This window comes from Parasteatoda tepidariorum, chromosome 4, assembly GCF_043381705.1.
Source record: "Parasteatoda tepidariorum isolate YZ-2023 chromosome 4, CAS_Ptep_4.0, whole genome shotgun sequence".
Lineage (NCBI taxonomy): Eukaryota > Metazoa > Arthropoda > Arachnida > Araneae > Theridiidae > Parasteatoda > Parasteatoda tepidariorum.
The window spans coordinates 4,608,266-4,680,354 of NC_092207.1; the positions used below are offsets into that span (position 1 = coordinate 4,608,266).

Below are 72,089 nucleotides of genomic sequence, written 5' to 3' on the forward strand. Positions count from 1 at the left end.
ACTTGATTGTTGTTTTGAGTATAGCATGTTCCTTAACTTCATACTATCATCAGCATATTGGTTATCATATTATTTATTTATTTTGGTCAAAAAAAATTTAAAAAAAAAGAAAACTTTTTTTTTTGGCTTAAATTTTTTTTTATGTCTCATTTTCTTTAAGCTATTATATGGTTTTAAAAATGCATAACTAACCAATTAAACGTTGTTTTAAATCTTAACATATATTGGTATGATGTTTAAGTACGTATCAAAGAATTTTTGTTCCTTTAAAAACTTCAGCTTTAGAAGAAATTAAATTAATTTTTACAACTGTCTCATAAAAATGTTTACATTCGAATAATATCTATATTAATATCTATATCCTGTTAAAAATTCCGAATTCGAAGTTAAATTTGAGAAAAGTTACGGAAAATCGAAAAAAAAATTTTACTGTGTGGATTTCGTACAAATTTTGTATTTTGTCATTTAAAACTACATATTTTAAACGACAAAGGGTCTAATCTTTCAACTGCTCCCTGACCAAACTGTTGGGACCATATTTTACAGATTGCATTCTCTCCCCATATTTTGAGGGCCAACAATCAAAGACATCGAAAAGAAGGTACGTTCGTTTTCAGAGAAAATATGTTTTTATGCCTGATTCCGTTATTTAAAATATCCTCCTCCCAAATAAAGCATATTAATAGTTAGGCTTAATTAAGATAAGAGCCGCAAACTCTTAAGATTGAATTTTTGTACGTGAAAATCCAATGATTACATTAAAAGTTATTCAAGGTATTTTTATTTTACCGACTGTACACTAATGCTTTTTTGATGAAATCAAAACCATTTACACCACATGATTTCAAAAACGTTTAAAAAGTTTACAAAGCGTATGAGCGTTGTGAGTGTTTGAATTATTTAAATTATTTTTGAGTAGTGAAAGGCAATCTAATTTTTTTTAAATTCAAAAGCTGAATATATTTATACACAAATTTTTCAAGCTGTGGAAAAAATGTTTTTCACAAAGTGGAACAAGTTTGGCATCTATGGTAATTGTTTAAGGGTTTAATTAGTTAAGAGCAGGATTTAATTTTAGAAAGTCATTAGTCGTTGAATGAACGCCAGTTAGCACCCACCTCCCGCTGCACGTCATTGCATGCAATCTGTTAGTTTGTTGGATGTGGTTTAAACTAGAGTGCCTGTATTGAGGCACTCTAAGCACTGTCTAGGCACTCTAGTTTAAACAAGATTCTCACGGGTTTCACTGCTTTCAAAAAGAGAAATGTTGATATTTTAATACATTTGTGATCATCACTACGTTAAAGAAGATTGCATATAAATATCTATACATTTCACATGGGAGAATTTAAAGTAAGTGTAAAGTTGTGCTAAAGATGGATGTCAGAACAAAAGGCGATACTTTTCAGTCGCAGAAAGTGATTGCATCATTCTTTTACGCGTCACGCGTATTGTAAATCTTCTATTACTTCTAATTATATTTTTCTGCAACGGCAGCAGTAATGCATTCATTAAAGATCACGCTAATGAACCTGCAAGGTAAAGGTCGGGATAAGGATTGAGATTGAACAGCAACTAATGACCGAAAATGCCACACGTAATTCACTGGGGGACGTCACTCTATTATGGACTGGCTCTAGTGTGTACTGCTAGAAACATTGGTGCCCAATTGGTATTAATGCAATTTTTTTGTTAATTTAACGTCTTTTAATGATTAATGTCGAAACCGGCATTCAATTAGATCCTGAAATGGCTAGCTAATTCTTTCGTATCCTTTGTTTATTATATGTTTATATTAACTATTATAATAAGGCCCGGTATAGCCTGGTCGGTAGGGCGCTGGGCCCATGTCCGAGAGTTCAAACCCCGCCGGCCGAAGACTCCCCGTATAGTAAATGGTGACTGATGCACGTTAAATCTGTCGAGTAGCAAAGTCCTCCTTATCCCCATAACAAATCAATACCTCTGGGATTACTGGATTGAAGATTGATCGTTCTCTGATTCAGGTCAAAACTACGATCTGTGGATGAATGAATGAATGGGTCAGCCCTATAAACGGGTGTGACGTATGGGTGTGGAAGAAGTCGAATTCTTGGCCATAGATCGCACCCCTCTGCCTTAACAGACATACGAGAGAAAGAGAGAGAGAGAGAAGTATTATAATAAAATATTGTTATTATGAACTCAAACCGACTCTTAAATAATAGGATGCACAGATTCTAAAATTATGTATGAAATTAAAATAATTTGAACATTTGAATTTTTTAAAGATAAATAGGTATGAAATTAATTAATATAATATAATATAATAAATTTCTGTTACTGTATTAAATCAAATTTATTTAAATTAAAGTTGCTTAAATTCTATTCTTATTATACTTCTCATCTCGAAATAAGTGTATTAGTCATTTTTAGATTCTTCCATTTTGTTTAGTTTCTACCTGACAAAAAGCCAACTCTGCTGGAATTTACGAACATTTCATCGTAAATCCACATAGTTTTAAAGTTATTTTTACAGATATTTATATGACTTACTGAAATTACGATATTGTTAATAAGATATTATTATGGCAAGTGAATCTCGAATCGTGCATATGAATAATGTAACTTTTAAAATTACGCTTTAAATTTGCGACGAATTCAAATGAGAATTCACGTGCGAATTTATGAATTCACATTGTTTTTTGAGTCACTTTTTCGGCAATTATGCCAATGGATTTCTAAGTAATTTTAAAAATCCTAATATTTTTAAAGTTTAACTATTACGGGAATTACAATAATTGAATATCTAATCGCGATATTGCTGTTAATTTACGTCGCACTAGAGCTGCACAATGGGCTATTGGCGACGGTCGGGGAAACATCCCGGAGGATGATCCGAAGACATGCCATCACAATTTTGATCCTCTGCGGACGGGATGGCACCCCCGCTTCGGTAGCCCGACGACCTGCGCGCGAAGTCGAGCACTTTACGGTAGCACAGTTTAACGAGGACCAATACCGCACGCCCTCGGTCCCTACGCAGACTGATCCAAGTGGTCACCCACCCGCACACTGACCGTAGCCAGTGATGCTTGACTTCGGTGATCTGCTGGGATCGCGATATTGAATAAACACTTTTCGAGTTTCGACTACGATAGTTCGCTTTTGCATTGATTTCAGTTAAATCCATGTGGTTTTCGATCGCAGTTCCGCAGTTATTGCTATAAATTTCTACTTAATTTTCCTTAAATTCCTATTTTTTTAAGGGCGATATTATTGCAAATCGCGGAATCAGAAATTTGAGGAATCGACAGCACGAAGAAAAGGTACAAAACTATTTTTTTTTTCCTCCGATGATTGTTGAAAAAACGGACGAGACCGGAAAAAAAATATCATTCGAGCTTTATTCTTAGATCGATGCTTTTTTTCTTCTAACAGAAACATTCAAATATGATAAAAAATGCCAGATCGTCACTTAAAAGCTAAAAATATAGTCGTCTTTCAAAATCTTTGGTCGCCTATGGTGATCAGGTGATCTTTTTTCACCAGCCCTGATCATAAGAATACATTTCAAACTAATAATACTTCATTGAAAGTTGTCCACAGTAATACACAACACGTGCGTGATCCTTATTGAAAAACAAGGTAAATTAAACAATCTCAAAATTAATTTCAGTACTTTTATGATAAATACTTTTTGGAATCACAAAATAAATTTTGTTACCTTCATACCTTATGCTAGGGTAAATTTGCTTCAAATTCATTTAGGATAAATTCTCAAAATATTTCACCTTTAAAATGGATTTTTTCGCAGTATTTTTACTTTAAAAATGGGCTCTTCCCACGATAACCTCTTCAATCCGAAATTTAAAACCTAAAATTTTTAAAAAATATGGTTTTCGAAATTTTTTCCCAGAAATTTTTATTTTTATTTTTACGTGTTTAGAACGTTAAGATCCCGGTATTAAGAACCCCATTTTGCGTTAATTAAAATGCGTAAATTTTTAGCAACTTCATTAAAAAACAGGACTATTCGTAAAGAAACGTTTGAACAGACCATGGTTTTTGTGATATTTCTTTACTTCACAAAACTTTAAAAATTCATAAAATTATAAGTAAATTTCTCACAATTTCATGAAACGGGACTGTTACAAAAAGTTTTGTCCTGAGTATGTAAAAGGTTTTGTGACGTAACATCCTTTACACTTTTAATTTTATCTTTGAAATTAAAAACGCATCTCACTTGAAGTGTTACTCAATTTTGAAATTTAGTGAAAAATAAATGCATGAGAAAAACATTTTTGAAGTTTTCTGTGATGAGCTTCGCAAAAATTCAAAAATTGGATACTTGGAAATTTTTCCTGCTCATAAGCTTAAGTTTACATAATTTTAAGATGTTTACACACTTTATTTTTTTTTAAAAAAAAAGACGAAAAAAAATTATTTTCCTAATCTCAGAATGATGGTCTAACTATATCTTTTGTAAAAAAAAAAATAAATAAAAAAAACAACATCATTCTAAAAATTTGGTTATTTGTTTAAAGGGGTGGGAAAAATCCTATTATCACATTACCTATGTTAGGTACTTATACTATTATAATAGGTACCTATTACCAGAACGGTAATTATTTATTAAACTTTACTGGTTTGAAAAGAATTTCGCGATTTTTTTTCTCTCGATTGCCTCTAACAGATGTGTACCAAGAAATGTTATCTAAAAAAGTGTGATAGTTGTAAAAGCTTTTTGCAGGATACCAAACTAATATTTTAGAATAAATATAAACATAACTTTTGAAAATATTTTCCTATAAAATGAATGAAGTATAATTGAAAATATAAAATTTGAAAATATAAAAAGAATAGAAGGAAAAAATTAAGCTAATGTTTTCTAAGCTTAAAAATTGAGCACTTTTTAAACACAAATTTTTATAAATCCAATGTGGATAGAATGTTCTCACAACGATATCATGTTCTTCTCTACTTTTCCCTCCTGATATTTTCCATAAGATTTATGAAGTTTGAAATATTCTGACTTATTTAATCCCGTTTATAACAATAATTACGCCTATAAAAATATTTGTAAGATACTAATATTTAACATCATAAGAATAAAATGGTAAAAATAAAGTTATTTGATTGCAATAAAAAGTATAATCGAAAGAAATTGAAAAAAATAGTTGATATTAATTTGGAAATTAACAAACAGTTTTTAAGTATAAGGTAAATTGGGGGTATTAGATAAAACAATATAATATTAATTCTCAAAATTGAGTTGAAATTGACTGAAATGTGATTGCATGATATGATGGTAACAAAAAATTATTTTTATCAAAAAGCGCTTGAAAAATAATTTAAAAGTTCCTGTAAAAGTAATCCAAGGTCATGATATGTGACATTTAACCAAAGGCAATTTAAATCGAAACCCAAACTAAACTTACGGTTACAAACTGTGAGATGCTGTAGTCATTCAAATTATTTTCATTTTTTCAACAACTATAGAAAGCAATCATAATGCTTTCATTACTTTTAAAAGAGAAGAAAAATTAACTAAAATTACTTCTATTTAGAAAATAAGGCATGGCAACACTTTCAAAATGTCATTCTGAGGTCATGTTTTGCATTTTATCGTCTGCTAAATGTTTTGACAGATTCAAACAAATCTCCAATTGTCATTTTAGGCATATGTAAGGAAAGGCGTAAATTAAATGTCTGTTTTAACTTCTCGACCTTCAGATATATTTGCTACTAGCAATAGAAGAAAGCAATGGCAGACAGAAATGCACAAACAGCAGAGTTTTTCTTTGGATCTTCCACAAAATATCTATGACAATAACAAACTCTCGCGTGCTTTAGACAGTCTATGTTTCGAACAGCCCTTAAGATGTCGGGATGAAGATCGAGTATTTTTATATTTACCGAGAAATCTTTCATATTGTGAAGTATGTTCAGATGTTATTCGTGATCACGTTCAAAAAAAGGTACGATTATTAAGTAATCGGCTGTGCCAGTATGATGATGTACCTCCTACACCGGTTGAAAATCGACCCATCTTTAGTGAGTATTCTAAATCGATCATTCAATCTTTCAAAAAAATTCATTATATAAAGCTAATTTTTTAATTCATAATTTTCTGTGGGTTCATTGAGTGATTGAATACCTTAATACTTCCAAAATTTTGTAACTGCAGTTTTCGAATTTTCTTTGTGAAAAGCCGATGCAAATTATTACAAATAATATTCTTAAGAATTTGCATGTTATATTTTGAAAATCGTAAATATTTTAAAAGTGTTATTTGTGAAAAGAAATTATGATTTTTCTCTGTTTCTATGGCTATATAACTCTAAAATATGTAAACAAGAATTGTTCTTGTTTTTCAGTAACAAAAACAAGACTAGAATTTACCAAGAAAGTCTCATGAGTCTCATTTAATATTCAGAATAAAAATTTAAATTAAAGGGAAATTATTCATAATGGTTATGTGTTTTACAAGGTCTCTTAAAATGTTTGGGGTTTAATTCTCATTAATTTTCCTAGAAAACAAAGATATTATAACTTCTTTGTAAAATATATCACAAGAAGTTATTCTAGTGATACAAATAAAAGAGTTATCTTTGATTGAAGAGTTATCTTAAAATCCGGTGATAATTGACCAAATCTAAAAATTCTCTTAATTTTCAACCCTAGTATATTTACTAATAACAATATAAATAGAAACTATCCAAAATCAGTTTGAAGATGTAGCATAAAAACAATATAACAAAACCTGAATCAAATCTGAGAAAGTGCTAAGCAGCACAAGCCTCAAACAAATACGATTTTACTAAACGGTTATTCACAGAAAAGCTCCCACATGAATGCATGCACAGTGTTCCATGAAGAAGTCCTTATTGCATATATATTTCTTTTATTCTATTTCAATTTAAATATAATTTCTCCAATTTTTTATTTGGACATAATTTACTAATTTCTCTTTTAATAATGAAACAAATCTAAAACAAATAAGATTTTACTGAACGGTTATTCACAGAAATGCTCGCACATGAATGCATGCACAGTGTTCCATGAAGAAGTCCTATATTGCGTATATATTTCTTTTATTCTATTTCAATTTAAATATAATTTCTCTAATTTTTTTTATCTGGGTATAATTTACTAATTTATCTTTTAATTACATTTAATAGGTGTTGGAGAAGAAGAATCCGAAGAAAGCCAAAAGGAAAACTCTTGCTCTACATGTCTTTCCCCTTCCTCAGAAGAGGAGATCAAAAACTCTCTCAATCATTTTATGAAAAAGCCTATCCTAAAAAAAGGCAAAAGAGCTATTTCATTCCCTGCTCCACGTAGGGAGGGTAAGAAAGTCGTGAGATTCGCCGATGCACTGGGACTAGAGCTCGAATCAATAAGATTTCTAGTTCAGAAAGATTTGCCAAAAATAGTACCATCTGGGACGCAATTCGACAAAAAAACAAAATTGCTTTCAGGGATGAGAAAAATCCAGCTTGTCCCAGCCTTTCTTCCACCATCTCTTAGCGTATCATTTATGGGACGATTACAGAAACTGAAAGTTTCGCTGCACAGTGTCAGTACTGCCGACAGCACTGTCTATGGTATTATAAGTGTGATTAATATGACGTTCCACAAAACCGTATATGTCAGGTATACAGCCAATGATTGGTTGAGCCATCACGATGAGCTTGCAGCATATCTGGAGGGATCTAGTGCAGAAGATACTGACAAATTTTCTTTCACTTTATTTTGTAATCCCTCTGATTTAAACACTTTGGGACACTCTCTCTTTTTCGCTGTTTGCTATGAAACGGCTGAAGGTGAAACATATTGGGACAATAATGATGGTAAAAACTATTGTATCAAATGTGAAGCTAGAGAAATCCCAAAGGTTGGCAGTCACAGCTGGGTTCATTTTCTTTAAATCAAATCTAATGGAGATTTTGAACAATCAATTGTATACTAGTAGAATTTTATATTTAACATCTATCTTATAGATTAGTTCGATAATTTTTGCTTCATGTTTTATTTTTCAATTAATATTTAAGTATAGGAAACATTGAGTTCATATTCCATATGAGAAATAATTTTGTAATTAATTGAAAAACTTAAGAATTTTTGAAAAAAAAATGTAAAATTTTTCGGTAAAAATTTTAAGTCTTTTTTTAATATAACTTTGTTTTATTTTGTCTAGTTTTCAAATTTCAATTGATAAAGAAACTAAACAACAAGACTTTGATTGTTTTTGGAGTGGAGGAAGGTTCCATGTGCATTTAGTAACAGACGACAAATTAACTTGTAATTAACCTGTCTTTGGGTTGCAAATTAAAATGCAACGAGTAAATGTCAAGTATTAAGAGTTTCAATAAATATTATGGATCTATAAATCTTTATAGAAACTTGCAGATATATAAGAATAATGGTATAGTAATAATCTTCATGTTCAATTCTCAACATGTACACTTTAAAGCTAACTCAATCAAAATCATTAAAATGTTTCTTCATCCACTTAGCTCCAATTAGGTTTTGCATTTAACATATTTTATAAAACTATGACTGTAAATTATTTTTGTCATCACAAAAAATGTTTGAGTAGGACTTGTTTTTTTTTTTAAATATCAATTTGAAGTAAAAAAAAAAAAAAGAACAAATATTTGAGCAAGTGTATCCGTGAATTCATTTTTTATTTTTAAAGTCCGAAACTAGAGTAGATATGAAAATTTTGAATACATAGATCCCTAGAACCACAGCATGTTCTTAAATATCTAGAACAGTGATTCTCAACCACTGTGCCGCGGCACTTTTGTGTGCCGCCAAACCGCGGCACTTTTGTGTGCCGCCAAATTCTTAAAATGTGCCGCCAAATATTAGAATCGATACATTAAAAATTATAATGCTTTTTTTTTATTACGAGTAAAGTTTAAATTTAAGAAAAGTGTATATATAATACTATTATATATATACTTTTTTATGATTTTTCCACGCCTTAACTACGTGTACATCTTTGTCGGCGACTGTCTTGTCTCTGACAATCTTAAAATAAGAAGGAAGAGTTTAAATTGTCTTTGACAAAAAATTTTGAAATAAGTAGAAAACTTAATGACTATTAAAATTATTAAATAACAAAAGCAAGCAAGCTGAGTATTAACTTTCAAACGGAAATAAAAGCTAAACATTAAAGTAAGCTATGCAATTTATAATTCTAAAAACAAATTAACAAAGGATAACTAACAAAAAATAAGCCAACAATTAATAATTAGCAATAAAACTAATTAACAAGAAATCACAAAAAAATTATAATTAATGTAAAAAACTAACAGTTAAAAACAATAGAAAACAAGATAACAATTAATAATTAGCAATAAAACTAATTAACAAGAAATAGCAAAAAAAAAAATAATTAATGTAAAAAACTAACAGTTAATAAGAATAGAAAACAAGCTAACAATTAATAACTAGCAAAAGAAATAAAAAACTGTTGCTAACTAATAAAAAATTAGTCGAAAGAAATAATTAATTCCTTAATAAACGTGCTTTTGTAGTACATATTATTTTATTTCACATTCAAAATTATTATTACAAACTACTTAACACAGTGTATTATAGGTAAGTAAACAACTTTTAAACTAATTTTTTTCATTGTGTGCCGTCAAATTTCGAAATCGTTAAAAGTGTGCCGCCGCAAAAAAAAGGTTGAGAATCACTGATCTAGAAAATGAAACATTGGAAATATTTCTGTATTGGTACCTATGCCAAAATAACCACGATGTTTTGGAGACTTCTGGGTCAGAAAAAAAATAAATCTTGGAAGTTGGATCTCTTTGGCGCCTTAGCAATTGTAGTTGGCATGAACATGTATCAATGCGGAAACATTCCCTTAATGTTTTTAAGTGTCACATAAAATGTTTTTCCACCCAATCCTTTAATTGAGGCAGGCATTCAGAATATAAATAGCTAGATTCCGATCAAGCTCAAATTTTTAGAAAAACAAAAGTTTGTTTCTACTTGTTTGACGATGGAATCTGGGAGTTATAGCATGTCCAATCCATTTTGCACTTCAATATATTAAATACAGATGGCAGGACTGCATATCTGATTGAGATTTGCTGTTTTATATTGTAAGTGCCTTGATTGCTTCAACAAGAATGATGAAGATTCAAGTTTATTAACAATGCATCTGATTTTTATCAAATAATTATAGTCTTTTGGTAGTGTATCTATTGTTTTGTGCAATTATTTATTATTTAAGGAGAAAAATTTGGAGTTGTATATTTTGTTGCAAATTTAGTTTCTAGAATAGTGATTTTGTTTCATAAGTTTATTTGTTAAGTTTAAACTATCTTTAAATATTTAGTAGTGTTGCAATCATTATTTTTATATGTTTTTAAGTTAACTTTATCTACACATATGTATATTTGTTATATAAATATACAGAAGAAGGGTGTATTTTATGGTGGCGAGATGAAGCTAGACTTCAAGTTGCTTCAGCACCCATTCAAATTGTGATCAACATTTATAATAGAATGTTATTTTCACTATTTCTGATAAATTCCATTTTGTTTATTAAATTTGCATGGGGACAATTTATACTCCAAAAGCTTCGATGCAAATTGTAATGTAGCATTTATTCATCTATTTTTTCATTCATAGTGAAGGAAATATTTTTTCTTATAGACAAAAATACATGCATTGATCTTATACATATTTATCCGTATTAAAATGATCATATCTTGAGCATTTATTTATTTATAATAAACATAGGTAAAATTTATCTAAATAAATAATTATTATTAAATCATATTAAATGTTAGTTCTTACTCAGGTCTTGATAGTTTTAAAAATGGTCTACCAATAGTCAACTCTGTTAGCTACTTAAGAAAATAACAATCATAATGATTTTTAATATATGTAGAAAATAGATACACGCTGAAGGATTTATTGAAACTTTAACAGCATTGCTACAAGATCAGCTGGCAATCCTGCTACACCAAATGAAAGACTTTCAATCATAAAGAATTGAACATGCATTTTAATCTGCATGTTTAATTTTTCCTTGACTAAAATCCAATCTACACTCCAACTTTTAATTAGACACCAGGCTCAAATCCGCGACACCCAGTTAGTGCTAGTCCTTCTAAAAAAAACAACACTTGCACACTTTTTATATTATTGATTATGTAGGTTATAGTAAAAATGTTAATGATCCGGCACTTTTGAGAATGCCACCTGACTGACAAAAGTGCATATGCACATAAATTTCTAAAAAAAATTCAAATAAGTCAAAATACTTTTCCTAACATGGATAATAAAGTTACATTTTAGTTTCTATTTGTTTGAATCAGTAAATAACTTAATTATATATCTGAAAAAGAATGCCCCCTCATCAAGACGAAAATACTTAATCTGTGAGTAAAAATTATGTTTAAAAATTTCAATTAAGATAATAATAGACCGAACAATTGTAAATTTAAAAAAAAAGAATTCATTATGCCGAAATATGCATAGTTCCAAACCAAATCCTCTGATCGAAATTTATGAAAAGTCTTGTAGAATAAAAAACAATAATTTATGAGTGCAAGCTAGAGAAAGGTAAAGATAGCAATTCCTTAAAATGGAATATAAAAATATATATTAGAGATGCACTGGGTCCTAAACTTTTTCCAGACCTGGTTACCCGGTGAAAGGTAAATTCTTTAACCGGCCAGTTTCGGGTACCCTGCAAAATTTTTATTTGTTATACAACTGATTCTAGATATCTAGTAAAATTTAGATTTATTACCCGCCCGGGTATTGTAACATTTATACAAAACAATATAAAAATTTTATAATTTTCATTGGAACAAATTATTTACAAAGTATAAACAAGAAAAATTAAAAATAAATTTTTTGAAATAAATTTCTCTAAAAGAATTGTTTGGATGCACAATGATTAACATAAAACTTTGCTATGAAATGGAGATGTCTGATAATGTACGATAATGATAATGAACTTATCATATCAATAGAATTTATTAATATAACTTCTGTTAAATGTAGGATATTTTAATAAAGTTACAGTATATTAATTAAAAAATGTTTGCATTTTTAGGATTTCATTTTTAATCATCCAATTACTATAAAAAGGTAATTTACATGCAATGAGATCTACTTCAGTACAATTTCTTAAATTTTTTGTTACATGGTAAGAAATTTTGTCTCATTATCCATTGTTTCATAGAAGAGTCAGATAGCGGTTTTACTGCCCTCAATGTGATGATTCTTTTTCCATAAAGAAATTTTGTTCTCACAAAAGATAAAATAACTTTTACATAAAGTTACAAACAAGGAGCAAATTCACTTTCAAGAAGAACATTTACTTATAAACTAAAACATATTTGTGTTACAAGGGGAAAAAAATGAACATGAAAACCTTTCATGGTTAGCCTGACAATTGGAGGACTTTAGCCATTAACCAGACTGCTAGAAATTGAATTTTATGAGCTGATCAACAATTAAAAAATACTCTGTAGATAAAGTTTAGTTTAAAATTTAATTAGAGTATATATATATATATATACAGTGTGTAAAGAAATTTTCATTAAAAAATTTCTTTGTTTTAACCTATGCTTTTATTTATTAGGTAATTAATCTTTAATGATATTTAATTTACGAATAGTATTAGAATAATAAATGTGTTATTTGTAAGAAAATATTTATGTTTTGTTTGCAACTGTTGCCTGTTATACTTCTATAAAACACTATGCCTACGTACCTAAATATCAAAATTTTTTTATTACATTTATTCATTTTCTGGAAGCAATTTTAGTATGAAAGAATATACATCTATTGTATTTTTTATCAGTTACCTTTGAATTTTATTTATTGTGATTTTATTAACTTTAAATGAATATCAATGTAATTCCCTATGTTCAATTTTGCTTTTATTTAACTATCATGTTAATTGAGTTAAAACAGTTTTCAGCATTAATTTTTCTGAATTTGAACATCTTTCTCTTAAGCAGAAACCTCTCTTCAGCGAACATATTTCTCTGTCCCAAATGTGTCCATTTTACCAAGGTTTTCCTGAAATAAAAATCTGCACAAAAGTAAAGTATGTTGAGCCTAAAACCAATTATCTCAGCTCGATTATTAAGAAACTTATGTAATACCTGAATTTTCAAAAGAACTATTTTTAGGATTTTAAGTTTACTATGATTTTCAATTTAATAGTGTTGAATGAAATGAGTGTTACCTGACACTAGATACGCAGTAAAATTGTTTTGGGACTAAAAACCAGGTAGTGAAATTTTTACTGGTAATAACTGGGTAATGAAAATCTGGTTGGGTACCCGATACCTTTCTAATACATACGCATACACAGGGTGTTAGGAATAACTTGGGAAAAGTTTAATTAAGCCCAAATAACTATTCTTATTGCAACAAATAAACTCGTTTTGGAAAAAAATGGGCTTCCTTGATTACGAAAGGATTTGGGCACCTTAAATAGATTTTCCAATAGTTTATGTGATATTTTAATTAGGATTAAATTTATGAATCCTGAAATTGGATTCATATTTATCTCCTGAATCAAATGCATAAAATGGAATTGAATTTTGGCATTTTTCTAAAACACCCGCAGTTTATTCAAATATAAGTTAATTTTATTTAGCTACTATTATTTCTAGAAACCCTTGCTAATTGTATTGAACTATTGTACCTGCATTTTCCAAATTTGTGTACAATGCTCAATGTGTATTAAATTAACTAAATTAAATATATTAATTGTATTTATTTACATTTAAATTTATTTCATACTCATATTTTTAGATTTAAATTTGAGCAATTGTGAATTGTTCATTGTTGTGAAAACTACATGAAAAGTGTTCAATTTAGGATTTAATTAAAAAAACTGGAGCTTTAATGCAAAGTGTGCCTCGAGGCAGCATTTACTACAGGTACAATATTTTATATAAAATTAAATTTGGTGCTGTAGGAAAATTGTTATTCAAATTTAGAATAAATTGTTAGTTACACTATTTTTAATATTCTATACACAAAGTTCCTTGATATTTTTTCCTTTTTTTGTATCCCTACTTCTAAATGAATAAGTTTATCCACATATTTCAATTGATTTGTAAAGATGTAAATGTTGTATAACATTTGTACTGATAATAATTAAACTTGAAAATAAAATGAATTCCTTGTTTCTTTGTGGTGAATTTATACAATAAAATATGTTTGCATGCCAAAACAAAAAATATATTGATAAAGCATAACTTGTTTATTACGAGATCTTGGAATTTCGATTAACAAGAAAATTTTTAATTATTGATTGGATTAATGTTAAAAAGATAATGATAAAATAAATATACTAATAATGTCGAACTTGTTTATAACAAGATATTGGATTCCTGATTAACAAGATCCTCGGTTTAACTAGAATATTTTTAATAAATTATTGGTTTAATGTGAAAAAGATAATGATAAAATAAATACACTGACAAAGTCGAATTTGTATACAAGACTATCCTGGGTTTAAAAAGAAAAATTTAATTTAACACATTAAATGCCATGGGGGTCACCAGCACTGAATTTGTTCATAACACCATGGGGGTCCCCGGTGAAGCCGAGATTATTAGAAACACATAATTCAAGTACATTTTTAAGGCTTCTAATTTTTTTTACATTATCATTACTAAAATGGTTTGAAAAAATTAATGCAATACATACTGAGAAAATCATTTTGGCCAGACAGGCAAGCCATGTAAAATTAGTGTGGCATTCAACATGTTAAAAAAAAAAAAAAATTCATACAAGATTTAATGTTAAAAAGCTTATATGAAACCTTTACATTATGAGCATCGGATTGCGTGCAGAATTTTTACTAAGCTTCTTGAAAATTACTTTACTGAAACAGTCAGAAAAAAAGTATTTGCTAGGGGTTTATAAGTTATAATAATAAAGAATGTGTAGTTCCTAACACGCCTTTTGTTGAATCGCAGGAATACATAATAAGATTCTATACTTATGTTTTTTTGTAAATGTTCCTGATCAACTATTTATAAAAGGCACTTTTAAGTGATTTGTTTTAATTTTAAAGTGCCAAATTTTTTTATTTTTTATAAAAAAAAGCTGAGAGAAATGATTGAAATTTTAGTCAACCTATCTTTAAAGATTTAAAATCAAAAATATAAAGAGTCGTAGAAGCTAATAATGAATCAAAAACTTTTAACAGATATTTTGTTTTTTTCTCATTTTGATTGGAATAGAAAATTCAGAGGGTTTGAAAAAATATATAAAAGATTAAAACAATATTTAAAAAAAATATTTTTGATTGTATAATATTTTATTAGTTGAGTTATTAAAAATTTTTTAGTTTAGTTTATTGGAAAATAAATGTAAAGACATTAAGCAACATACCTTTACCATTTGTTCAAACAGAAATAGACATAACCTTTTATTTTTGGACTCATTAGTTTAATTGATTTGGTTTAAGTTCGAATTTTTAATTAAAAATTTTAAAGAAAATTATGGGAAAACAAATGCAATTTTAAATTAAATATAATATCTATATCCAAAAATAAACATAAAAGTTAAAAAAGAAACTATATCTCTGATAAAGATATATTTGATTTTATGTCTGGTTGATTATGAATTACTTCCAAAATGAGGAGTTGATACTTTTTATTACCTGTACATACATACATACATTATCGCCTCTAAACACACATACATTATCACATGTTTAATAAACATTACGTAAAATAATTGTGAATAATTTATTTTAGCTCTATGAACAAATACACATTTCAAATGAAATAAATAAAATACATGAAATGAATACATCATTTGATAAATATCACAGATTAGACATGTACAGTTATTAATACTTTGTCATCAAAAAGTAACAAAAAACTTTTTTCTCATTATTTGATGAAAGAAATGCACATCTATAATTTTCTATTACCTTTCCAATGTAGGAAATATATAAATATTCATAACAAGTAAAAATGAAATTTGTAACAAATTGATTAAAAACAGTTGCAAATTTCTATTTAAAGCATAGTTTTGAAAATAATGTAATTTAAAAAAAAATATATATAACACAGTATAAGCTTCTTTTATATTCTCTGTTTTTAAATAATTTTTCATTAGTTTGCAGATAAAATATCAAAAACTTACGATTTAAATTTAAAAACAATGATTTTTAAACCATCAAAGAAAGTAATAAAAAGTAGACGAACATTTTAAAAATTAATGCTTTTCTTTAAGATTCCCTAGAAACAGATAAATGATTTTACTTTTTCCATGGCAATTTACGAAGAATTATTTGACTGGAATTTCCTTACTTATTTAGTAACTAATCAGTTTTTTTTAATAATATTTGTTTAATTTTATTCATTAAAATTTGTTTCATTGAACTAAGGTACCGAATTTTATAAAAATACATAATAACATCAAAATTTGGGAACTAAGTTCAATAGATCGCATTTCATTGAATAAAATGCAACTAAATTTATTCAAAAACATTAATTAGTAATTGAATAAAAAAAATTAATAAATTCTGGATGTTTAATTCTATGTAGGTTAACATGGAGGAGGTCTGTTTCTCACAAGGCCTAAAAATATGCTAATAGGAACTGCCTTTAGGTAGATTTTTCTTCTTCTTTTTTTTTAAAAGTCAAATTTGCACTATTTTTTGAGTTGATACAAAAAATAATCATGTGAGGTTCTAGGATAATTCTCAGCTTTTTAAAATTTTTTTTTTATTACAACAATTGTCTTAAAGCAGCCTAGGAGAATTGGCATTTAAAAAAAAGAAAAAAAAGAGTTTTTTTTCTTTCTTTTCTGTCACAGACTTGTTTTCAGGCCACGGGTAAATTGAGAGTAAGTTATTCTCGGGATTGTCTCTCGGAGGTTTAAGCGACAATTTGAAACATTTAAAAACTTGCTATGTTCTGATTCTAAATGCCTTTGTATAAGCTGATATTTAATCTAAAAATAAGTATTGTAAAGAGAATTTAGACATTTAATGATTTCTCATATTCAATCAAGTATCTCTTTCAGTAAGCTGTATAATTATGATTAAATGTTTATCTCCTGTTAATATTTATATGAAAAAAAACTTTTTATTGAACAGAGCGATATGATTAAGAATATACGAAACATCCAGTAAACATAATAAATTCATACAATTTGTATTGTAATACTAACCAGCAATGTACAAAGATTAAAAGAAGGGAGACAAAAAAATTTAAAACACTACTAAAAATTGATTCTCTGTACAAGCATAAAATAAATTATAAATTTCACTGCTCTTTTTATTGAAATTGTAATTTAAATTGAAAACTAATGAATAGTATCAGAGCATTAAGTACAGATCATTTTTACATTTTATAACCTATTTTTCTTTGATTTGAAATAAAAAAAAGTGTATATTAATTATAGTTCATTTTTTAATTCTACATTTAGGGAAGGCTGATAAATTATTCACAGTAGATTGAATCAAATGTAAATAAAATGTTAAAATAAAATAATGTTTTGAAACAAGTGATATTATTTTGATAACAAACAAGTGATTTACGCATTGAGTACCATGTCAGTCACCGGTGTAAAATATGACAGATTAAAACATGATACAAAACTAAAAAATGGCATTGTTTTAAGCAATAATTGAAAATTTATTTAAAATTTCCACAATTTTTATTTATTTTAATTTCTTTGTAGTGCACTTTTCATTGTTTTACCAGAATACAAGTGCTTCTAAGCAGTGTGCTTGGCCTGACAGGAATTAATTAAAAAATATACACAAATCGATTAAAAACAGTTGCAAATGTGTTTTTCAATCAATTTGTGTATATTTTTTCAACCAATTTGTGTATTTGTGTAACCCATTAACACTCAAAGAGTTAATGGGTTGAATTGGTTTTAATATATATATATTTTTTTGATAATAAAATCCACGTAATAGGATTTCAATTAACTCAATTTATTGCTACTCTATTTTATTATTTTTTTTAAAAATTACGATTACTTAACAAGAACATACAAAGATTAAAACCGAGCTTTCATTCTCACAATACACATTTTTGATATAATATGATTTTTTAAGTTTCTTTAAAAAAAAATTAGCACCTAAACAGGACATACTACATAATAAATATTATTTTTCAAGTCATTTGTAAAAGTGTGAATTAGTTAAAAGCATGGAATAATGAGTATTATGCAAACACTCATTTTTATACTTAAAACAAAAAAGGAATAAATATTTAACAAGTATACACAACATTGACATATGAAGTTTCATAATGAATAACAGGAGAGAAAAACAAGAGCCGGATTATTTACTTTCCATTCCAATGCTAAAATAATATAAACTTACTAAAAATTTTGACTTTTAAAATTGAAACCTATAATTTTTATTTTTTTTAAAAAGTTAGATTAAAAAAAAAAAATCAATGAGTAGAATTTAAGGAGGAAATAAACATGCTAAAGTAAAGTATAAATCACAACAAAGAGGGGGAGTTTTCTTTACAATCTTATCTTAATCTTTAAGGGTATTCTCTTTACAATCTTTTTTGAAGAAAGGATACATTAGAATAAAAATATCAAATAAATTTACAAAATCTCTGTAAAATTCTATATGCTCCCGTAAAATAAGCAATGAACTTAGAAAATAATAAACTTTAATTGAAATAATATAGAATTAGTAATTGTAATAAATATATAACATTTCATTAATGAACAGTGTACTGAATTTCAATATGTACTCACAATATTTTACCCGTCATAAATATAGGAACTTCTTTTTTTTTTTTTATAATGAAAAATCTTTTTTTTTTATACATATTTCTATGCTTACTTTTTCAAGTTCATTTATAAAATTACAACAATTATTCAGAGATTCTATTCAAACATATCTAATAAATTTGACCAGAAAATTTCAGATATTACTTTTAATTTTGACATGATTATGAAGTAGTAGTATTTTCATCAATTTGATACATCAACTTTATAAAAGTTNAAAAATCTTTTTTTTATATACATATTTCTATGCTTACTTTTTCAAGTTCATTTATCAAATTACAACAATTATTCAGAGATTCTATTCAAACATATCTAATAAATTTGACCAGAAAATTTCAGATATTACTTTTAATTTTGACATGATTATGAAGTAGTAGTATTTTCATCAATTTGATACATCAACTTTATAAAAGTTTTAGTTGACACAATAATAATATGCAATAAACTTAATTAATAAACAACAAAAGATTAAGTTTTCATGCAACAGCCCATTGTGGGTCAGGGGATCATAGAGGTTGAGATTACAATGTCGGACCAATAGCATGATTGGGGCAATGTGGTCAGTATTGGGCACAAACCACCACTGAGGATTGAACTCAGGTCCTTCACAATGACAGCTCAGTGGTTTTAACCACTTAGCTATGGCTGCTCAAACATTAAATTCAAATTGTAAACAACAACATCAAATTGTAAACATCAAATTCAAATAATATTTTAAGCACAAAATATTTAGGTCTGCCAGCAAGAAGATGTCCTAAGACTCAAGAATTTTTTTTATTAAGTCTAAATTAATTTTAGAGCATAATGTTTTAAAATGATTTATGTTATTTTAAATCCAATGAGATAAAAATATTAAAATTTGTGATTACATGCAATAAAACTTCTTCATATGTTTAAAAGCAGAAACATAAGTTAATAATATTGCTAAAAAGAATATCAGAGCTGAAAAATTAGATTGCTCGAAAATCCAGAGGCTTGAAAAAATTTTGATTGGACATACATTTTTAACCCTTACATACCAAATTGGGCATGCAAATATTCAATCAGAAATACCATAAAATACTGATTAAGCGGCACTCAAATTTGTACAAAAATAGTCAAGATGAAAGGTTTATGGAATAAATAAGATCAGAGGAGAAAAAAAAAACATTAATAAGACCTAAATAAGAAATTCAATATTATAAAAATAAATATTTATTAAGCAAATGTAGCTTATTCTTTGTATATCTAGTAGTCATGATCATTTTCACTAAAAAAGAAAAACGGTTTAACCATATTGCTGTACATAGTACGGATTTGGCCAATTACTGAATATTCTGTAGCCGAATAGCAACATTAAAAAAAAAATCATTAATAAATATTATTTTTTATATATCAATAAGTTTAGTCGTTATTGAAAAATAATCAAAACTTAGCTGAATTATTGGTATGGGGTAAATGAAAAAATAATCTTTAATAAAAATGTTTAAGATATTATATATTAACCCCTTGACATACGAAGACGTCCGAGAGACATCATTTGGTTCTAATGTCAAAACAATAATTGACGTGTCTCAGACGTCATCAACACAGAGATGCCAACTTGCTCCAGACAGCAAATAAATATTTTAAAGTGGTAGTTTATCAATTGTGATTCTTGGTTTAATAAATTCAATTGTGCAGATTTTATACCCACCACTATTCCTAAATAATTCGAAGGCTTATATAATTCACCACTTTATAGTAGTTATGTCATGCTATACCTTTTAAAAAGCAAGCAAAAATAGTAAAATATTTGCAAAATTTAGTTTGTAGTTATTTACCGTTTTTTTAAAAATGATTTTGGCTTGTCCGGAGCAGTTGGCATCTCTATTAACATTCCATTGCGAGTTGTTGTTTTCAGTGCTATCAAAGATCATTTCTATATCAAGAAATGATATGCCAAGGGGTTAAGATAATCAGAAATATTTAAGATAATTAGATATATTTAATATAAATAAAAAACTGACCAACAACCATTTTAAAAAATTTACAAATGTAAAGTTGAAAAAAAAAGGGAAATAGAAAAAAAAAAAAATATTGTCTTAATTCTTAAAACAAAACTACAATGCCAAAAATATTACCCAGAAGACGTTAAAAGAGACAATGACTATCAGAAACGATTTTAAAAATGCACATAATGCCCATAAAAAAAAAAGATTATATACAAAAGCAAAACAGAAAAATTAAAAATCGATTTTAATTTTTGAACAAAGTTTTAAGGCTAAACACCTGTTTTCCAATTACCGTATTTTCACGAAAAAAAAATGTTTAAAGTCCAATAGAAACTCTCTTAAATGCCATGTTATAATAAAAACATCTGTGGAAACAAATTTTTAAAAAAAGAATAAATTAAATAGAAATAAAAAAAAAACGGCTCTTAATTTTTAAATAAAAGATTTAAAGCTAAAAATATCAATTTAACTTTGTAATGTTAATGGAATTTTCAGAACAAAGTCACTACAAAAGAATAACGTTCATTAGATATGTCATAATAAAAACGTTGATAAAAAGAAAAATCAATAAAAAAGCTAAAGAGAAATCGAAAAAAAAAACGTTAATTTTTAAATAAAAGATTTAAAGGTAAAAATCTCAATTTAACTTTGTTACGTTGCCATATTTTCAGAAAAAAGTTACTATAAAAGAATAACATTCATAAGCTAAAGAGAAACTGAAAAAAAAATTATTTAGTATTGTTCTGAAATATAATTTTAATGTTGAGAATCACAGTTTTCCATGTTACTGATTATCTATCTTACCATAGAAGAAAAAAGTGACAACCAAAGAATAAAGTCCATTAGAAACGCTAAATTAAAATGCTCCACTAATACAGAAAAACAAGCAAAAATGGAACAAATAAAAAAAATCAAAAGTTCTCAATTTTTAAAACTTAAAGTGCTGATAAAACATCACATTTACCTGCATAGAGTTAAAAGAATCAATACAAAACTCATTAATCAGTATAAAGTAATCGAGTTTCAACTCTTCAAATTTTGCTTTTCCACTTGTTTCTCAGAACATAAATGAACAAGTTTTAGAACATATGTGTACAAAAAAATTCGAATAATGTATTGTAAAAAATATGATTTTAGATTATTCTCTAGTAAATCTATTTAAATTCAACCCAAAATAAACTTTTACAAATAATACCGAATATTTAACCAATTATTTGGCCAACCGAGCAATTGGCAAAGGGGCCGGATATTCCTTACAACCCAAGTATAATAAACAAAAAGTGAATAAATAAATTAAAATAAATAAATAAAAGTTTAAAACACTGTGAGCAGGTAATTGTTGATAATACATTATAGGTTTGATTTCACTACTTCTTGTTAAGTATAATGTTCTGAATTTACTTCAATGCTTTTCAAGCTCTATACTTAGATGCTAATAATAATACTTTACACTTCTGATTTCTGCTTCAAATAAAACTTTTGATGTCAATATAATGTTGTAAATGTTTTGTTTGATGCAATGCTTTTTCATAAATATATTCACATGTTTTTATTTGTAGGCAATTGAAAAATATACTTGGGCATGTATTTTTTTAGCAGACTAACATGCCCGGAAAGGCATGTAAAAATTTTACATTTTTCAAAGCCAGATTATCTTTTATAAAGCAAACCGTATTCCAAAAATAAATAAATGGTATTTATGCAATACTTTTGAGATTTTTAATAATTCATATTAATTTAATATGAAAATAAATAATGAAATTTATTATTCATATAATGAAAAATTCAAATAACTCACACTAAAATCTTTTATGGTACGCAATAAGAACTTTCGATCCTTAACATTTGAATTTGAAATAAATATGAGATTGAATGTACAAGTTGGTGGCATTTGACTCAGAAAATGATTATACCACAAAAAACATAAACAAGATTTATAATTCATGGTAAGAGAATGAACAAATTATATAAAATATGATGAAAAAATAAAATAAGAAAAAAGGAGGAAAGATCAACGGGATGATATTTGTTCACAATTCTTACAGTTGTTCTATGTGTGAACCCTTGATCAATGTGTTAGTACGGTTCCAGTAAGACTCCGACATGGCGCAATTAACAGTATAAACAACATATGTAATCCTTTCATACATATGAGACTATATCATATATGATCTACCAAATCAAAGCATAATCAACAGTATAAACATATGTTATTCTTTCATACATATGAGACTATATCATATGTGATAAGCTAAATCACACAACAAAGGGGTTAAAAAATCACGGGGATGAGTTTTTTAAACTTTTTTTTTCTATTAAAAAAAAAGAACAATACCACCTCTCCAAAGTAAGTTTCGCTTTCTCACATTCCTGAAAAAAGATTAGCTTATTATGATATTTCCTACCAAAACAAATACAAGATAAAATCACATCATGATTCTTATTCATGTGATTTAAAACTATAAATCATGATTCGCAGTCACGTGATTTAAAATTACATATTGCGATTTATATTCACACGATTTAAGAAATTCGGTAAATTCCAATTTAACTATGTAAAATTCTGAAAAAATTGTCAGGATCGAATGAAAGATTTTCACATCAGGTATTTAAAAATAGATCACCCATCAATATTTTTTTAATAAAAATGTTGATAATATTCTATGGATATAAGAGCTTAATAAATGCACATTTTCTTGCTAAACATTTTGGTATTTTTTTCAACAATTTAAAGTGTTTTGCACAAAATATTTTTGAACTTCGATTTTCAGCTTTTCTGCTTATTTACCAGACTAATCCTTGAAAACAAAGTTTCAATATATGGTACCGTAAAAAAAAATTACACATGCTGACAATACCACAGTACTATGTTGATTAAAGCCTGGTAGGAATTGGAGTATCATGGGTTCAAGCATAGAACACCTTTTAAGGCTAAATAAAGCTTCATTTGTTTCTGCATCAGGTCAATTTTTATTGCTTTCATCTTAGTTGTTTTTTTAGTATTGTCTTCAAAAATCCCAGACGGAATTACGAATAGCCCAAGAATCTTTTCCTTGACATAACTAAAACATTTGATGCAATTAAAATTATACACTTTGATAAATCATGTTGCATTTCTCTTCACTCAAATCAAACATTCAATTTAAATAATAACAAAAATAACTAATAGTCCAACAGCCTATGAATGGCAGACCTATGTAAGGCTGAAAATTGCTTGCAGTAAGTACAGTAGTTGATCTCGAGTTGCGCTGGCTTTGGCAGGTAACAAGGTGGCAAAGATACACAAAATAAGACCCTACTTACTTCATTTAATAAAAGCTGAAATATTTAGGGCAATATTTTAAGATGTTCCCCAAGTAGCTGAACATCCTTAAAGTTTAAGAAAATAAGACCTTACTTACGTATTTCGATAAAAGTCGAATTTTATATGTATTATTTGTGTAACAGTTTTAAGATGATTTGACAGTTTGCGTGATGGGTACTAGTTGCCAGGCACCCTTAAAGATAATGAAATGGGACTGTACCAACCTCAGCAGAATAGTTTCGAAGTTCCTAACCCACTATCAGACAGTTTTGAAATTTCTGATCACCTGTCAGGCAGTTTCAATATTTCTAACTACAGCCAAACCCCGCTATAGCGAACTCCCGGATATAGTGAACCAAAAGAAGAGAGGAAATTGGTTATTATGAACTTTTTTCTGTCTTTAACTGATTTTTTTGTCTTCATTTCTTGCAAATTGTGAAATTTCTACAGAAAATACATATATCGATTTTTAAAACCAACTATTGAGTGGGATGTAGCCAAAAGTTTATCTTGTTTGCTTCTTCTGTCTCAGTTTCTCATCCCTAAATTTTTTATACGAAAGACGAAGAGCAATAAAAAATGAAAGTTAACACAATATTTGTTACTGCACATTGTTTAATTAGTTTCGTTTTTCTTTTTATTCATTTAAATAATGTGTAATAAAAGGGAGCAGTTCGGAAAAATTAGTTAAAATTGTTTGCAGTACGGATAGTGAACTCACGGTTATAGTGAATCAAAATTTCAGTCCCTTTAAGGTTCACTATAATGGAGTTTAACTGTATCTGTTGAACACCTTTAAAGCTTACTAAATTATTATAGTACTTGCACCTTTTTCTAAAATCTGAAATTTATCTATGTTATTTGCGCAACTGTTTTAAGATAATTCCCTAATAGCTGGACAGTTCGCATGCAGGAAATCACCTACTGGACACTGTCTAAGGTTATTTAATAACTGTCGCTGAACAGCCCACTCAAGTTTTGGGTTTACGACTACTAATGTTCAACTCTGTAGCATTTGTCCCCAGTACGCAAACTGTCCGCTAAGAAATAGGTAGGTTAGGTTTCATAAAATGGTGCAAGTAGGTTCTCATTTTCTTAACCTTTAAGGGTGCTAGGCAGGTAATTTCCAGAATGTACAGGGAAACATCTTAAAATAGTTGCCCAAGTTATATAGGTATAAAAAATCCAGCTTTTATAAAATGATGTAAGTAGGGTCCCATTTTGTGCACCTTTGCCACCTGCTGAAGTCAGTGCAACTCTAAGTTAATAATAGCCCACCATTTTTACCCACCTTAGTGTACTAGCATAGAAAAATTTACAGCCTTTATAGTATAACAGAAAATCCGTCATTCACGGGCTCTTGGTTTATAATGATGAGACCATTTTCTAATGTATTTAAGCAACTAATAAACTATTTTCATATATTAGTTGCATCACTAAAAGCCATTTTTAGATCACTAATTGCTTCTAGGTTTTTTTTATCAACTGTAGTCTGTAATTTCATCCCCACTCTGCAGATCACCGGACAGTAGAGTAGACGAACTGGTCGAGTGTATAGTGTCGACAACTATTGGAGGAGCGCTAGGAATGCCAGTTTCGTCCTCAGCAGAATCAAACTGCAAATCATTATAATTCATGTCTGGTAATGATATCTGAGTCAATTCTGAAGCACCAACTAGAGTCCCATGGGCGGATATGATTTCAATGTGAGCTGTGGGGATGTCGTCGACTATTTCCGAACTACTGTCACCGTCTTTGTCACCGGCATCATTAAGTGTTAAAGGTCTGTTTTTCGGTCTACTCCTTTTTCTGGGTGCACAACTATCACCCAGTAACACTCTAATCTTCTTCTGTCTACGTGAACGATAATAGGGTTTTTTAATTGGTTTTTGATCGAGTTCTAGTTTGCACGATTTCGAGTCATCCGAGTCCGTCATGCCAGGACTAGATATCTCGAGTGTCGGTTCGTCGGCATGACATTGTTTAAAGTGATCATTTAAATAGTTCTTACGGGTAAATTTTTTATCACATATGCTACAAGCAAACGGTTTAGGACAGCTGTGAGTTAAAATGTGAGATTTCAGTTTGTCGGCACGATTAAATTCCTTTGGACACCCACTGTGCGTTCGGAAAGGACATTTGTAACGCTTGACCGGCTCGTGTATGAGTGCATGGCGTTTCAATTTGTCTTTCCGGTTGAAAGCAGCCTTGCACACGTTACATTCATACGGCTTGTCTTCGCTATGAACGAGTTTGTGAACTTTGAGATAACTGTCAGTCTTGAAGCCTTTTCCACATTCATCGCACGTGAATGATTCAGATTCAGAGTGTATTTGGAGATGGCGACGCAAATATCGTTCGCAGGGAAACACTTTGTCGCACCAGGAACAGTTGTAGGTGTGTGAAGAGGTGGCAAGGTGATGGTCTAGAGCTGCAGGTGTAGCATATTTGTTGAGGCATAAGTTGCACTGAAAGAACCTATCAGACATCAAAAAAATATTTTTGTCAGAGAGTCAAGGTCTATTTTTTGTGAAGGTATATACAGGGTATCTGCTACATTATAGATTTTCAAATTCATAACTTTCCATGACTAATTCTCAGAATTTTTCATGACTTAACAAAGTTACTTTTTTCTCCGACAAAAACACAACAATAAATTAAAAAAAGCATTATAATAATATTAATTGAAATAATAGGTATAACCAAAACTCTGCATCTTCATATTTATAGATTTCAAATTTAAAAAACAGAGTAAAGAAAGAGTTGAAGCAATAAAATAGCTGAAAAAAAATACAAAAGCAAATATTTTTTTTCTTCTGCAGAATTATATTCTAAAGATACTTTTCTTGTTCATTCGAAAGGGGAAAAATACTCCCGATTTTTCTGTTCTCATTTCGGAATTAAAAAAAAAAAAATCGCCAATGACCGGCCTGCTTCAGCTAGAATTTTAAATTGATAAAATTTTTAAAAAATAAATAATAACAAAAATTCTGAAATCCCAGAAGTTCAAAAGATAATTCGCCCAAGAATTGATGTCTTTTCTTTCATTTTTTGAAGGAACACCATAATTTTTAAAGAACATGATAAAACATTTTATGTTTTAATAAAATATGACTGTGAGTGGGGATTTTGTTAGAAATTCAGATATTCGAAACACCATGAAATTGGGGGGGGGGGATTTTATTTTAAAAATTAGATTTTTTGGCGACCTTAATTCATGAGTTTCCATGATTTTTTTTAAAAAAAATAGTTAAAATCATGACAAATTTTGTTCAATACCGAAATTCATAACTTTTCATGATTTCTCATGACTTTTCAGGTGCGCAGATACCCTGTATATAATTGTTTAAACAGAAAAAGGGCTAACTAAGGTAAACAACGCTAAAGAGCACAAAAATATTATTAAATGCAGACAGCTGTTTCGGATGCTCAAAGGGTAACCTTCATGAGTGCAACAGAGAGAAATGAGAGAAAATAGGGTAAATATATAGAGAAAGGTGACGTCACAAGGGGGTTAGAGCAACGGCCAATAGGAGGGAAGGGTGAAAGGATGACAATGAATGGGAAGCAAGGAACAAAAAGGGGGGGTTAGTTAGGTTTAATCATAGATTTCCATACAGGAGAAAGATAAGGAACGCTGGATAGGTCATTGACCAACAGTTTGGAATTTTTGAAAATATTATAGGATTCATAAAAATCTAAATCAAAAATTGAAGAACAATTTTGAATAACTTTAGAAGAAGAAAAATCACAATTATGATTAGAGTCCCAACAATGTTGGGCAATAGATGAGCGTTTAAATTCGTGCTTTTTGACATAGGCATCATGTTCCTTGAAAGGGCACTTTAAGGCACGCTTAGTTTGGCCAATATATGAAAGGCCGCATTGGCAATTAATTTGGTATATACCCCAGCTACTTTGACGGTCAATGGGCTGTTTGAGATTAGAAAATTTTATCTTATTAATGGGACTGAAAATAATATTAAAATCAAACTTCTTTAGGATATTAGCAACTTGCCGACTTATTTTAGGAAAACAGGGTAAAATGACTAAATTTTTAGAAAATTCTTTGGAAGGTTTATTGGTAGGTGATTGTTTAGTTAAGTTTTTATAAATACTATCCATAATGTTAGGAGAATAACCTCTGTCATGAGCAATGGCTTTGATGTAATTTAATTCAGCATCAAGAAAATCAATGTTAGAACAAATATTTACCGCACGGTAGAGAAAAGACCGAAAAGATGCAAGTTTTTGGTTGGGAGGGTGGGAGGATTTGTAGTGAGGGGGAAGAGAAACAGCAAAAGGTTTACGAAAGACAGTAGTATATAATGAATTATCATTCCGAGTCACAAGAACATCTAAGAAAGGAAGTGTTTGATCAAACTCTAATTCAAAGATGAATGCAAGAATCAATCAATGCTGTTCATAACATTAATGCAAGAATCAATGCTGTTCATAACATTAAGAATTTGATCTAAATTACAATTATAAAACTGTCATCAACGTATCTTTTATAAAAGGGGAAAGTTAAGATTTTGAATAGTTAACTCTCAAAATAATGCATATAGATGTCACTAAGTATAGGGCTCAAAGGATTTCCCATGGCAAGACCAGAAAAAGGACTCCCAAAAAGTTATAGCCAAAGAAAAGGGTAAAAGTTAGTTAAAAATAGGATTTTCGAGGACCATTTAAAGATTAAAAAGAGGTCTTTGGCGGATCATTCATACCAAAGTAATTTGCATTCGGGTATACCAATAAATGATTTAGTGTTCTAAACACAACCTTTAAAAATTCAGCTGAACAGAATTCATTTTGATCCTACTAACAAGACGAAAATTTAACAATAAGTTTCTTAACATAGCAATTATTTTCAAAGAACACTGATTTTTGAAACTATTCTTTTGGTTAGCATTTCACCAACACAAGTCTGAAATTTTATATAAAATTAGAAGACTTATTGCATAAAACTTAAATGAATTTGATTCTTGCTTAAGGTTTCAAAATTTGTTTAAGATTGCAACATTTAAGACTTGGAATAGAAATTGTATAACAATCATTAAAAAAGAAAAAAAAAAGAAAGAAAAGTTGTTATTCGAGAAATTTAAAAGTTTCCTTTTCAAGAGTAACTTAATTTTATGTTTATAATCCTCATCTTTAATTGAATTCATCACAACTATACAATTTTAGCATCCATAAGGAACCCATTATTAAGAGTTTTCATCAGTTTGCTTTTCATTAGATAAATATATCAACAGCATTGATAAAAACATGTTGGGAATTAAGCAGACAATAAATATATGCACTATATTAGAATGAACCATTAAGGTAGATGTTATAATGGGTATTAAAATAGCATTGCATGTATGGAAAAGCAAAAGGAACTTTATGTATTGTTCCTTATAACAAGGAGATGGAATTAAGCGTGCTGACTGTGTTTACTTAAATATGAATTGCAGAAGGAAAAACCAAGAAAAAAAATCAAACAAATAGATGGTTAGAAAAAATACTTTTTTTAAAGTGCAGTACATACCTTTAACTATAAATAACACTAGAACACCCAAAACAAAATATTAATAGTTTGCTATTGAAACATAGATAAAGACCAGAAGAACAAAAATCCAATTGAGTCAAAAAATAAAGGCTAAATTTTTAATATGAAGAGCACTTATTTCAACAAATATTATGTTAGAAGAACCATGAAAAGCTTTACAAAAATTTTTTATTTATGAAAAAAAAGACAATGTTTTTCTGAAAGAAATGTACTTATCCATATTCATTACACTGATTAAAAAAATGACATTTAATAATAGTGTAAATAGACGCTTGGATTTAAAAAAAAAATGTAATAGTTTTTATTGTACCTGCGACTCGATCTTGCTCGAGAATTGGGATAGAGACTGTGTGTAAATTGATGAGAACCGAGTTCAAAGAGTGAGATGAAACTCTTGTTGCATTCATGACATCTATACGTCATTTCATTTTCATGAGATTTAGTATGTTCAAGAAATGGATCCAACTCATTAAACATTTGACCGCAAGTGCTTAGTATACATTTATACACCTAATAAGAGAAAGAACAGACAATTAATACAAAATCATAACTTTCTACATGAAAGGCTGAGGACAATATAGTGCACACTTTCATCAAAGCTGAAAATTAGGTATCAAACTAAAGGGCGAAATTAGGAAATTTTGTCACTAACCAGAAGCTAGTAGTAGCATTTTTAACACTAAACATAGCAACACTTAATGTATAACTATTTCTACCATAGCCGGTCAAATGACCGGACTTCATGTTTGTTGATTGTATTTATGAACACGGATGTTAGGAAGGAAATAAACTAAAAAAAAACTTTATTATAATTAAACAAAATTTTATATCGTCAATTTTTATGTATAACAAACACAAAGAATAAGAATTTTTAATTCATTACTCAACACATTTTTTACATATACAGGGTGCTTTCATTGTACATTTTGCGCAAACACAATTCTCTTAATTATTATTATTTCTATAATTCCTATAACTAATATTAATTCTTCTAAGAACTTGTGCTGTTTTGATAGTTTCGAAATTTTTCAGGGTAAAAACTAACAGTTAGTTAATAATGAAGTAAAGCTATCAAAATAAAGTATAAGCTACTAGCATACCAAAACATTCAGTTTTTGACACTTTCTCCTGCACAAAAACGCTAATCTAAAATTTTTGGTACTTTCTCAAAATTTCCATAATTCTTAAAATTATAAGAATATATAAGAATTATAATTCTTCTAATTAATATTAATTCTCCTAAGAACTTGTGTTGTCTTGATAGTTTCAGAATTTTTCTGAGTAAAATCTAACAGTTAGTTAGAAATGAAGTAAAGCTATCAAAATAAAATATAAGCTACTTACCAAAACATTTAGTTTTTGTCACTTTTTCTTACACAAAAATGCCAATCTAAAATTTTTGGAGCTTTCTTGAAATTTAAATTCACAGTTATTCTGATTAACTACGCATCAGTCTTTGCAGAAATATGCAACTCATCGAATATAATACGCTGAACAAGCATTACATCGTAATTTCTGATCCAATAACCTTATAGAGCAATAAATTGTTCTCCCGGTCAAATGACTGACTGCAGTAGAAATAGGTACACCACAAGTATTATTCGAAAGAAACAAAATACAAAATAAATAAATAATAATAGAATATTAAGTGTATATTATTGTTTGAAAAAATCATAAAGTCAAATGTGCAAAAACGATAAGATGATAAGCGCGTCTTTGATGCAAAAGTTATGGTATGTTTAGTCAGGGTTCATGCTCTACTTTAAAAATAAAATTCAAGCACTTTTCAAGGACTTTTTAAGACTTATTTAAAATTCTCAAGGACTTAAATTTTAGTAAAAGATAGACAAAAATTTAAAATTTTAAACCAAAATGTCTTGACGATAATAGTTAGTTGATGATAAATGTTAGACGATAATAGCAGTACTGAAAAATAAAACTTCCGTTGCTCTGTAATCTAAGTGTAAAAAAAGCAAAGGGTGATTGACATCAAGTCAGGGATAAAATTTATGATGCATAAAAATGTCAGATTTGAATTTTACATAAGGCCTATTTTAAGCTAGGTATACAATCTCTAAATATGCAAAGATCCGGACAAGTCATGAAGAAAAGAGGAACATTTCAAACAATCTATACAAAAATTAAAACAAAGTACATTCAAATTTATTTATAATAACAAATCTACAGTTAGAGTAAAGAAAATAGAAAACATACTACTTAAAATTATTAAAAGATATTTATTAGTAAAAAACTCATGCATCTTAAATGATATGTAAAGAACAAAACTATCATTAACAAATATAATAAATAATTTTTGAATGTCTGTAGTAAAATATGATTGAAAAAAGAATCAAATAAAGCGGACACAAATAAAAAAAGCTGAACTTCTACAACATAATCACTGGGAAGATGGGGGAGGGGGGGGGGAGTGTTCTATATAGTACTGTAATAATGAGATACATAAAAACAACTCTGACAGGAGAATTTTTTTAAATATTTAAAGTGGAAGAAGCATTTAGACAGTGAAATTTAAATTGTTCTTAAATATAATTTTAAAATTTTGACCACTTCTCACTTCTCTATTAAAGAAAATTAATCAATTATTGTCCCAGCTTAATTAGCATTTTAAATTAATTACCAGTCAGTCATTTTAAATTGAAACAGTTGCCAACTTTCACCTTAAAATCTTCTGATAGATTCTTCCTAACAATTTTCGTCACTTTGACTGTTTTAATTAACCAATCATACTTGAATTTATTAAATTTTTTTCAGTAGCATTAATCATACGCACTTTGTGTTTGCCTTTCTATTTGATTAAACGTCATCAAAATTTTTTTTTTTAATTGATAATAATATATTTTCATAATATATTTAATAGTAGCTATGAATTTTTTTTTATTTCAAATTAATTTTTGCAATATATATAGAATTGACTGTTTTAATTAACCTGTGATTCTTTTTTTAATTAATCAATCATACTAGAATTTTTTTTTTCAGTAGCATTAATCGTACGCACTTTGTGTTTGCCTTTCAATTTGACTAAATGTCATCATAACTGAACTGACTAAAACATAATCATAAAATAAATTTTTTTAAAATTAATAATAATATATTTTCATAAGATTATATTAGATAGTAGCTATAAATTTTTTATTTATTTCATAAACGAATTTTTGCAGTATATATAGAATTACTGTTAATATTTTTTTATTCATTGAATTTAAAAATTTTATATTGCTTTTATTTAAAAGAAAAATAACAATTGACTAAGTTAGTTTTTTAAACTTTTATTTGTATTAGATTTTTAAAAAAAATGCCTCTCAAAAAGCAGGTAAAGTCAATACATTAAAGAAAGCAAGTATTATTTGAAACACACAATTCAAATTTTCTGTCAAATAAAAATTTCATTTTTCAAAAGTAAGAAGAAACATTCAGCATTGCTCTACTGTTGTTGGCTAGCATACAATAATCCCCTTTCCCGGAATCATGTAGCAGGGGCAGCAAGTGAGTAAAACTAATCATTCCATTCAAAATAAAGTTTCGGGTTATCTTTAGAAGTCCCCTTCTACAAGAAAGTATTCTTCCATCATTTGCAACATGTCGCTATTGACGTGACCCATGGCTGAACCAATTATTTATTTCACCTCAATCTTTTTCACTAGCTAATACTTTTGTTTTTAACAAATCAGTTAGGATTAAAAAAAAAAAACGAAATGGGATAAATTTCAGGGGCCCCATTGGAACTCGGAGCCTGGATCCTTCCTTAAAAACAGATCTGCTCAGGAGTCTACTGCAGGGGGAAAAAGCTCCTTCCAAGTCCAACTACTCATATTTCTCTCTTTGAGTTAAAAGCAGGGACTACAATAGGGTCAAACCCAGAGCTAAGTCAAACCGGTCTTTGCTGAGGACCACGTTGACCAAAGAGGGAAATCGTGACGTGCGCAACTGATAAGTGTGGACAGCACACGTCATCATCAGAAAGGTAGGAAAGTCATTCTCTCGCACTAACGTGCGTCAGATGTTAAACACAGAAATGCGGAAAATGGGGCGGTTTTTAAGAGTTTCAGATACTTTTCAAGGTCATTTTAAATTTTTCAAGGATTTAACATTATTTTAAAGTACTTCTAGGGGCCCTTGAAAATCAAAATGAAATTCAAGTACTTTTCAAGGTTTTTTCAAGGCTGCGGGAACCCTGTTAGTGTTAATAGCCTCTTTTGAAAACATGAGGATATATTTTCAAAAATTAAAAATTCTAAACAATTAAGAAACTTTCGATATTATTAATACATAGCATTTATGAAGGACTTTTCAAAATATGGTAAATAACTATAGGATTCAATTCTAAAATTCAAAAAAAATTTCCTTGACTTCTTGAAGTAGGTTTACGTGAAATTCAAGTGTTGCATATGTTTTCAATTAATAAATCTTAAGAGTTTAAGATTTTGAACCAATAATGCAACACAAAATTTATCAAACATAAAAGTTATTTGTTACAAAATAAATCAGAAATAATTGCAAGATAAAATTATATTAAGTCAATGTTTTTTTAAAAATATCATTCGCCATAAGATTTTATTTATCAAAAATGGGGATAGGGTAATGAGTAATAAACAAAACCATTTTTTTTAAATATTTAAATATTATTCGCCCTTTGGCTAATGGCAACTGTATATTTTGAACCATATATCAAAGTGTGCTTTAGTATAGTTTCCAAATAATGTCATACCATACAGTAGCCAAAACTTATGTTGATCTAACAAACTGAAAATATCTACTTAAAAAGATTGACATAAAAAAAATTTATAAGGAAAAAAATGTGACTATTAATTGAATCAGTAAATCAACAAAGATTTAAAATTAAAATTTTATATCAATTCAACTCAAGATTTTGCCTACATAAATCCACTGGTGCACCATAAGTTCTTTTTTTCCTTTCTATTATCTCAACTTAGTTTTAAAAATAGTATTGATTAAGATCATGAATATATCATTTTTAGAATGGTAAAAAATAAAAGGAAAAGTTGAAAATAACTGCATTGCTTCAATACTTTACATAAATAAGTATAATGAAACCTAGTTTTATAATTATATAAAGAATTCCTCTTAAACCATGAAAATAAAATTTTATTTAATATTTAAGTTAAGAGATAACATACTAAACATATACACTACAAATCACATATCATATTTACAATTGCAAATAGCATGCTAATTTTTACATCAGAATACTGTTAAGTATGAATAATAAAACTGGCTCAAAAATAATAAGATATATTATGTTTATCTTAAATTTCTGTACAAAACTCTTTAGTATTATATTAAATTTAAGCTGTTTTTTTAGTACTTATTGCTAAACAATTGTATTTGTCATAGTTTCTTCCAGTTTTTTTCGTCTCTTTCTGTTTCCTGGAAGAAAAAAAAATTTCTGGACAAAATGCCAAATCAGCTTACAATAAATAATTAAACAATAATATCAATAATTTCATTTAAGGCTGATACTTAAAATACTTGATTTATCCAATCATTAATTTTGAAACAAATTATAAAAAAAAAAACTTACTTTTTCTCTATCATGTGCTTTCATGTGGCTTTTTAGTTTATAATAGCTTCTACCAATGTAAGAGCAATATGGACAGGCATAGGAATTTTTGTCAATTTTAAAGTCTTGTGCTCTATCCTGGCTCTGTTCATGCTAAAAATAATAAAACAATTTACTAAAAAATAAGCACATATAACTGAAATAAACTGACACTTTATCAGCAGGATTGACACAACTTCCTCCTCGAAATGAAAAATATTTTTCTGCCCGACATATATATGTTACGGTCAATAAGTCGGTTATATAATGCGGTCAATAGTCGGTTAATATTAATACTAACCGGTCAATATTAATAATAACCAAATAAACCGGTTAAAGAATAATTTATGCAAATTTATCACATTAACTGGTTATTATTAATAATAACCAATGAAGTTTGGTCAATGTCATTCGTTCGCTTTTTCATAGGGATATTTCCATATCGCGATCTGCCACATCAACTACAATCGTCATGGTGTCAAATTGATTGGAAAAAAAAAATTAAATAAAACATGCGGATGTTTGCCCGGGGGTGGCTACGAGTGATACCCTTCAAGTTGGTCCTTTCTGTGAATTTTTTTTCCCTTTTGGTTTCCTGCGGGTAGCTGTCAGGAAGTTGCAAAGATTATTTTGCCACAGATCACGATACGGAAATCTCCCCTTTTCATTTTTCACTTTGACCAAAAGAAGTGGTTATTATTACTTTTGACCGATTAGTATTAATAATAACTGGATTTATCACTTTAACCTCAACACACATACAAAGAGGCTCACCAATACCCAATGCTATATAAACCATTTAATAATATTGACCAAACTTCATTGATTATTATTAATAATAAACTGTTAAAGTAAATAATTTGCGATATTTCTCACTTTAACCAAAATAGGAGATTATTATTCATATTCATAGCATTAATAATAACCGTATTTATTACTCTAACCGTAACATAAAGATTTAAAATTTTTTACTATCCTATTGATTGAGAGAAATAATTATTGCCTTTTTCCAACCGAACACAAATTTTCTTTTTCACAGGGAAAAATACAAATTCAATAATATATTTATATATATATACAGTAGAGCGCCGATTATCCGAACCCTTATTATCCGAACCATGTCCGAATTCGTTTCTTTTTTTTCTATTTAAAGTTTAGAATAATTTTTAACTTATCGACAATTTTTCTAAATTTAGAAGAATTAATAATATCCACTACATCTGAAGACCATATTTAATTTNAACATGTTTAAATATGAAAGTTGAGTATTCAGCCCTTTTTCTCAAGCACCCCAAGTGGTTGGCTAGGTAAACCTGATGTTAGATCCCCTCCCTGTCTTAAAGTAAAAACTTATTTAAAACATAATTTGCAAGAAACAACCCAACATTAAACTAATTTAATTATCAAATGTAAAATAATAATTTATTTGCTAATGACCATTCCCACATACTTTTTTTTTAATTTTCATAAATTTACTTTAAAATTTACCAAGGCATTTTTTTATTATTGTCGTAGATTTTTTTTCCATCCTTATTCTTAACAAAATGGGGTATCAAAAAAGAAAAATGCTTTAGAATCAACGCTTATCGTTGAACGAAATAAAAAAGTATACACATGATCAAAGGTATTATGAGTGTAATGGAAATTATTTTCATAGCATACAGGTTTTTAAATTTTTAACAAAATCGAATGGAAATATATAAGAATCAGAATAAGTTATGGGACAGCATTTTATTTTTCCTTTAAAAAAAAAAAAAAAAAACACAATTTAAGCTTGCAAAATCTTACTCAACATTTAGTTTACATCTTATTCAACACTTTACAGTTCAACCCAATTACAGAGAGTTTTCAGTTCTTACACAATCCAAAACTATAAAAAGTACTAAAAAGTTTGATATATTATAAGAGGATGCTAAAACTGAAATTGTCCTTGGGCATGGTAAGCCTTAAATCCAACTTTGGAAATTAGACAGTTTTGTATTGATTTTAAAAAAAATATTTACAATAAAAATTGTAAATAATGGACCTGATAGCCTGGTTGGTAGGGCACTGAGCCCATGTCCAAGAGGTCGTGGGTTGGATCCCCACTGGCTGAAAACTCCCCGCGTAGTAAATGGTGACTAATGCACGTTAAATCTGCTGAGTCTTAAAGTCCTCCATGTTCCCTTGTCTTCTGGAGTGGTCCAAAATTACAAGGCTACAGAGTTGGTTGTTGTAAACCAAAAATTGGGTCGACAGTTATAAAAAAAAAGTATTGTATTGATCTAAAAAAAATATTTACAATAAAAAATTTAAATAATGGTGAATAAAATCTATCAGCTAGAACTGGATATTCATTTGATAATTTTAAAGTTTTAACTACTTTGACTACTTATTTTACACACATTGCTATCGTCCGGTTCATCAGGACAATGATTATCCCCATTGCCATCGACATCATCGTTAGACGAACAGTTATGTTGCTTTGTCACTAGATGAGGCAAGGTTCTTGCTAAACCATCCGGCCACACCTGTACAAATATGATAAAAAATAGTGTTATCAGAGTTTATAGAAAAATAATAATAAAATAGATTAAACAGGGTCGCCACAAACATTCAGAAAAAATAAATTTCTATGACTTATCCAGACTGAATCTTACCTAATCTGCCTGTTTTCTTGTTCCGAGTGGCTTAAATTTTATTAATAATTTTTCAGTAATGCTTCATCCTTAACCCATTTTTGGTCAAAGGTGTGCGAACACACCATTTCAAAAAATATTTTTTTATTAACACTGTGATGTATATTTTTCACTAATTTTATTTTTCACCTATTGTCAAGCATTCTTAAGACTCCCAAAAATTAATAGTAATTCAATTGAAGTAAACACTTTCTGTTGAGAAATTTCAAAACTATTAAAGTTTTTTTTNCGAACACACCATTTCAATAAATATTTTTTTATTAACACTGTGATGTATATTTTTCACCTATTGTCAAGCATTCTTAAGACTCCCAAAAATTAATAGTAATTCAATTGAAGTAAACACTTTCTGTTGAGAAATTTCAAAACTATTAAAGTTTTTTTAAAACTTAAAACAGTTATTTACAATTGAAATCCTTTGAAAATGTATAGTTATTCCTTTTGAGATTTATCATTATGTTTTTATGATGGATTATAGTTGCAAGTCAGTAAATAAATAAAACAAATTGCATAAAAAAAAACAAGTGTTCAACTAAATGGTTTGTTCATTGATTTGGTGTATGGTGCCCATACGCTCCATTTTATTTCTTAAATAAAAATTTTTATACACAAAATTTTTTGCGTTTCTTAATGAATGTAATGTAAGCATATTTCAATATAAAATAATACCACATTTTATAAAATTTAAGTGCTTGGCCTAAAATGGGTGAAACATAAAATAATTTTGAAAACTTTTACAGGTGAAATCAAAGTTAAAAATGAAAAAAAAAATTTCTAAAACCAATTTTTTATGGAAAAAGTCTAGGTACCTCAAAAGTCAATTTATTCATTTTCTCTGAATTTTTAGGTATTTCAGTTAAATTCCCTGATGTGTGACCAACTTATAGTAATATTTTCATTACATTTATTTATATATTTTAAGAATAATAATGGTAAATCAAAAGTTAGGAGTCTAAGAAATTTAAAATAAAAAAGTATTTTTTTAAATGTAATATACAGGAATATGATGTTTAATAGCCTAATTTATGTGACAAAACTTTCTTTACAGTTTAAACAATATTTTTATATTTTATACATATGTGTTAACAAATTAAAAAATTATTAAATGAAAGTAAAATTTTTATGAAGTTATTATATTGTTTGGAAACATAATTTTGCATTGAAGTATACAATTGTTTTTAACAAGTTAAAAGAAAAATTCTACAGGAATTAAAAGAAAAAAGCTTCCGTAAAAATTTTTAATGGACCAAAAATGAAAAAAAAAAGAAAAAAAAATGTGACACATTATTTTTAAAAGTGTGGAAATTTTCAACCGGAATAGAAGTTTTTTTATGAAAGTGATGCAATGTTTTTTTTTAGGTAAAAAAAAAGTTTACCCCTGAAGTTTATTTGAAAAGCATAGTTTTTAAAATTTTAATCTAATATTACCATCCTTTCAGTCTACACTTTTCTAATTTACAACAGCACTTTTGAAACATTATGTTTTGTGGCAAAATAAATCAGACAAATGAAATACCTTATGAGTTTGCATGTGTTTCTTGACATTAGACTTTTGGGCAAATGCCCGTCCGCATACTATACATTGAAATGGCTTTTCCCCAGTATGGCATCTAATGTGTTGCTGCAGGTCAAAGTTTTTGGTAAACGACTTCCAACAATAAGCACAACTTAGCCTAGAATCCTGAAATATATGAGTTCTAATTTGAATGCTTTTAAAAACTTTTCAGATAGCAAAATAAATAGTTTAAATTATTACATGTTACATAATACAAAAGGAATGCAAGAAACATGATTGAATTAATTTAGGATCTTTATAAAATAATCTAAGATCTTCATATTAAAAAACTTACTTTTTTATTATGATTATCATCACTTTCATTTTCAGCACCTGGCTTTTTTGTTTTTACCATACTACTGTGAAATTCTGTGATTATATTTACAGTACTTGGCTCTTTATCACTTACATTTGACGAAACCTGATTGTTTTCCGAAGTTAGAGTCTGCGTCAACGGTGGCGCAATAAGAACTCCATCACTTTTATTTTCTCCACTCGCACAAAGAACAGAAGCAGCTTCTACACTATTGCCTATGTTTAACACTACGGGCTGGCTTGCTACTGCAATAGCCCTGGGGAACAGTTTATCGTTTATGATAGAGAGTTGTTGTGTTTCAGGGTTCAGAGGCTGGAGAACATGGTGAACGGCTTGAGGTGTGAATGCAGATTGTGGCAGCAATGTATGGTTAGGTGATATGGGCAAGCTTGCATTTGTAGTGACTGCACTAGAAACACTAGGATCTAATGCAGCATTAGATAATTGAAGAAGATCAGCCTCTGTCAAGACGAAACTTTGCGGATAACTGGCTAAAGATAATGGAATCTACAAAAAGAAATTATTATTATTTTTAGAAATGAAGAATGAAAAAATTTGCTGTCATTTATTGCACAAGTTAAGCACATAGTTATAATTAAAAATAAATATATACTGCAATAATATGATTTAGATTCGAAGCAGGGATGCACAACTGAATATGACTGCTGAATATGAAACACTGAATATGATTTGAAGGTCAAAAGTGGCCTGTTAACCTAGTCCCTGAATTGTCTTAAATATTAATAAAACTATGAAAGCAAAACATGAAAGAAAAATCTCATTCCTTTTTGTTCCATAACAAAAAGTTACTGATGAAGTTCACCTTTCAAGACCTTTTTTACAGAGAACCATTTCAAATGAGTTTGTTCAAACAATTGGGACAAAAAGAAAGGAAAGTTTTCAAATTGGAAAAGATAATAGATAAAAAAAAAATAATAATATCAAAATTCCGATTACATAACACATAAATCAACTATCAATATTAACACTTTAGTAACAAATTAAAAGATAAAGAAATATTTTTAATTTTTATTTGTTTATTCTTTTTATAAATGGTAATATTTTGTATAAACGGTAATATGTTAATTTGTCTAGATGGTAATAATTTCTATTGAAAAATAGCTGCATTTGTTTAGATTAATTGTTATTATCCGCGCCTGAATTTAAAAAAAAAAGAAAGGAAGAAACTATACATGTGTAAGTCACTCATATTACTTTCAAATAGACTCTAAATGTACCATGCATTTTTATGATTATTTATGTTGGTCTTCCTCATAATATTTTCTAGTATTTGTGGCTTACAAACCGAAAATAAGAACGTATTCCTGTACATACTAGGGGATTCAATTTAACTCTACTCATTAGAATCTTCATTGAAAAGAAGTAAGATTTTCTCATGACTTTTTAAATATAGTTTTGAATTACTCAGAGTTTTTCAGACCTATAGATGTCTTTAGTTTGAGTTCATCCACATGTAAGACATTAACATATTTACATAAAGTTTCTAAAATAAAACAGTTTAGGAATAAAGAATAAAACAAAATGTATCTCTCAAAAAGATAAGGGTACAAAAAGCATAATTTAATTAATTATTTTAATCACAAACTTATTCGTGGTTTAAGTTGTTCTAGGCAAATATTATTAACAGAATATGATTATACAGCACATTTTCTTTAAAAAAATGACTCTTTTAGAATAATTAAAACTAAATAAATATTTTAGGCATGTTACATAATCTTCCAATATTAATTATTTTCTTTCAATAGATGTAAAAAAAAAAGTTAATTATGTGTTCAAACTAAAATGAAAAATAATTATAAAAAAAAGGAAAGAAAGAAAAAAAAATTATACATCTGAAAATTCATAAGCAATTTATATTATATGAAACACCTACACGTACATTGTTATAATCATGTTGCATCTTTTCACATGTTGGCATAAGCAGTTAAATGCTATTTCATCACTCCATATTTTAAGTTAAACTATGCTTTAAACTAAATACTATTTCTTTATTTTTTCTCATGTGTTTGGATTCATGTATAGATCTCTTTCAAAATTTTTCTGCTTTATTCAAATGAAAAGAGCAAATGCTTAATGGGACCCAGAACAAAATAAATTCTGGTTTCCATCCTTAAAGCACGGCCTTATTTTCCAATTTTGTAGAATTTGTGCAAAATATATATTTAGAATTTCGTACAGACAAAAGTTCCATGAAAATAATATAACCAATGAGAGAGCAAAGTAATCTTGGATCGAAAAGCGATCCGAAGAGAATGTGAAAGGTGTTCTGAGGTTTGGCAAGCAGGAAGCAGACCCTTCTAGAGTGAATATCATATCTTTAACTTCACAATATTGTCAAACAAAAAAAAAGAAAAAAAAAAGAGATCAATTGCATTTTCTCTTTATTTTGTCTTGTATAGAGAAAATAGAACAAAGGACATTTTTTATTTCACTCATTGTCAAAATTTTGATTTTCTGCTTTACTACATTTTTGGAGAAATCCCAAATTTAATGATAAGGACTAAATCTGTACTACTCTCACCCCCCTCTTTAAAAGATTATTTTTTTTCTACTTTTGATACTTCTCAACATCAGATGAAGATAGATTAATATTTAAAGCCAGAAGATGAAAAGGGAATCAAAATAAACATAATTAATAACATAATTGTAACTAGAAAAACAAATTTAGACCAAGCATGGAGAGTTACTAAAAACAATCCTTGATTATTGGCAGATTTTTTTTTTCCAATAATATATGAAATATGAAAAAAGGAAACAAAATTAAAATAATTACAATAAGGTATTTTAAGAAACAGGTTTGAAAAAATATAAAAATTGCTAATTTTTTTATTGATGTTTAACAATTATTCATCAAAATTCTATATATATATATATATATATATATATAAATGAACTAATGGAGAATCATTAATTTAGGAAAATGAAAACAAAATTAATGAAATTGATAATAAGGTAACTTAGTAAACAAATGAAAAGCAATCATAGTTACTAAAACAATTTCTGATTTTAATAAATGGAGCTTTCAATGATTTATGGAAAGAAAAAAAAAACCATCATAATTTACAATAAAGAAACTAAGTAAACAGTTTGAAGCATAGAAAACTACTAAAAAGTATTTCTTCATAAATATTTTATTTATTAAATATTTATATGTACTAATTGAGATTCACTAATTTATGAAAAATGGAACAAAATTTATGTAATTGTAAGGTAATTTTATAAATAGACACTATACAATATTAATAAATTTTTTTTGATAATTAACACAATTTGTTTAAAAAAAATTAATTCAGTGAGTTTTTAAAACGTCAACGGATGTTGAGGAAGTAAAACACTAAACAGTAGCTCGAAACAACAACAAACCTGTATTTTTCTGACAACCACAGTATTCTGGGGGACACTGCAAACATTTGTAGTTACAGGCGATGTATCATTTATACCACTGGAGCTGTTACATTCTGTTTTATGGCTGACAAAAGATTCAATGGAGAGAAATTGCTTCTTACATTTTCCACACTGGAATAAATCACTATCTTCAAGATGAGCAGCTAATAAAAGGAAAAAAAAAATTAATATGTTTAAATTTAAAAAAATTAAATGCGTTCCAAAATATTATTCAACTTATAACATAACAACTTGACACAAACACGTTGGGCACGGTGCAGCATCAATGAATAATTTACTGGTTGCCCTATTTTGGTGGGCCTCACAACAACGAATGCCTCATATCATTGATTCAATAAGATGGCATTACTTTATTACTTCAAAACTTGATATTTTGAAACAAAAACACAGATCAAAATATTAAATAAAAAAAAGCTAAAACAGCATATCATTCCTTTATGTTGATTGTTGGTATGAGGTACCACTGATAATTATGTTTTGGTTTTGGACCAATGGAACAATGTTGATTTCGAGCCATGATAGTGAAAAATAATAATGGTAGCAAACTAATGGCTTTTGGTGACAATGCTTTAACTCAGAAATTTAAAGAAATTTTAAAGAAGCTGATATCATCAAAAGTATTAAAATTAAAAGAGTGATTTGGCTGCTCATATTGCTGGAATGGATGAAAAAAAATTGTGTGAAGCCTTTCACTAGAAGCAAAAAGAGGAAGGTCAAAATAACGATAATTCAATTAGGTTGATAAAATAAAGATGTCCAGGGGAAACCTTCAACAGACGGTCTTCGCCACCCTGTGCTGTCTTGCCAAAAAGTTAGGAAATTTATTAAAAATTAAAAAAAACTCACATAGAAGACATATATTTTTAAAAGCATTTTCATAAATCTAATCAGTAAGCGCATCCTGATAAAAAACTATTAGCATAATATTTCATTTTTAAATTTTCATCAGAAATGAAGTAAATAAAGCTTGCTAAGTCATTAATGAGTAAAGAGAGTTAAAAATATTCCCATTTTGAGCAGGAAATTTTATTATTCCAACTTTTCCTAATTTTTACCACAAGAAGAAGATATAATCTCTTTCCGTTAAATAATAAAATAAAAACAAGTAAAGAAATAAAAAAAAATTTCTAACATGGAAAAAAGACAAAATGCATTTTTTTCTATGAAGTTTCAGGTAGAGTGGGCCACCTTTCTAAAAACATTTATAAAGTAGTCCACTGTAATTCTTACAATTATTTCACTTTGTGGCGTTTATTAAATTGAAATCATGTTACCAAGTGTAGATAATCAATAGATCTATGCGTAGCCAAATTGTTCAACAAAAAATAAGCACATTTTAAGTACTTTTCAAGCACTAAAAGAATATTTTTAAGCACTATATGCATTGCAAAAAGCAGAGTTGCACATGAGAGTGCAAGAATCTCACAGAATCCAGCTCAGTATGCAGACATGCGGATCCGCAAGTATTTCATCGAACAAGTAAAATTATGGGCGCTTTCACACGCTACAGATTGACGGTAGTTTGAATGCATTGTGAAAACTTTGAATAGAACAATGTGAAAACCACGTTTTTGCATTATACGTTGCGAAATCGACAAAGTATAGAAAAAATCTCATTTTCTAAAAGGGAAAATTTAGCACTTTTTAAAAACACCTAATAAAAAAGCACATTTAAGGGCTTTTTAGAAACGAAAATAAAAATAAGCACCTTAAAGCACTTTTTAAAAATGCTACACACTATTTAGTATATCAATTGAGTAGAATAAAAAAAATATTTGAGATAATACCTGTTTCAGTTTGATTTACCATCTGTTGATCGATCATACTGTGGACAGTAACAACTGCTTGGTTATCGCTGAGTGACATTCCCGTTGCTGAAGGGAAAATAAATGCAAAGTTTAATAAAATCATAAATAACAAAAATAAAGAGAGATTATTAAATGAGCAAATTAAATTACATGATTCACAGGAAGGGGAATCAGACATATTTCACTATGAGATGCACAAACTAAACTGATAGATGAAGTACTGTTTGTTTCCACTCCGCTGCAGAATATTCACAAACTATCTGTGACAAAACTCTCTAGCACTAACATCTTTCTCAGGGTGCATAGCCAAATTGTTGAATTAAAAATAACCTTTTAAGCACTTCAAAAAACTATCATAATTAGACAGGGTTGGAAAGTTTTTGACAATCGACAGTTTTATTTTGTTTGAACGTCATGTCAAAAAAAAAAACTTTTGGCTTTGTTTTTGACAATAGTAAAAAATCATGAAATTTTGAATCATGAAAAACGAATGGCGCTTCCATACGATACGCTACGAACTGACAATACACTGGAAAAAATCGGGGTTGAATTAATTATGAAAACGTTGAATAAAAGAATGTGAACTGCGTCTTTTTGCATAATTCGAAGGGAAAATCAACATAAGGGAAAAACCTCATTTTGAAAATGGAAAAATTAAGCACTTTTTAAAAACAACCATGAAAAAAGTACCTAAAGGGCTTTTAAAAAACGAAAATAAGCACCTTTAAGCACTTTTTAAAAAAGCTACGCACCCTGTCTCTGCAATATACTTTTAATAATAACATACATATATGTTACTAATTTGAAATAACTAAAGTGCTGTGTTAAAAAAAAACAAACTACATATAATTTTTTTAATTTAACATTTAATAATATTTTATTCTAGCATTATAGATGATATTCTCACATTTTGCAAGGGAGAAAAATGCAATAACCATTTCTTTCATCACATTTTGCAAATAATCATCACAATAAAAAAGTAATTAAAAATCTTGAAATCCGTAGCAGTAACTGCAGGAAGAAAGATCGAAGACGAATTTGGACTCCTCAAAGAGAGGTTACTCAAATGCGAAATTTGTTTACAGATTAGGTTGTTGCAGGGCTCGAAAAAACTATGAAATTTTACCCGTCCCCGAGGACGGCTTACCCAACAATGTACCCGTCCTTCTTTGAAACTAACCCGTCACTTCTAAATAAATAAAAATATAATTTTCTCTTATTTATTACAAACATTTATATAAATTGCACAATGAATTAGTAGTTACTAGGATTACAAAACTAGGATTACATTATACAGTAATACGCATTACATTGTATAGTATATATTAGGTTACTAATAGTAACTTATTATTTCTTTTATGAAATAATTTAAATGACAAAGGTCAAGTTATCTGGAAAGTCAATTTATCCGAGGGTACTGCGTTTATTAATCCCTTAACTGCCGCGGGCGTACATATACGTCTCGGCCAGGCGATGCATTAACTGCCGCAGGGGTATATATACGCTTTCCCGAAGTACGATGCTTTGCATTGCGCTGCTATAAATAGAACTACACCCTCTACTTCAGAATGCAGTAAAATGGCCTTGAAAGTGTTTGCTTTACGAATGTATTACTAATTTCGGAGGAGGGGGAATGGGAAAAGGATGTTATGGAAAAGTGATATAGTATTAATTGCTTGTGTGTATTTATTTAAGTAAGGTCGGGTTTATTCTTTTTACGCTTTTGTTTCCCGTATGTATTTGGTGCTTTTTATGCATTCCATCAAAGAAAAATGCATCGCGAAAATGTGCTGTTCGTTCAAGAAAAAAAATTCTTCGTGAATCCCGCTATCAGTTCGATGAATGTGATGTTGGTTTATGTGTCCAACCATGTTTCAGGATTTATCATACAACAGCTAAGTTTTAACATCTTTTATATTGTATTTTTTATTATTTAATTTAAATTTTGTATTTTCCTTCTTTCCTATTTCTTGTCTTGTAAAATTAAACTGTTTTTAAATTGCAAAGCGTGCATCATTTTCCCCACTGCACTTGAGCGAAAAACGGTGGCACTGGGGAGTGAATCATGTTAATTTTACTCTGCTGTTAAGGGGTTAAATGAATCAAATATGATGTTTGCCAGTTCCACAAACAAGCCAATGATTTATTGAGGTTTCTGCAGAGAAATCTGAAAGGGGTTTTCCATTTTGGTAGATGCTCATAATTGCGTTTATAACACTACTTGTTTAAGGTACGTAATGTGTTTTTTTGTAAGCTCATTGCAGTAAAGCCCCTTTCAACCACTGCAGTACTCCCAGACAGAGAAAACATCATTTCTTCCATACGCAGTATGTTGTTGTATATCTAGATTAGAGGGCCATTTTCGAAGTGAGGAGCTAGACTTTTGTAGGGTAACAAAAATTGAGAATGTATCACGAACATTAACGGGAAAATGGCCGTCCGCGCGGATGTCGGATTCGAGAAATTCGTTGTCCGCGGGGATTTTGCGACCACCGAGGATGGGTGGTTTTTCAAGCCCTGGGTTTTTGTAATAAATAATATATCATAAAAAAAATTTAAAAGCTATGGAGATATCAATTGCATTAACTGCTAAAAATTCAATAGAATTATTGCCTTAAAATGTAAATACTCAAATGCACGATTGGAAATTTCCATATTGTTTGAAACATAGCGCGATATTTAAAAACCATGTGAAAATCAATATCAATAACTGCTGAAAATACAATCAAAACATTACATCGATTTACGATACTATCGGTTTAAATTTAGCACGCCAATAAGTGATGATCCAAACGTATAATTGAAATTACCTGCAAATACCTGTCTAAAAGAAAAGTAAATTTTTTTGCTTTTCAAAAGAAAAATCTTTCTGCAAGAACACTGTACCATTCTTGGACATTGTGGCTTTGTCTCTGCAATTCTGGCCAGGCGCTACTCACAATACCATTTTAACGCTTGCTAGAATGTCCAATCTGTACCTTCATTCCAACATAGTGATCAAAGTTTTGCTCAATTATATTTTTAATTCATAGAAAATCCCTACCGAAGTAGAAGTTAAAACACTTCGGTGCTTAAATATCGATATCTTTTCATTGAATTACTAGGAACAGTCAGGAAGAAGTGATTCCGCTTATGAGAAGATTTCTGTTTTGAAGATATTTCCGTGTCGGTATCTACCATAAAATAATTGCCAATAAATTAAAAGAACATCACATAGAAGGAGACTAACTAGGAGGGCATAAATCGTAGCCACACGGAGCAAATATCTATATGTTTTTATTTAAAAACCATTGCGAGTTTAAAATTAATTTGGCGACTGTAGATGCCGAGCACAGAGACCGATACAGAAATATCCCCAGACTATTTTCTTGAGACCAATGAACTAGAAAACATTTGTTTCAGAAAAATAGTTAAAGTAGCAAAATAATATTTTTTTAAGCATCTAATGAGTTTCGAAGAATATCACAAATATGCATTGCATTACAAAGGAACTATAATAAAAGCTTATATCTCAGAAAAATTTATAAAGTAACGCTATTATGATAAAACAGTGTAAAAGCTAATCGGATTGGCGAATCAATTTTGTGAACTTCTAAAAATACTCTAAATTATGAACTACAATCAAAGCAAGACTTTAAGTAAAATATTGATATTCAAAATAGAAATTATCTTCCAATAAATACTTCTGATGAAGTATATTTGGACGAAAAAACTTTTAAAATAAGTTTAACTTACTAGGGCAAGAACTCAACAAGAGCTGCGCCATCTTGTTTGTTTATTATTGTTTGATTATCATATGCTGAGTTGAGTTGTGCGTATGAAAGCAGAAAGTGAAAGTAAAAAGTCAGTTTTAGCCAAGTCGTAAAGATCTCTCTTAAGCATGGCTAAATAGGTTATTCTCGCTGCAGTATGTTAAAGCGCTGACTGTTGGCACTCTGTTTACATAAGTCCTCTAAAGACTGCCTCTTTGGATTGAATATAGTTTTAATTTCAACCAATAGTGGCCCTTCTACAGCAGAAAAAATGAGAGCGTCCGGAGAGCAACCCAGATAAGGATACATAGGATTCACAACCAAACCAACTCTTCTCACATTCTGGTTCAAATACAAATTTCGAATTTTGTTTCTGACGACAGGCTCCATTTTCTGACCCTATTGCACTGCAGGAAGCTTGGAAATATCAGGTGGTGACGAAATTCGCTTCGCCAATACGTTCATATCTTTAGTATATTTTAGGATTTTATAAAAACTAGATGCAGTTATCCTATACTGCCGTTCTTTTATCCATAGAGGATGGTCAGATTGACCGACAGTGTTTTTTTCTAACTCGTAACAATCAGTCACTTCATAATAAAGATTTGAATTGATAAATGTTATTTCATCGAAACTCAATTCATCCACAAATTTACTTTTATCGTTACCTGCAAAAGGTACAGCTGGCAAAGGGATAGTTTCATTTAAGAAATGACTGTTCTCTACGACATGAAAAATTGAAAAATTTGGAGGAAGTGCCTTCAGTGAAGAAAAATTTACCTCTTTGCTCACACTTTGACAATTTTTAACACTAAAGACAGTTTCAGCCTTTTTTGGGGAGAACTTTTTCTTAGAAGGTAGATGCCATCTCTGAAGTTTTTCAGTTGGAGCTGAAAACATCTCTTTCTTGCTGTAATCCTCAAGCAAGGCCGCTAAAGCAAAGAAATGCCGTCAAATCGCAGGATTCGCACCAACGGGACACTCACAAGTTCCGCTCACAATCTGAAATAAATATATATATCCTAAATATCAAGACATTAACAAAAATAACAAGCACAGCTTAAAAGAAGCATAAAGGATATTATCATTGAATAGAACAAGAGGGGGCAGATATATGAAAAACAAATAATCAATAGCAAAGTGTAGTATTAAATTATATATAACGCTGCATATCCTAAACGTTGTTTACCTTAGTTTGTATTTTAGCACAAAGGTCTCCCACTTGTGTATTTATGGATGGTGTTTTCAGTAGAAATGCAAACAATAACAATCTCGAGCTCGGCACCTACTCTAGTTCCGGTTAAAAAGTTTGCAGCTGCTTACTACACGTTATTCTGATAGGCGATGTTTTCAAACGGATAATTTTGTTTTCAATAAAAGAAATAAATTAGATAAGTTCTGAGCTCAAATCTGCCGTATTTCATAAGATACTAATGTTATTATGTAATTCTGGGGAGTTTGGAGTGAAAATTTAATTTAGTTATTTTGTTATTTATTATTAAAAAAGGTGACATGGTTGCTAGATTTTGAATAACTCGCTTTTTTGCCAGTCTTGATTTAGCCTCTTTCCATATGTTTATTGCTGTTTGTTCTTGTTGCAAGCAGTGCACCATCTTACGTTAGTGTTAACACTTTTAGCATTGTAAACACAAGTATTGTAAGTATTGTTAGCATTGTAAACACAAGTAATAAGTAATAAAATACATTGTTTGCAACAATCTCAAAACACAACGATGCCAAATGGCTTTAAATTACAACGGAAACAGTAACCCGGAAATTTGGGGGGTACCGAGCTTGCAGCGTTACCTAGTGTAGAAAACACCATTCATACTTTCTTAATACTAATATATTTTCTATGCTTTTGAAATTGTAATAATACAGATTATTTGCAGAAAAATGGAAAACACTGCTGATCGATCAGAAAAATTGTAGCATATTTATAAAAAGCAAATTTTTTTAAGAATAAATTTATAGTTATAATGTGATAATGATAAGATTTTCGTATACTAACATTCAATCTTTCTTAGCATTCACAATGGGTGAAATTTAAACACGTTAATTCGGAAAGTTGAGTATTTAATTTGTGACAAAAAATCGATTGTTTCTGAATATATAAAAATCCAAGTTAAGCAACACCGGAAAGATTCATAGATTATGTCTCATTTCGAAAAAATTACGCAACTCCTAGTTATTACACATAGTCTAGGACTAAAATCAAAGTTTCATTCTTCTGTAACAGAGATCAGAAGTGTAGGAAACAAATTCATAGAGAATGGTCCTTTAGTTTCAGAATTGCAAGTACTTCTATATGTAATATGTCAAAAGGGGTTAGGAAGTATGATGAAGAGTGGCACCTTGTGACGAAAGAGATCAGATATATTGAAAAAATGCGTGGCAAGATTTTTTCTTCCAAGGGATACAGATTTATGTAAAGTAACATTTTATTTACATCGCAATAGAGCTGCACAAATAGGCTATTGACGACGGTCTAAAAAGAAACACCTCAGATGATGATCCGAATACGTACCTACCATTACGATTTTGATCCTTTGCAGAGGAGATGGCTTCCCCACTTTAATTGCCCAAGGATACATTTTACGACTGAACACTTAAACGATATTCCACACCACATCCTATTCTGTCCAACTGCCTGATCAAAATAGTTATTCATCCGCTCACTGACTCAGGCCAATGATGCTTAATTTCAGTGTTCTACTTGGGACAGAGTTTATATCATTAATTCAGTCTGGCTGTTTCAGTAAATCAGTACTGCGTGTATTTAAATAAATCATGATGGCTCAAGGGATAGAGCGTTTGCTTTCCAATGAGGTGAACCAGGTTCTAATCCCAGCAATGGCTGGTCAATACGAATTCTGCCTCAAGCTTGCATCCACCACAGTGCTGACGTAGAAAATGGCGCGAGTAAGGTTCAAATTTCGGGACCCACCCTAATTCACCTAATCACTTATTCAGCTCCCCCTAATTCACCTATAAAAATTTCCTCGTACAGTATTGTTTGGACCATGGACCCCTACTTAGGGTTCGAGTTTGAAAAATGTAATTTTATATTGAAAGGATTTAGACGGCTTCCAAATTCGACCCGCACCCTACCTTTATATTCTATTTTTTATTTTTTTATTATTATTCCATTATGTGTTGTTTAACAAAGAAAGATGCACGATTTTAATCATAGAACACCTTACGCATGATAAACTTTCAAATATATTGTAAAAACAATTTAAAACAAATGAAAAAACCCAGTTTCCTGGATTTTTACTGTCTTCACCCAGTATTTGAAATTTTCCCATTTTAAAAAATTTATTTCCTACGTGTAGGACCCCCTAAAATAAAGAAAAATACACAATAAAAAAATAATATAATGCAAAATAAGCAAAAGAAAAAAAGAAGAAAATTTTTGAAAAGTTACCGCAGCAGGGACTCGAACCTGCGACCTCTCATCCCAGCCATTAGTTAATAGTCCAGTGTCTTGACCACCAGACCACTTGCACATGGGAAGCCCGCCACAATTTCACTTCAAAATCCCTCTAGCGGTCAGCTATGCAATTGACCTTTGGAAACCCCCCCTTCTCCCCCTAATTCACCTATAAAAATATCCTCGAACAGTATTGTTAGGACCATGTACCCCTACTTAGGGTCCGAGTTTGAAAATTATAACTTTATGTTAAAAGGATTTAGACGGCTTCCAAATTCGAACCACATCCGACCTTTTAGGTCTATTTTTTATTTTTTTATTATTATTCCATTATGTGTTGTTCAACAAAGAAAGATGCACGATTTTAATCATAGAACACCTTACGCATGATAAACTGTCAAATATATTGTAAAAATAATTTAAAACAATGGAAAAAACCCAATTTTTATGGATTTTTCTAGTTTTCACCCATTATTAGAAATTTTACCAATTTAAAACAATTTTTTCGTACGTGTAGGACCCCCTAAAATAAAGAAAAATACGCAATAAAAATAATATAATGCAAAATAAGCAAAAGAAAAAAAAAAGAAAATTTTTTAAAAGTTACAGCAGCAGGGACTCGAACCTGCGACCTCTCATCCCAGCCATTAGTTAATAGTCCAGTGTCTTGACCACCAGACAACTTGCACATGGCAAGCCCGCCACAATTTCACTTCAAAAGCCCTCTAACGGTCAGCTATGCAATTGACCTTTGGAGACCCTCCCTGCTCCCCCTAATTCACCTATAAACATTTCCTCATACAGTATTGTTAGGACCATGTACCCCTACTTAGGGTCCAAGTTTGAAAATTATAACTTAATATTAAAAGGAGTTAGACGACTTCGAAATTCGAAACGCACCTTACCTTTTTATTTTATTTTTTATTTTTTTATTGTTATTATATTATGTATTTGATAACAAAGAAAGATGCACGATTTTACTCTGAGAAGACCTTACGCATGATAAACTGTCCAATATGTTGTAAAAATAATTTAAAACAATGGAAAAAACCCAATTTTTATGGATTTTTCTAGTTTTTACCCATTCTTAGAAATTTTCCCAATTTAAAAATTTTTTTTTCCTACGTGTAGGACGCCCTTAAAATACTGAAAAACACAATAAAAAAATAATATAATGCAAAATAAACGAAACAAGAAAAAAAAGAAACTTTTTTGAAAAGTTGTAGCAGCAGGGATTCGAACCTGCAGCCTCTCATCCCAGCCGTGAGATAATAGTCCAGTGTCTTGACCACCAGACCACTTAAACATGTGAAGCCCCCCACAATATCACTTCAAAAGCCCTCTAGCGGTCAGCTATGCAATTGACCTTTGAAGACCCCCCCTGCTCCCCCTAATTCATCTATAAAAATTTCCTCGTATAGTATTGTTAGGACCATGTACCCCTACTTAGGGTCCGAGTTTGAAAATTATAACTTAATATTAAAAGGAGTTAGACGGCTTCGAAATTCGAAACGCACCTTCCCTTTTTATTTTATTTTTTATTTTTTTATTATTATTATATTATGTGTTGTTTAACAAAGAAAGATGCACAACTTTAATCATAGAACACCTTACGCATGATAATCTGTCAAATATATTGTAAAAATAATTGAAAACAATGGAAAAAACCCAATTTTCCTGGATTTTTCCAGTTTTTACCCATTATTTGAAATTTTCCTAACTTAAAAAAAATTTTCATACTTGTAGGACCCCCTAAAATACTGAAAAACACAGTAAAAAAAATAATATAATGCAAAATAAACGAAAGAAGAAAAGAAAGAAATTTTTTTGAAAAGTTGTAGCAGCAGGGATTCGAACATGCGGCCTCTCACCCCAGCCGTGAGTTAATAGTCAAGTGTCTTGACAACCAGACCACTTGAACATGGGAAGCCCTCCACAATTTCACTTCAAAAGCCCTCTAGCGGTCAGCTATGCAATTGACCTTTGAAGACCCCCTCTGCTCCCCGTAATTTACCTTAAAAATTTCCTCGTACAGTATTGTTAGGACAATGTACCCCTACTTAGGGTCCGAGTTTGAAAATTATAACTTAATATTAAAAGGAGCTAGACGGCTTCGAAATTCGAAACGCACCTTACCTTTTTATTTTATTTTTTATTTTTTTATTATTATTATATTATGTGTTGCTTAACAAAGAAAGATGCACGATTTTACTCTGAGAAAACCTTACGCATGATAAACTGTCAAATATGTTGTAAAAATAAATTAAAACAATGGAAAAAACCCAATTTTCCTAGAACTTTCCAGTTTTCAACCATTATTTGAAATTTTCCTAATTTTAAAAAAAATTTTCCTACGTGCAGGACCCCCTAAAATATAAAGAAATTTTTTTGAAAAGTAGTAGCATCAGGGATTTGAACCTGCGGTCTCTCATCCCAGCCGTGAGTTACTAGTCCAGTGTCTTGACCACCAGACCACTTTAACATGGGAAGCCCGCCACAATTTCACTTCAAAAGCCCTCTAGCGGTCAGCTATGCAATTGACCTTTGAAGACCCCCCTGCTCCCCCTACTTAACCTATAAAAATTTCCTCGTACATTATTGTTAGGACCATGTACCCCTACTTAGGATCCGAGTTTGAAAATTATAACTTTATATTAAAAGGATTTAGACGGCTTCCAAATTCGATTCAGACCCGACCTTTTAGTTCTATTTTTTATTTTTTTATTATTATTTTATTATGTGTTGTTCAACAAAGAGAGATGCACGATTTTAATCATAGAACACCTTACGCATGATAAACTGTCAAATATATTGTAAAAATAATTTAAAACAATGGAAAAAACCCAATTTTTATGGATTTTTCTAGTTTTCACCCATTATTAGAAATTTTCCCAATTTAAAAAATTTTTTTCCTACGTGTAGGACCCCCAAAAATACTGAAAAACACAATAAAATAATAATATATAGCAAAATAAACGAAAGAAGAAAAAAAAAGAAATTTTTTTGAAAAGTAGTAGCAGCAGGATTTGAACCTGCGGTCTCTCATCCCAGCAGTGAGTTACTAGTCCAGTGTCTTGACCACCAGACCACTTTAACATGGGAAGCCCGCCTCAATTTCACTTCAAAAGCCCTCTAGCCGTCAGCTATGCAATTGACATTAGAAGACCCCCCCTGCTCCCCCTAATTCACCTATAAAAATTTCCTCGTACAGTATTGTTAGGACCATGTACCCCTACTTAGGATCCGAGTTTGAAAATTATAACTTTATATTAAAAGGATTTAGACGGCTTCCAAATTCGATTCAGACCCGACCTTTTAGTTCTATTTTTTATTTTTTTATTATTATTTTATTATGTGTTGTTCAACAAAGAGAGATGCACGATTTTAATCATTGAACACCTTACGCATGATAAACTGTCAAATATATTGTAAAAATAGTTTAAAACAAGGGAAAAAACCCAATTTTTATGGATTTTTCTAGTTTTCACTCCTTATTAGAAATTTTCCCAATTTAAAAATTTTTTTTCCTACGTGTAGGACCCCCTAAAATACTGAAAAACACAATAAAAAATAATACAATGCAAAATAAACGAAAGAAGAAAAAAAAAAGAGATTTTTTTGAAAAGTAGTAGCAGCAGGGATTTGAACCTGCGGTCTCTCATCCCAGTCGTGAGTTACTAGTCCAGTGTCTTGACCACCAGACCACTTTAACATTGGAAGCCCGCCACAATTTCACTTCAAAAGTCCTCTAGCGGTCAGCTATGCAATTGACCTTGAAGACCCCCCCTGCTCACCCTAATTCACCTATAAAAATTTCCTCTTACCGTATTGTTAGGACCATGTACCCCTACTTAGGGTCCGAGTTTGAAAATTATAACGTATTATTAAAAGGAGTTAAACGGCTTCGAAATTCGAAACGCACCTTACCTTTTTATTTATTTTTTTATTTTTTATTATTATTCCATTATGTGTTGTTCAACAAAGACAGATGCACGATTTTAATCATAGAACACCTTACGCATGATAAACTGTCAAATATGTTTTTAAAATAGTTTAAAGCAATGGAAAAAACCCAATTTTCCTGGATTTTTCCAGAGTTTACCCATTAATTGCCATTTTCTGTTTACAAAAAAATTATTTTCTGCATGTAGAATCCCCGAAAATACAGAAAAGCACAATAAAAAAATAATATAATGCAAAATAAGCAGAAGAAAAAAAAAAGGAAAATTTTTGAAAAGTTGCCGCAGCAGGGATTGGAACCTGCGACCTCTCTCCCCAGCCGTGAGTTACTAGTCCGGTTTCTTGACCACCAGACCACTTGAACACGGGAAGCCTGCCACAATCTCACTTCAAAAGCCCTCTCACTGTCAGCTATGCAACTGACCTTTGGGGTCCTCCCTGCCCCCCCCCCTAATTCAAGTATAAAAATTTCCTCGTAGAGTAATGTTTGGACCATGCACCCCTAGTTAGGGTCCGAGTTTGAAAATTATAACTTTATATTAAAAGTATTTAGACGGCTTCAAAATTCGAACCGCACCCCACCTTTTTATTCTTTTTTTTATTATTATTCCATTATGTGTTGTTTAATAAAGAAAGATGCACTATTTTACACACCTTACGCAAGACAAACTTTTAAATATATTGTAAAAATAATTTAAAACAATGAAAAAAAACCATTTTTCCTGGAAATTTCCTTTCTTTTTTTGTTTATTTTAAATTATATTATTTTTTTAATGTGTTTTTCGGTACTCTGGAGGTCCCTGCATGTGGGAAATAATATTTTTTTTATTGGGAAAACGGGAAAAAACTGAAAAAATCCTGGAAAATCAGTTTATTGGCTCTTTTTCAACTTCTNACTTTTAAATATATTGTAAAAATAATTTAAAACAATGAAAAAAAACCATTTTTCCTGGAAATTTCCTTTCTTTTTTTGTTTATTTTAAATTATATTATTTTTTTAATGTGTTTTTCGGTACTCTGGAGGTCCCTGCATGTAGGATATAATATTTTTTTTATTGGTAAAACGGGAAAAAACTGAAAAAATCCTGGAAAATCAGTTTATTGGATCTTGATTCCTTAAGGCAATCTTTCCAATCTTTTTCACTAGGCATTTCCGTAGGCATCCTTCTATCAAGACGAGGCAACACTCTTTACTGGGCATTTCTCATAAAAGGGCATCGGCGATGATTCTTTTCTCTAGCATAGCAGTCCTCCTTCCGTCCTGGCGAGAATCCTGTTGCGCTGCGACAATTTGTGAGACATTTTGTCTCTTGGTTCGTTTTTAAAGACTCCTCATTAAGGATGACCAAGGATTATTTCAATTATAGCTTATTTATTATTAAATTCTTGATTATAGAATTATTTACAGAAAAGTTACAAATAGATACATGAGCTGTTGAGTATAATGTTTTTGGAGCGCAACTGCTCCCTTTCATACTAAATCTATCATCGTTCAATTACAACTCTACTCTTCGGCGTTCAAAGCTAATCTCCCCTCTCAAAATTCTTTCTCATCAGAAAAAGTCACTCGCTCCACCCCCAATGTAGGGGACGACACCTCCAGTGTCCTTCACCCTCTGACCCTCAGGTCAAGGGGTCAATCAAATGCGTGGGAGAGGAATCAGGATCCTGACAGGCTCTTTTTCAACTTCTTTTGTAAAATTTTGGATATTCTAACATCCATGGGGTCTTTTCTGTGTGTGAAATCCAGCAAAGAATGCGTAATGGTATAATAAAATAAAAAGAATGAAAAAATAAAATGGCGCCTTTCGAAGATTAGTAGATCAGATTGCAAGAGCCTAAGTTTCATTGTCATCATAGGTAACTACAGTCGAACTCGTTTATAACGAGTCCGAACTCGTTTATAACGAGCTCGGATTTAACGACAACTCGGATTTACCGAGGGAAACGAGTATATTTGGTTGGATCAATGTTAAGTCTATGGAACGGAAGTCGCTTTTAAAGAGCAAGACTCGGTTTTAGCGAGCAATATTTTTCTGTCTTGCAATCTTTTTTTCAAAATGATAAGAAATGCACGCGAAATAAAAAAAAAACGCGAACTGAAACTTCAAAGTAAGCTAACAAACTACTATTTTAAATATGTAGATTAATGAAAAAAATAAATGTTTTGGTAAGAATCTTTTCCTTTATTTTTCTTTCCGTTTATTGCTTCTTTCCTTTAAGACTGTAGTGCAACTAGAAATTTTTTGCTGGTTGGGGGGGGGGATAGTTATCATTAAATTAAGAAAAGTATTTATTTAAATTTATTGAAGTAAGTAAGTATTAATTAAATTTTATGTAAACTCAATAATTTGACCTCCCAACCCCCCATCCCTCTTCTGGTTGCACGCCTGCCTTAAGGACCCGTTTATTACGAGCACTCGGATTTAACGAGTACATTTTACGGTCCCTTTGTGCTCGTTATAAACGAGTTTGACTTTATATAGTTTGATATTACTTTATTGAAATCTCCTTTCACTTCAAATAAATGCAAATTTTAACTAACCCTGGACAATGTTTGAAACACTCAAAAATAGGCTCCCGTTTTCTGATTTAATATTCTTTCACATGGAATTTCAGGCTTTATTGGGTTTCATTTGAATTTTTTCGAAGTATTATAGAATCCTAATCGAAGCAATTTAATTTTTATAAAATTCCAGTATTTGACAAGATAAACATTTCTGTGCATTATTTTTATTTCAACCTGGCATATGAAAATTTCGCTTTAAATGTGTTACCTGCAAATTATGAAATCCGGCATTATATATAATGACTAGGCATTGTATAGAATGTCTAAAATTAGCCGGCAAAGTATGAAATGATTTATGTTTCACACATTGCCTAGGCATTCTATAGAATGCTAAATGAGAAACCGGCAAAGTATAAAATACATCTCCGATTCGTCGAAATGTCATTCAAAAATGACAAATTCAAAACGTCATCCGATTTGATACTAATTTATTCGTGGATATAATTTCATTTATTCGTTATTTTAATACTTGCTGACGATAGATTAGAAGAAACATCAGTGTTTGAAGTGTCGGGCAAATATGTGCCGGGCAATGGCTCTTCACCTTAAAAAATATCAGTGTCGGGTATACCGGGCAATGGCACTTGACCTTAAAAAAACATCAGTGTAGGGTATACCGGGCAAATGTATACCGGACAGTGGCTCTGAACCTTTAAAATAACCTCACAGTAGGGTAAACCGGGCAAATGTATGCCGGGCAATGGCACCGAACCTTAAAAAACATCAGTGTAGGGTATACCGGGCAAATGTATACCGTGCAGTGACACTTGACCTTAAAAAGCATCAGTGTAGGGTATACCGGGCAGTGGCACTTAACTAGACTTAGTATATATTTCGGACATTTACCAAAGGCCTTGTCATACTTGGTCTAGTTAAGTGCCATTGCCCGGTATACCCTACACTGATGTTTTTTTAAGGTTCAGTGCCATTGCCCGACAGGAATTTGCCCGGTATACCATACACTGATGTTTTTTTTAAGGTCAAGAGCTATTGCACAGTATACATTTGCCCGGTGTACCCTACACTGATGTTTGTTTAAGGTCAAGTACCACTGCCCGGTATACATTTTCCCGGTATACCCTACACTGATGTTTTTTTAAGATCAGGTGCCATTGTCCGGTCATATTTGCCCGATACTCCAAGCATTGATGTTTCTTCTAATCTATGGTCAGTAAGTATTAAAATATCGAATAAATGTAATTATATCAACGAATAAATTAATATGAAATCGGATGCAATAAATATTTCAGACATTCACCAAAGTAACTGTGTGATTGTCAACATTCACCGGTGAAAGTCAACAATCACCGATTTTGCTCATTCACAGTAACATGCATATCCTTTACATAATAACCTCATCAGGACGTTTATTTCATACTTTGCCTAAATAGCACCTGTCATTGTATGTAATACTTCTCACATTTCATACTTTGCCTAAAAACGTCAGGCATTCTATACAATGCCGGAGCTTCCTACTTTGCCGGTAACATATGTATTGGATTAAACCCAATTATTGCAACGATAGTCTTTTAGTGACTGTGCTGGGATTGCAGATAAATTTGAAGTTATGTAGATTGCGCTTCAGATAAACTCAGTATTGGCCAGGGTGATACGTTAACTTTAAAGTTAAATATAAATTAGATGACAATTTTTTTGACACAAAATCATGTTATCCAAAGGAAAATTTCGTTGCACATTTCTTATTAGAAGGGAAGGAATTATTGAACCAATTTCTCTCCAATATCGAAAAATTTGCACTGTGAAGTTGAAAGCCTATAACTTTTTTTTCCTCGAATCTTTTCTTTATTTTTCACTGGAATCAAAGCAGGCCTCAGACTTTTGAAAGAAAAAACGTATTCATTTACTATGGGGATAGTTTAGAAGAATTTTGAGACGGATCATTCAAGAATTCCAGAGCAATCACACTTCACTTTGCAAATCTCTCTTTATATACCAGAACAATCTGCTTTAGAAAGATAATATCTCAATATGGTGTTCTTCTTTTGCCAGTCAGTTTAATAATACCCAATCTTGCATTGAGTTTGCGTATTTTTGAGAATCCCTTACCACATGTATAGAAATGAACAGGGGTCTAGCGGGGGACAGGTTGATTTCAAAATTTAAAATCACGGAAACAAAAGAGCGGTACAGGAATAAAAAAAAAACTGTGCGTTTATTGTGAAACTGTTTAAATTTTACATAAAAATTACTGAAATTAGTTAAAACTGTTGTCAACAGATGTCGTTGAAGGCAGATGACCGGATCGTGGAAACGTGAAAGGATGTTATCGTACCGGATTAGCGTTATTAGCACATCTGGGGAGAGACCGGTTTCATGCCTTTGGCCCTTCTCCCTTCCCTCTCCTCCTCTTTTCAGTTGAATAGGAATGTACTATGTTATTTTTCCTTTTTATTTAATAAAAATATTTTTTTAAATTTCCGTCATGCTTTTCTTTAGAACTATGTTTAATGTAGTTTTCAGTTCCATATAGTTTTCCACCTTAAGAGATTTTAATCTATATGAAAGTCAAGAGAGAAACTAACGTACTTCCTCCCTCGATGACTCGCCACACGCTAATGGGGAAAGCATGTGAAGTGTTGTCATATGTAGAGAGTTCTGCTCTACGCCGCCTGCAGCCCATTGCACTTAAAGAAGCTTTGTGTGTTTCTGGTCCTGAAACAACGTAGGTTAGACTTCAGTTCTACGGCATTTTTCAAGAACTCTGTAGACTCTACAGAGCCATCTGTGTTCAAGTTTTTTTTTAACTGAGTTCCAAAATGACTGTACAAATTTTTTAGAGCTTTTACAATAAATATACCATTTACTACATTCCTCTATCGCCTTTTGTTTCCAAGATTTTTAATTTTGAAACCAGCCAGCTGAAAATTCTGTTTATCCTGTATATTGAGTGTTAAAATGAATATGTTAAATCCTATGTGCGTAATACAGAAATTTTTCAATAATGATCAATCTTATCTATTTCATACAAGCAAAGCTGGTTTATAAAAAGAGCATACATTTCTGTTCTGATGTTAAATATCTCTTTAGTTATTGTTTCGAATAATAAAAATCTCTTAAAATTGTTAAAAGAAAATGCTTTTATAGTTTTCCTTTTATGCAATTAAAAAAATGAATAATAAAATGAAATAAAAAATGAAAATAATATCTTAAGCAATAAGTGCTTTTTGAAAAGCAATTAAAAAATTGTTTTAGAGCAGAATAACAAATTTGAAGTTGCTCATATCAAACATTTTCAGAACTGCTTTTTTTCCAATCAAAAATTAAGAATTTTTATCCTTTACTCACTCAACTCAAAAGTTTTTTCTTAAAACTAAGATTAAGTATGTTAAAGAATACTTATTTATCTTGATAATAAACTATTAGATCATTCTTTCTACCTTACTAAAATCTTGACAATGATGGATGAAAAGAATTTGATGAAAAATATTCAATATAATATTCTGTCAGCTTCAACAAGAATGTCAAAAATGCTGTTCTTGACCAGGTAACGGTAGAAAATCTATTCTCTTCCTGTTGTGTTTTGCTAGCTGATATGAAAAAAAATCAAAATATAAAAATAAAAGGATTACATCGTACCTTCAGAAGCAGGAAATAATTGGTGCGTTCTTAAAAATTGTAACTTTCTTTAAGTGCATTATGATACCGTAATAACTTAGCCAATACTCCTCTTAGCCGATCAAGACTCACCAGGCCCACCAAATTCTCCAGGTCCCATGCAAAATATTTTGAAATTAAATTACTGAAGTCTAAGTAATATTTTGAGTAATTAGTCCTAACTATAGAAAAGAATCTATTGAGCAGCATGATTCACGATAAACATTCTAAGAAATTTTGAAAGCAGACAATTGAAGATTATTTTTCTAAGATAAAGTTTACGTACCTATAAATTAAAGCAAGATGTTAAACAATGTTATGTCAAAATAAAAATAGACCACAAACAATTGAAATCAGTGATTTTTGCTAAAAGTCACTAATAGTTTGATAGCTAAAAGCTTGATTTGATTTTTCTATTTCAAGTAAAAATTGGTGTGGGTTTTGCTTTGTCGTAGGTTTAGTGAGTCATTCAATAATCCTTCTTCATTGGAAATGGTTTCAGTCTTGTTTCCATAGCAGCAGATAACTTCAGACTTTCAGTGAGGAGGAGTTCTCGTTTTAGCAGGTCAAAACTTTTCAAGATGATCCCTAAAAATCTCTCCTCTTGGCTCTTCCCCCTTTTGCCTCAAACATAAATTCTACATCTGTGTGATTTTGTTACCTTGAATGGGTGTTATTATATATTCTTAACATTGAGCTTGACGCAGTATCGCCGCATTTAGCTATTGTGCCACTAAATGTCTTCATTCAAGTTTTACAGGCAATTTTATTTTCTGTTTGTAATTATAAAAAAATATATTTTTCTTTCAGAAATGTGTTCACTGACAACAAATATCAAAACTTTTTTGATAAGAATGGAATCAATTGACATTGTAAGGATATATCATACAATGATATGATATATCCCTACAATGATATTAATGATGATATCCTTACAACGATTCATGAGGTAAATAAAAAGAATTTTCATTTTATTAGTAAAATAAGTAAATAAAAGTTTAATATTAGACATTCTATCCCACTTTACTTTCGCAGGGAAATTCTTCAGATATAATTCATTTAGATATTTCACAGAACGGGAATTCGCGAATTAAATTTCACACTTCCAACAAATAATTCAACTTGAAAGTGACTCAAGCAAGCTAAAAGAGATGAATCTGGCAATGTGTAATGACAAAGATGTGACATAATGCCCGAGATTGTAAATTGGCTTACGCTCAGGGAATAATTGATCATCTTGGGGGGCTCTTGCATGTCCTTGCGACCAGGGCAAGTAAAAGCAGCCAGCGTTTCTTTCTGAAATTGCATTCGCAGTAAATTATGTTCTCCTCAGAGGAAATTATCAGCAGGTCTGATTCCTTAATTATAGTTTCCTCACTAATAAGTTTTTGAAAGAACGCAATATGCGAAGATACTTCAAAGTATTTGGGAGAATTAAAGTCTTATTTGTGTATAAGTCATTCATCAAATGAGAAGGACATTTTAAATGAATAAGCTCAAGAAACTAGAGTAGGCATATTTGGTATAAAACTTAATTTTTTTCAACAAAAAAATTAAAAAAAGTCGGTACGTTTCGAGCGCTCAAAAAAGAGGCACCCATTTTAAAGACTCGAAAAACGTGAATGAGAAAAACAAAAGCAATTTTAAAAAGAAAACGCAAACTTGCCAACTTAAAAAGAAAAATAAAGATAAGAAGTAGTTCATTTATTCTTTTTTTTCTCATTTATTTATTTTTCAATTTCTTTTACACTCTCGCATACAACCATTTTATTTTGTTTTCTCCTTCAGTTTTATTTTTCCCATTTTGTTTGCACGTTTTCTGTTTCAAATCACTTTTGTTTTTAAATCATTCACGTCTGGTGAGACTTGAGAATGGGTGCCTATTTTCGAGGACTCAAAATGTATCATGAGTAAAATACTTTGGTCTGTGTAATAGCCGACTTGAATTGCCATCTTTATATTTTGTTGAAGCAAATAAAGTTTTATATCCTGAAGTATTATGAAATCTTTTCATTATTCAAAATAATGGTCGATAAAACATTGTATTAGGTGGGTTTATTTTATTTTATTTATGAGCTTTATATCGAATGTCCCAAAAGTGGCCAATGATTTAAAAAATCAAATTAATGGAAACGTGGATTCTTTTCGTGCGCTGTTTATTAGGAGTCATGTATGTATTCCTAATAAGTTTCAAAATTTGCAATTAAGTTTGATGAGTGATGACGTTATGTGAGAGTATAGCTAATCATTTTAATTAAAAGCATTAATAACCATTTCAAAATTAGCATCTTCTGTAGAAACAATGTAAAGCAGCCCGAGTAAAAAATGACTGCGCAAATAGCTGATAGCATTGTTGCAAAAGTTTCTTAATTAACAACGCTATCCGTTGATGTATTTTGTAACTTACTTTATAGCATCATTACAGAGAATTTTCTTCTTTTCTTTACTAGCAGAACCCTCCAAAATGTATATTTTCTATCTTCGTTCGTTTTTTTAAAATTGATATTTCATATTTTCCATCATTTTCAGTTGAGGTGCCTATTATCCAGTTGTTTGCGTATGCCTGTTAAGGCAGAGGGGTGCGATTGTTCTTGTTTTGCAGTGGCTCCATCTATGGCCAAGAATTCGACTTCTGCCAAACCCAAACGTCACGCCTGTTTATAGAGCAAACCCATTCATACATCCATTCATTCATCCACAGATCGTAATTTTGACCTGAATCAGAGAACGATCAATTTCCAATTCAGGACCCTCTCAGGGAAACTGATTTGTTATGGGAACATGGAGGACTTTGCGACTCGACAGATTTAACGTGCATCTATCACCATTTTACTTCACTGGAGTCTTCGGCCTGCGGGTTTCGAACCCACGGACTCTTGGACATGGGCACTGCGCCCTACCGACTAGACTATCCCGGCCCTATTATCCAGCACTGGCATTTAATATTTCTAAAGTTTTTTTTTAAACTGGAGGAGGGGGGGTCATGGGTGCGATACTAAGGACTAATTAAATGCCTAGTGTGGGTAGGACGCATGTTAAATCTGTCGCGGTTTTAAAGCTTTGATGAGGAAACGAGAAAGGGAGGAGTACCAGTTCAGGCATCAACCATATAGTGAGAATCAATCTTACTATTGCTTTAAATATAGCTAATGCTCTGAAGGAATAGTGAAAAGATTTTCACTTCAAATTTTATATGCGTTATTTTTAAATTTTTATTTCTTGAGCTTAAAAGATTCATTTAGGATTTGCAGTGAATCAAGGTTGAAGTAAGTACTACTATGAAGTTGAGAGAAACTCAGAAAACAAGGAGGCTACTAGGTCAAACAACGGGGTAAAATTGCCATCTTGCAGAATTTGCATGAAACTAACTAGTATTTGCTCCATACGGGGATGAATATCACGAATATCTCTTACTTTAGCTAAATCAGATGGCAAAAGAACTGGAACCGCTAATCCGCCTAATACCTAGGATATTGTGAGTCAGAACTTTGTTCACTTTTTCACTTTAAACAGTCATCGATATGACTTGAATTCAACTGGCTTGATATGGCTACTAACTTTAGAAGTGGAACGAAATGTTTAGAGACATAACTATTAAACAACTTTAGAAATACAACTGGTTGTTCCATAATATAGGGAGTAGTTATCTTTTTTAAAGAGGGTCAACAATCAAACTTTTAGCCAGAAAAAACAAGAAAGTGCAAAAGAAAAATAACGAATCGCTACTGAGGAAGGCGAGACAGAATAAAATAAAAACCTTTTTGATTGCTGCAGAGAAGAGATGAAAGGATGATTATTAAAAACACCTCTCAGTTACATCAGTTTTAACAAGTAGCTTTTAATGATTTCCCTGTCATCTTTCTTATTAGTAAGTAATTCGCAAGATTTCACAGCGTTATTGTCTTCTCCTTAATTAAACATCAATGAGCGACCCCGAAAATGCTTCATTTTTGACAGCGATTATAACATTATGCATTAAGAGTTGTTGTAATATAATAATCTATATAGGTAGGTACTTTTATTTAAATCGCACTAGCGATTATAACATTATGTATTGAGAGTTGTTGTTACGTAATAAACTATAGAGTTAGGTAGGTACTTTATTTAAATCGCACCAGCGATTATAACATTATGCATTAAGAGTTGTTGTTATGTAATAAACTATAGAGTTGGGTAGGTACTTTATTTAAATCTCACTAGCGATTATAACATTATGCATTAAGAGTTGTTGTTATGTAATAAACTATAGAGTTAGGTAGGTATGTAGGTAGGTACTTTATTTAAATCGCACTAGCGATTATAACATTATGCATTAAGAGTTGTTATGTAATAAACTATAGAGTTAGGTAGGTACTTTATTTAAATCGCACTAGCGATTATAACATTATGCATTAGGAGTTGTTGTTATGTAATAAACTATAGAGTTAGGTAGGTACTTTATTTAAATCGCACTAGCGATTATAACATTATGCATTAAGAGTTGTTGTTATGCAATAAACTATAGAGTTAGGTAGGTATGTAGGTAGGTACTTTATTTAAATCGCACTAGCGATTATAACATTATGAATTAAGAGTTGTTGTTATGTTATAAACTATAGAGTTAGGTAGGTATGTAGGCAGGTACTTTATTTAAATCACACCAGCGATTATAACATTATGAATTAAAAGTGGTTGATATGTAATAAACTATAGAGTTAGGCAGGTACTTTATTTAAATCGCACCAGCGATTATAATATTATGAATTGAGAGTGGTTGTTATATAATAAACTATAGAGTTAGGTACTTTATTTAAATCGCACCAGCGATTATAATATTATGAATTAAGAGTGGTTGTTATGTAATAAACTACATAGCTAGATAGGTACGTAGGTAGGTACTTTATTTACGTTGCACAAGAGCTGCACAATGGGCTATTGGTGACTGTCCAGGAAACTTCCCTAAAGATGATTCGAAGACATGCCATTGCAATTTCGATCCTCTGCAGAGGGGATGCTTCCTCTGATTTTGGTAGTTCAACTACCTGAACATTTACCTACATAGTTAGAAACATGCTCACGGAAGCAAACATTATTCATACTGTTTTATTTTATAGAGCTTAATTCATATCTTTAGATACGACTAAGAATTCGTTTTAGAGTCGCAATAATTCATCCCTATCTAAAATACAACATAATTTTTATCTAAGATGTGTAATAACTTTGGGAACATGAAAGAAAAAGTTATAACTAATCTTATATTTCAAACTATTTTTTCCTCTATTTCATTGTTGAAGCCTTTTTCTTTAGAAATCATTTCAGTTAGAACTGAATAAGACAGCCTGTTTCTTTCCAGAAAATATGCTAAGTTAGATTGTATCTAATACGCCGCAGGGATTGAGGTTATGAATCCAGAAGAAAAAAATGAGGTTATCAAAAGTCAGCAGAGAAGATTATCTTGAAAGGTTTAGCAATGGAATAGTTGGAAAGAGATGAAATATCACCCAAAAAGATTTTTCGTTTTATTTGAAAGATAACTACGAGAAGTTTCAAAGATAAATAAAACGGAGAAAGAATCGTTCGTTCTTCTGCGTTATGCTAATTATGTTTGATTATTGAGTCTGAGTGAAGAAGAGAGTGAAATTCTCTTTATTTGTTAATGTTTATGGTTGTGTATTTTGTTTCCTATTAAAAATACAAATTAAATTAGAAATTCACTAACATTTTAATTGAATTTCCTTTAGGCCCATTGAAACTGTGTCAAACTATTTCATGGGCAATATGTGAGTATATAATTCAATAAAAAAATTCCTCCAAATTGGGTACTTGCACTTCAAGGAGAAGACTCCCCATACCCACACATGTGACCCATGACGTCAGAGCCAGTTAATATTTATCATCAAAATGGCGTTGAGCTAAGTTTCTCTACATAAGTTAGAATGTTAATTAGAAATAAGTTAATTAAAAACAGAGTTGTATCGCACATCGCTTTAGTTGAAATATAATTCCTTCTCGTCTACTTCTTTTACTTAACTTTGATTAATTATTTATTTTTGTTTTTTATTGTAATCGAGACATATTTTTGTTTTGTGTACCTGGCAACTTCGATGTATTATTAGTTTGTTTATGTTCTACATGGCTTCGTGCCCGTCTTTGTGATAAGTCTCAGCGTAAATATATAGTGAAAGAATTGAAATCGTAGAGAAAAAAAATCTTCGTGAAAAAATTTAGAATGTGTCACTTAAGAGAATTGAAACTAGACGGGATTGTCTTACTCGAAATAGAATGGAAAGTTATGGAAAGGAAAATAATAGAATGGATAACTGGAATGGATGCTAAAGTAAGCAAATGCCACGCTTCAACAACCAATCAGGATTGAGAAACTCACACTACGTCACTTGCAGGTATTCCATTGATTAGAATATTACTTTTCCCCAACCAAAAGTTTTTAAAAATCAATTATACTGAATCGTTTTCAATTTCAGTTTTTAAAATTTTCTCTAACCAATGATAAGAATTTTTGAAACTTGTTTCTAATTCCAGTTTTAAATTTTCCAACATGTAATCATATACAAGATTTTCGAAACCATTTTCAATTTTCAGTTCTAATCTTTTCTCTAAATAAATATAAGAATAGTAAATTTTCGAAATCGTTTTCAATTTACCAATTTATTAATCGTTTTCAATCTTTTCACCAACCGATTATATAAATAGAAGAACCTCACAATTATTTCCAAGTTTTACTTATAGTTTTTTCTTTTTAAATAAAATAAAGTAGTTGAAGAAGAAAGCAATATTAAAAACAAGGTCCATCAAAGCGCTTGGGTGATATAGCATGATCTCGAACAATATCTCGAACTGATTTTAATTTCTTTAATAGATTAACATGCAATGAATTATTTAATTATATTTACTAATAATAATATTAATAATATAATTAATGAATTTAATAAATAAATTATTTCTTAACGAAGTAAAAAGCTTAATAATGTTCATTTGCGTTAGTAAAGTTCATTATAATTATAAAATTCGGTCTGACGTTTATAGAAGGGTATTTGTTATACGTGGGTATTATAGGATATAAATTTAACTTTGCATGCAAAATATACTAACATATAAAGCCGAAGCAAAATAAATTAATACAATAGTGTATTAATATATTTTGCTTCGGCTTTATTGATACAATATCAGAAAGCACTCTGTTTTGCGGATATAATCGTGTGGGCTGAAGAAAAGATTATATCTTTTTTTCCCCCGGTTTTTTTAAATAAAATTTCACATTTTTTTTTAAACTGTTGTTTGTTATTTTTTTACTTCTTATTTCCCCCCCCTTTTTTTTTTCATTTGTCTATTATTTTTCTTTGTTTTATTCTTCATTCCGAACATATATATATATATATATGTATGCAAACAATATTTTTAGTTACGATATCAGACGCAAAATCCTACTTTGTCTGAATAAACATACCTTTCTTTTGACAGATTCGGATTTCTGATATATGGGGTACCGCAATCTGGGAAATATGGTCTCCATAGTTTGATCAGGAGAGCGCACCAAAGTTTGGATCCCTTAATATTAATTTTACTTCTTGCGTATTATCTCGAGAACTTTTTACATCCGTGAATATAAAAAATAACTCATCACTGGTTATAAAGAATAATAACTCGTGGAACCACTTTAACTCTTCTCCGTAACCCTAAGGTTCCGAGGACTACATGTTAATGTAAAATACCAAATGTTAATGCATAAATATATAACATTACATTGTTAATTTCAATAAATTTTCATATTTTATTTATTTTATCATTATTTTTTTGTTGTTGTTGCGTTTGCCAGCTTTTGGAATTTATTTCTCAGAACTCTTTTCCCAATTCGAGCTCGCTTTGCTAGTTCCAGGGATGCTTTTGTAATTAAGTTTTGATTGCAATGTATTTTTGTATTCTTTTCGAAAGAAAGTTTTAAGACTCCGCAACATATAAAGGGGGCAGGGGGCTAGTTTGGACATGGAACTAAAGTGAACATTTTGAATAACGTTTTTATTCATTTGTCAAATTACTTCCGTGAGATATCGTAAATTCACTAAGCGGGGTGGGTGACCACTTGAATCAGTCTGCGTAGGAATCGAGGGTGTTCTGTATCGATCCTCTTTAAACTGTTCTACCATAAAGTGCTCGACTTCACGCAGGTCACCGGGGCTACTGATGCAGGCGAGCCATCTCCTTTGCAGCGGATCAAAATTGCGATGGCATGTCTTCTGGATCATCCTCAGGGATGTTTCCCGAACCGTCGCCAATAGCCCATTTAGCAGCTCTGGTGCGACGTAAATAAAGTGCCTACTTACCTACCACAAATGATACTGTTTTTTTACCTATTTTAATACTAACTTTTCCTCTGTTTAGTATAACTCTGTTTAGTATGACATAAACAAACATGTGTCTTCATGAGGCTTATATAATAGACATGTGGGTTAGTGTGCTTTAAGCAGATTTTTTCAATACCAAGTTGGCAAATATATAGCTGTTTTTTTTTTCTATTTTAAATTGCAAAGTAATCGGATCAGTATAAAAAAGGCTCGAAACTTCTTGACAACAGTTAACAAATTGGTGCTAATCAAGTTTTTTTTTATTTTTTTAAATAAAGAAACAAACAAAATAAAACAGTGTAGTGCATTATGTTGGTGCAAGGGAATTTGGATTTGGTGATAAAGATGGTCTATTCTTAAGAAATAAAAGATGAACATAGTTCTTTAAAGCATGAACGTTCATTTTTTCCAGAAAAAATAACATTTTTCAAACATCGCGAGAAGAAATAGTTACCAAATTATAAACTATATTGCCAGTAACAGATAGAAATACCTGGTCTGCATCTCAATACACTTCTAAAGGTGACATTTTAGTTTTTTAACTATATAAACAATGAATTTCAAAATATTTATAAAATAAACCAAATCGAAAAATGGTTTTCAAACGAATTGATTTACGTTGAAAATTTCTTCTTCAGTAAAATGAAATGTTCTGTAATAAATCGGTATTTTAATTAATATGTGTCAATATTCATTCTCCAATGAGGTTTAGATTGAAACTATTTGACTTCAGATATATCTCTTTGAGTTGTAATAAATGGTTACTTAGCAAGTTAGCCAAGTTTGTGCCGCGTATACTGGGGTAGGAAAAACTAGATTATTATATTATTAACATATTATGTTAAAACTAGCATTATGGAAAAATTGGGCAACTTTATAATTTCAGATATGAACCAGAATGCAGGAAAACGTCTAAATTGTTGTTAAAAATACTTGAATAAATAATTTTTTTTTTTATTTAATATATTTTTTTTGACAAATTTGTAAAAAAATGGCCGCAATAGCCCCCCTCTTTCCTTCACACTGTAAAAATTCTTGATTTATAGACATTTAATTCAATTTTTATACATTACGATTTGTTTTATGCATATTTCAATGCTAGTTTAAGGCTGTTTTTCGAAAGTTCCGTAGTTATAGAAAATGATGCTTCTCTGCGATTAATTGCTGCTATTTTTTTAACTGCTGCAAGTTCGCAGCAGTTACTCATGACCGTTGGGTCAGGTTTAGCCAGCGATGTCTATAATTATTTTGAAAATGGTGCAAAACGGTAAAACGGAGAAAAGCCACTGTTTCGTGAAAATGAAACAAAGTTTGTGGTCTAATTTTTTAATATTTAAAAACTTACTCCATTGCTGTATTATCTGGGCTCATAGAAATTCGCAAAAACTGAAAATAAAGCAATGATTTTGATAATTTTCATCTAAGTGGAAAAATGTCTCAAATTAGCAATTCTTAAAC

At 30.0% G+C, this 72,089-nt stretch overlaps 2 protein-coding genes across 2 annotated transcripts; one reads left to right on the forward strand and one right to left on the reverse strand.

Annotated features, from left to right (window-relative positions):
• The first annotated feature begins 5,463 nt into the window (after nucleotides 1–5,463).
• Nucleotides 5,464–9,282, forward strand: LOC107443964 (protein phosphatase 1 regulatory subunit 3D). The gene is made up of 2 exons (XM_016057998.3): nucleotides 5,464–6,036; nucleotides 7,164–9,282. Exons 1-2 carry the CDS (start codon nucleotides 5,688–5,690, stop codon nucleotides 7,910–7,912), a joined length of 1,098 nt encoding a protein of 365 aa, XP_015913484.1. The 5' UTR covers nucleotides 5,464–5,687; the 3' UTR covers nucleotides 7,913–9,282.
• Nucleotides 9,283–24,679: 15,397 nt separating this feature from the next.
• Nucleotides 24,680–48,834, reverse strand: LOC107443947 (zinc finger protein 341). Its single transcript, XM_043041349.2, has 9 exons — nucleotides 48,699–48,834; nucleotides 44,943–45,029; nucleotides 43,114–43,298; nucleotides 39,709–40,236; nucleotides 39,375–39,539; nucleotides 37,565–37,690; nucleotides 35,163–35,294; nucleotides 29,913–30,112; nucleotides 24,680–26,529 (listed from the first exon to the last, which is right to left on the reverse strand). The coding sequence occupies exons 1-9, from the start codon at nucleotides 48,727–48,729 to the stop codon at nucleotides 25,533–25,535; spliced, it is 2,451 nt and encodes an 816-aa protein (XP_042897283.1). The 5' UTR covers nucleotides 48,730–48,834; the 3' UTR covers nucleotides 24,680–25,532.
• Between the last annotated feature and the right edge of the window lie 23,255 nt (nucleotides 48,835–72,089).

Coding starts and splice junctions, on each gene's coding strand:
- LOC107443964 (XM_016057998.3), top strand. CDS start 5,688: ATGTCTGTTTTAACTTCTCGACCTTCAGATATATTTGCTACTAGCAAT. Junction 6,037..7,163: donor TGAAAATCGACCCATCTTTA/GTGAGTATTCTA, acceptor TACATTTAATAG/GTGTTGGAGAAGAAGAATCC.
- LOC107443947 (XM_043041349.2), bottom strand. CDS start 48,729: ATGGCGCAGCTCTTGTTGAGTTCTTGCCCTA. Junction 45,030..48,698: donor CTTGTTGAGTTCTTGCCCTA/GTAAGTTAAACT, acceptor TTTTCCCTTCAG/CAACGGGAATGTCACTCAGC. Junction 26,530..29,912: donor CGAGCAAGATCGAGTCGCAG/GTACAATAAAAA, acceptor GATGTCTGATAG/GTTCTTTCAGTGCAACTTAT.